At 45.7% G+C, this 72,089-nt stretch overlaps 1 protein-coding gene and 1 pseudogene across 1 annotated transcript; both read left to right on the top strand.

Moving 5' to 3' along the window:
- The first annotated feature begins 39,827 nt into the window (after nt 1-39,827).
- LOC123067390 (uncharacterized) lies at nt 39,828-40,832 on the top strand (annotated as a pseudogene).
- A 2,551-nt stretch (nt 40,833-43,383) lies between these two features.
- Nucleotides 43,384-45,842, top strand: LOC123068989 (FCS-Like Zinc finger 10). The gene is made up of 3 exons (XM_044491699.1): nt 43,384-43,712; nt 43,853-44,771; nt 45,128-45,842. Exons 2-3 carry the CDS (start codon nt 43,870-43,872, stop codon nt 45,282-45,284), a joined length of 1,059 nt encoding a protein of 352 aa, XP_044347634.1. The 5' UTR covers nt 43,384-43,712; nt 43,853-43,869; the 3' UTR covers nt 45,285-45,842.
- The last annotated feature ends 26,247 nt before the right edge of the window (nt 45,843-72,089 follow it).

The following is a 72,089-nucleotide window of genomic DNA, read 5'->3' as shown; positions in this document are numbered from 1 at the left end:
ACGAAACCTTTTTGGTTTCCCAACATAACTTTCCAATATATCAATCTTTATGTCTCGACCATTTCGAGACTCCTCGTCATGTTCGTGATCTCATCCAGGACTCTGAACAAACTTCGGTCATCAAAAACACATAACTCTCAATACGAATGTCATCGAACGTTAAGCGTGCAGACCCTACAGGTTCGAGAACTATGTAGACATGATCGAGACACATCTCCGATCAATAACCAATAGTGGAACCTGGATGCTCTTTATCGGTCAAACTGCACACCAACATACGTTGTTCCCTTTGTCATCGGTATGTTACTTGCCCGAGATTCGATCGTCGGTATCATCATACCTAGTTCAATCTTGTTACTGGCAAGTCTATTTCTCGTTCCGTAATGCTTCATCCAGCAACAAACTCATTAATCACATTGCTTGCAAGGCTTATAGTGATGAGCATTACTGAGAGGGCCCAGAGATACCTTTCTGATACACGGAGTGAAAAATCCTAATATTGATCTATGTCAACCCAAGAAACACCTTCGGAGACACCTGTAGAGCATATTTATAATCACCCAGTTATGTTCTGACGTTTGATAGCACAAAAGGTGTTCCTGCGATATTCAGGAGTTGCATAATCTCATAGCCTGAGGAACATGTATAAGTCATGAAGAAAGCAGTAGCAATAAAACTTTAACGATCATAATGCTAAGCTAACGGATGGGTCTTGTCCATCAAATCATTCTCTAATGATGTGATCCCGTTCATCAACTGACAACACGTGTCTATGGTTAGGAAACATGACCATCTTTGATTAACGAGCTAGTCAAGTAGAGGCATACTAGGGACACCGTGGTCTATGTATTCACACGTGTACTAAGTTTCTAGTTAATAAAATTCTAGCATGGATAATAAACATTTATCATGATATAAGGAAATATAAATAACAAATTTATTATTGCCTCTAGGGCATATTTCCTTCAGACACAAGAGACTCTTTGTTATTTGGTTGCAGGGTTGTTTGAGAGAGACCACTTCATCCTACGCCTCCCACATATTGATAAACCTTAGGTCATCCACTTGAGGGAAATTTTCTACAGTCCTACAAAACTCTGCGCTTGGCTGCCCAATACGAGTCTACAAGAAGAAGGTTGTGTAGTAGACATCACCTCCCGATGAAGAAAAGGAGGTGGCGGCGGCTCTGTATCGTAAAACACGATGAAACTTTCTCCCTGATTATTTTTATTAGGACAATGATATATTTAGGCTTGGTATTAGATCAAACGGAGGCTCATGGGGCCCACAAGCTCACACAGCGCGGCCCAGGGTGCGCGACCCCTCAGCTAGTGGCTCCCTAGTGGCCCCCTCCGATTGTTCTTTGAGCCAATATTTTTATATATTCCAGAAAAATCTCCATAAAGTTTTGTTCAATTCCGAAAACTTTTTATTTGTGCACAAAAATAACATCGATGTCGTTTTGCTAAAAAAAAATAGCGTCAGAACGTGTTAGTTTCATTCAAATCACGCAATTTAGAGTCCAAGACAAGAGCAAAAGTGTTTAGAAAAAGTAGAAACGCTGGAGGCGTATAAACTCCCCCAAGCCTAATTCATGGTTGTGTTCTAGCAATTCAGTTGACAAACTGAAAATGACAAAGAAAAACTTTTATAAACTCATTTGCTTTTGTTGTTGTATATAAGCTTAACTAGTAATCAAGTTTTCAGCAAAGATCGTGAACTAACCACATATATGATAACATTTAGAACCCATATTTATTCATGTTAATGGCAAATCAACTAGCGAGAAATAATATTTTATCTCGAGTGCCAACACTTTATCAAAACAACCATGACACAATTTGATACAATGGTATCTTGCTAACTCATTCCGAGACCGCAAAACATAAATCTAGAGCACCTCTGAAGTTCAAGCATCAACGAAACATTGTAATTCAGGGTAGAAGACATCCATTCATGCTCATCCCCAACATTAATTAGACCAAATGCATGTTCAACTAAGAATAACAATAGCGCTCTTGGGATTGGTGCTTGAATGACAATAGGTGATGACTCAACAATAATAGTAAATAGACAGGCCCTTCGCATAAGGAAGCAGGGATTTGCTTTATGTGCCAGACCTCATTGTTTTGAAATAGAGATATATTGCACTTTGAGTGATGTGCTTTCCAGACCATATCCTCCATGTTAAACACGTTAATGGCGGTTTTCATGCACAAAGTTTTACTCCCCCTCCATCGTACTAATCACAAACCATGACTACCAAAATCGACGCATGCCTGCCAACACTCAACTATCCGGGCGGAGCACTTTTATAAAATAAAGGTGGACTAGGCATCCCTATTACCAGCCTCCCTCAATGTTGACGAGCGAATAAGCTCTTGTTGCGAGTTAAACACGCTTACCATGGAAGATATTGACTACCCAACCACTGCATGAGCTTTGGCGCACACAATAGAAATGCATATTTCAAGGTTTAGAGATGACACATGCAAATTTACTTGGAACAGCAGGGGAATACCGTATATAGATATATATGGTGAACTCTTATGGCATAACTTTGTTTCACGATTTTGGATGCGCAAGCAATAATTCTGCTCAGTACAGGCAAAGGCTAGCAAATACACTAGGAAGCGATCAACTAAAAAGCGTCAACGGCCATAATCATGCATTTTGAATAATTAATATTGAACATGAGTATGAGGAGGATATAAACACTCTGAACATAAATATCATAGAGGCAATATTGGGTTTGAATCAATTACATGTGTGAAGTCAAGCCACTTGAATTCTTTAGAGAAGGATACCATCTTGACATACTATATCATAATCATTTTATTACATGTTGACACATAAGACTTAAGCATGGCGTGAGCAATTATAATCTCTAATTGTCATCATACAAAAGTTTACTCATAATAGGCTGAATTGGGACTAGTAAGTTAAACATATTTGCGACAAAAATAAGTATAGTTCATATCAGCTTTTCTTGACCACGATCACTTCATCAAATTATCGTCATTATCGTCTTTCATCTACACGACCAAACGATTTGTAAAATATAATAGTGCAAGTGTTGCAAACTCTTTATACACACGAGAAGAGAGAGAAGTATTATGTCTTTTATTAGATCAACAATAAAGCACATTAGAGCCAATTAGAAACTTTTACAAAGTCTTCTCCTTACGACAACTCAGAAAAAGAAAATAAATTCAGAAAAACAAACTGAAATATTTTTGGAGTTTTTAGTTTTTCTAAGCAAAGCGAATGAAAGAAGAAAAATGAAAAACCAGAAAAACTATTTACACCAAAGAACTCCCAACAAACGACAAAAGATGAAATGAGAGATCTTTATGGGTTTATTTTTAACACTACGAAGTAGCTAAAGGAAAAAATACCAAAAAAATGAGAAATATTTTGGGATTTATTAAATTTTTCGAGCACACGAAAGATACAAATAAAAGCGAACATGGATATTCAAAGAAAACGATGAACACCGACAAGTATAATGAATATGTGATAACATGAATGAAACGTCGGTGAGAATACATACTCCCGCAGGCTTAGGCTTTTGGCCTAACTTGGTCCACGCCACTCAAAGAATCCCTCTGATCTGGTCTAGGTAAGAACTGGGTCGATGGTCGAAACTAGTCATCCCAAGGGTGGACCTCCTCTACTGCTGCCAACCCGTTCCTGTAGGTGGTGATGTCCTCCGGCATAATAATGTATCCACCCCCGGCATTAACATCAAACAAAATCGGTGCAGGCAAAGTAATAACAGCAGCGGTACCCTGACCGAACACTAGATTATACTAATAAAAAGGGGCATCCTTGTTAGTAAAATCATGATCCGTCACACACCCATAATATAAGTATTTCTTATGTAGCATACGGGTCGCAGAGGTGCTCTAGAGTCTGGGTGAGGGGGGATGGCCCTAGCTTGAGGGCACGACGCCACGGATGCGAGTCTTCGGCTAGTCGACGTGCACACACTGGCGCGTCCAATGCAGGCTGCGGCTGGGAATCGCGGTTGTCTGCAGCCTCGGGTGGCTCTCCCCTGCTCCCTTGCGGGCATGGTGCTCGGCAGGGTGCGACGGCGGTTGCTATGTCCGACAGCTCTACTCTTGGTCGGTCATGGATGGATCTGTCTTGGCGACTGTTATTCTGGACGCTGATGGTATCCACGAGGTGCTACTGGCTGCTCTGCGCTTCTTCGGCGGGCTAGTCCCTGGTTGGTGGTGGTGATGGTGCTTGGTGGACTTGCCGACTCTGATAAGGGCCGGGGGTTTGGGAGCTTGGATGAAGACACTGTCTTGACCTTGGGCCTCTGACAGGTGATGGCAGCGGCTGTGGGTGTCGTAGACCATTTTGGAGGCATCATAGTATTGTTGCTGCACCCTCACGCATGGTCCTGACTGGGGGGGAAACCCTAGATCCTGTGTGGTCGGACATTGTCAGTGCCTTTGGCATCGGTCCCCTCTTGAGGGCTTCGCCTTTGGAGTTGGCATCGACAAGTGGGATGAGTGGAAAGCATCGGTGTTGGTGTCAAGCCTTCTGTGGCAACGATGGCGGAGGAGAGTGAAGTTGGGGGCATGACATTGGTTGAGGTAGTTGGCTCTTCTCGACGTGTCCGTAGGATTACCTCGGCTTTTTTGTTGCGGTGAAGTCGGAGCTGCGGGGGGAGGGGGGCTGGCGGTAGCGATGACAGGCGGCAGCCAGTCTCTTAGGTGGTCTTCTGCAGCGTCACCCTTGCATTGTTCTTCTTTGGAGCTCTTCATCAGAGTCAGAGTTGCGCTGCCTTAGTGTGGGTAGTTGAGTCTGGCATGGGCCTTCTTGTGTTTCTGCACGGCCACTACGGTAAGGGTTGTGTCGATGTTCGTCTTCAGCGAAGTCGGAGTCGCTTACTCGGAGTTTAGGGAGGACGTTGACGTCCGTTGATGTCGATGACGTCACAGTGTGTATTGACAAGACCCTCTTTGTTGAGGTGTGTGGGGGATCATGAGTATGCCGCTCGATTGTTTGTGATGGTTTTAGCCTAATTTTCTGTTTGTTAACCAGGCAACTCTCTTCTAATTAATTAATGGATGAGGTAAATCGTTTGACTCCTTTTCAAACAAAAGTGAGCTAGATAAAAAATTACTCCAGAGTGACTACTCTTGGTTTGGTAGAACTATATAGAGCAACTCCAATGGGGCGACTCATTTCATCTGCTGGCGTCCGTTTGGGTCGGCGCGGACACAAAAATCGGCCCAACGCGCAGACCCCAATGGACGCGCATCCGCTCGGCGTCCGCCTGCCGACCAATTCCCGACCCATTTTTGAGCCGGATTTGCTTCGGCACGGACACGAGGCGGACGCACGCGCGCCTTCCCCTCCCCCCGGGCCCGCTGGTTGGTGGCAGCCTCCACCATTTCCCTCCATTCCCCCTAAAAACCCTCCCGCCCGCGCGCGCTCTCCCCCCACCCCCGCCATGGATGACGACGTCGACGCCGCTGCCGGCCTCGCCTCCCTCGCCTCATGCGGCATGCCGGCCGCCTCCTCCGGCAAAGGCAAGCCTCGCGCCCCCCGCAAGACTGTCGCACCCCAAGTCAAAGAAGGTGCTGACGCCCAAACAGTGTGCAAAGGAGTCGGCCAAGAGGAAGCCATTGCGACAGTCGTCATAGCCGTCGGCGCACAGCAGGAGGTCACCAACGCCCACATCACGACGACAACGAGGGAGACGCTCTACATGCTAGGGTTAAACCCTAGCCAGCTGTAGATACCAGACCTCAAACAGTCGGATCTCTGTGCATCAGTGTCATCCATGGATCGGTAATGCTGACACGCACAGTACTAGAGATTTATAAAGGAGTAGCAATCACACACTTATTACATCGAATGTCTCAAAAGAGAACTTATAACAATAATATGGCTTAAGGCCATCTAAAATCGATAACAACGGAAGGTTTGGAAGATAAAATGAGTCCATCAACTCCAACGGCATCACTGAGTGAAAGACAACGACCTATGCAACTTACTCGTCGTCTGAAAAGTCTGCAACATGAACGTTGCAGCCCGAAACGGGTCAGCACATGGAATATGCTGGCAATGTAACACAAGAGGGTAAGGAACATAATAAATGCTATCACTACATGCATACATGGCTGGTGGAAAGCTCTATGGTTACAAGTTTTGCATAAAGCCAATTTTTCCTTACAAGAAAGGAATAAATTTTATTTAACTATCATGGTGGTTGTTAAACATTGAGAAGGTTCCTCCAACTCAATCCCAATTAAACATCATCATTCAAACCAATCAAATTAATTTAGAGTGATGAGATCAACATGATAATCCAAGAACCAGATAATCAAGATGTCCATAACCGGGGACACGGCTAACCATGATTAGTTTGTACACTCTGTAGAGGTTTGCGCACTTTTCCCCACAAGACTCGAATACATCCATGGTCAGAGAATCGAGACACAGTCTTTCTAAAAAAATAACTCTTTGCTCTAGGTGGACAGTTACACCTATTTTCCCCTACATCTGCTAGCCCACTGATACGTCTCCAACGTATCTATAATTTATGAAGCATTCATGCTATTTTATTATCTGTTTTGGATGTTTACGGGCTTTATTATACACTTTTATATTATTTTTGGGACTAACCTATTAACCGGAGGTCCAGCCCATATTGCTCTTTTCTTGCTTATTTCAGTGTTTCGAAGAAAAGGAATATCAAGCGGAGTCCAAACGGAATGAAACCTTCGGGAGCGTTATTTTTGGAACGAAAGAGATCTAGAAAACTTGGAGTTGAAGTCAAGGAAGCTTCAAGGTGGCCACGAGGGTGGGGGGCGCCCCCCCTACTGGGCGCGCCCCCTGTTTCGTGGGCCCCTTGAGGTTCCCTCGACCAACTTCTTTCGCCTATATATTACCATATACCCTAAAAACATCGAAGCGAACAATAGATCGGGAGTTCCGCCACCGCAAGCCTCTGTAGCCACCAAAACCCTCTCAGGAGCCCATTCCGGCACCCTGTCGGAGGGGGCATCCCTCATCGGTGCCCATATTCATCATCCCGGTGCTCTCCATGACGAGGAGGGAGTAGTTCACCCTCGGGGCTGAGGGTATGTACCAGTAGCTATGTGTCCGATCTCTCTCTCTCTCTCTCTCTCTCTCTCTCTCTATCTCTATCTCTCTCTCTCTCTCTCTCTCTCTCTCTCGTGTTCTTGACTTCGCACGATCTTGATGTATCGCGAGCTTTTCTACTATAGTTGGATCTTATGATGTTTCTCCCCCTCTACTCTCTTGTAACGGATTGAGATTTCCCTTTGAAGTAATCTTATTGGATTGAGTCCTTAAGGATTTGAGAACACTTGATGTATGTCTTGCCGTGCTTATCTGTGGTGACAATGGGATATTCACGTGATCTACTTGATGTATGTTTTGGTGATCAACTTGCGGGTTCAATGAACTTATGCATAGGGGTTGGCACACGTTTTCATCTTGATTCTCTGGTAGAAACTTTGGGGCACTCTTTGAAGTACTTTGTCTTGGTTGAATAGATGAATCTGAGATTGTGTGATGCATATCGTATAATAATACCCACGGATACTTGAGGTGACATTGGAGTATCTAGGTGACATTAGGGTTTTGATTGATTTGTGTCTTAAGGTTTTATTCTAGTACGAACTCTATGATAGATCGAACGGAAACAATAGCTTCGTGTTATTTTATTACGGACTCTTGAATAGATCGATCAGAAAGGATAACTTTGAGGTGGTTTCGTACCCTACCATAAGCTCTTCGTTTGTTCTCCGCTATTAGTGACTTTGGAGTGACTCTGTGTTGCATGTTAAGGGCTAGTTATATGATCCAGTTATGTTATTATTGTTGAGAGAACTTGCACTAGTGAAAGTATGAACCTTAGGCCTTATTTCCTAGCATTGCAATACCGTTTACGCTCACTTTTACCATTAGTTACCTTGCTGTTTTTATATTTTCAGATTACAAAAACCTATATCTACCATCCATATTGCACTTGTATCACCATCTCTTCGCCGAACTAGTGCACCTATACAATTTACCATTGTATTGGGTGTTTTGGGCACACAAGAGACTCTTTTTTATTTGGTTGCAGGGTTGTTTGAGAGAGACCATCTTCATCCTACGCCTCCCACGGATTGATAAACCTTAGGTCATCCACTTGAGGGAAATTTGCTACTGTCCTACAAACCTCTACACTTGGAGTCCCAACAACGTCTACAAGAAGAAGGTTTTGTAGTAGACATCAAGCTCTTTTCTGGCGTCATTGCTGGGGAGGTGAGTGCTTGAAGGTATATCTTTAGACCTTGCAATCGAATCTTTTTGTTTCTTATTTTATCACTAGTTTAGTTTATGAAAAAAAACTACAAAAAATGGAATTAAGTTTGTCTCATACGCTTCGTCTTTTTAATATCTTTCGTGAGAATGATGGAAAGGAAAATTGTGCCCTAGTGCTAGAAGAAGAAGTCTATAAAATGTTTGGCACTAAATCTTTGTATGATGAGCATGATTGCAATGTTGTTAGTATGAATTCTTTGAATATCCATGATGCTAATGATATGCAAAGCCACAAGCTTGGGGATGCTATGTTTGATGAAGATGATATGTTTAGTCCCCCAAGTTTTGATGAGAATATTTATTATGATGAAAGCATGCCTCCTATTTATGATGATTATATTGATGAAAGTGTATTTGTAGAGGTCATGACTTTATTTAGTGATGAATCCACTATTTCGGAAGAGGTTCCAATTGATTATGAGAACAAAGATGCTATCTATGATGATTATTGTGATGACTTGTATGCTATTAAGGATAATGATAACCATGAAACTTGTCATCATGATTTTAGTTTTCAATTGGATTATGTCTCACATGATAATTATTTTGTTGAGTTTGCTCCCACTACTATTCATGAGAAGAAATTTGCTTATGTGGAGAGTAGTAAATTTTCTATGCATGTAGATCATGAAAAGAATGCTTTAGGTGCTGGTTATAAGGTTGAAATCATTCATGATGCTACTGAAAATTATTATGAGGGAGGAACATATGCTTGTAGGAATTGCAATAATATCAAGTTTCCTCTCTATGTGCTTAAAGTTTTGAAGTTATGCTTGTTTTGCCTTCCTATGCTAGTTGATTATTGTTCCCATAAGTTGTTTGCTCACAAAATCCCTATGCATAGAGTGGGTTAGACTTAAATGTGTTAGTAATATTCTTCATGATGCTCTCTTTATGTTTCAGTCCTTATCTTTTATGTGAGCATCATTGTCATCATCATGCCTAGCTAGAAAGGCATTAAAGAAAAGCGCTTGTTGGGATACAACCCAATATTTACCCTTAATATTTTTATGTATCCACATGATTATGATACTGTATTAATCATGCTTTATAGATTTTGTTTCAATAAAGTGCCAAGTAAGACCTTTAGTATAGCTTATGGTGATAGTTGTGTTGATCCTACTGAAAATCAGAAACTTTTGCACCCAGTAAATTAGTTTTGATAATTCTCAGAGACGTGCTTCTGATCTGAATATTTTTTCTTTGGATTGGTCCACAAATTGCTTAGGACTTCCTAATTTGGTAGGATTTGTGCAGTTCCATAAGTATACGTCTTATACAGATTACTACAGACTGTTCTATTTTTGGCAGATTCTGTTTTCTATGTGTTGTTCGCTTATTTTGATAAATCTATGAGTAGTATCGGAGGGTATGAACCATAGAGAAGTTGGAATACAGTATATATTACACCAATATGGATTTAGAATGAGTTCACAACAGTACCTAAGTGGTGATTTATTTTCTTATACTAACGGAGCTTACGAGTTTTCTGTTGAGTTTTGTGTTGTGAAGTTTTCAAGTTTTGGATAAAGATTCGATGGACTATGGAATCAGGAGTGGGAAGAGTCTAAGCTTGGGGATGCCCAAGGCACCCCAAGGTAATATTCAAGGACAACCAAGAGCCTAAGCTTGGGGATGCCCCGGATGGCATCCCCTCCTTCGTCTTCGTCTATCGGTAACTTTACTTGGAGCTATATTTTTATTCACCACATGATATGTGTTTTGCTTGGAGCGTCATTTTCTTTTGTTAGTATTTTCTTACTATTATTTAGAATAATTTTTTGCATCTATATTTTCAATAAAAATGTCAAGGATAGCCTTTGCCATGCTTATTTTGCTAGTATACATGTTGCTGTTTGAAAACAGAAAGTTTACCGCTGTTGAAAAAATTCCCTAGAAAAGTAAGAGCATGATATAATGTTGAAACTTTTTGAATTTTGAGATATGATAAATCTTCTACAGCTTAGTATTTTTCTCATAATTTTTGAAGTTAGGGAAGTATTGATACTCTTGCATTCTTTACAGACTATACTATTTTGGCAGATTGCTGTTATGTTTGCATTGTTTGCTTATGTTTGCTTGTTTAATGATTCTATTTGAGGATAGGAGTACTAAATATGCAGAGGAATTTACTATGCAATGTTGAATAATAATTTTAGTGATTTGTTATAGTAGAAACTGATAAGGTTTTGCATTGGTTTATACTAACTTATCTCACGAGTTCTTGTTGAGTTTTATGTGGATGAAGTTTTTGAGAAATATAGAAACCATAATATGAGAGAAATTAAGGAGACACAAAAGTTCAATCTTGCGGATGCCCAAGGCACCCCATGATAATATTTCAAGAAGTCTCAAGCATCTAAGCCGGGCATCCCACCTTTTTTCTTCAACAACTATCGGTTAGTATCTGTTGAACCTAAGTTTTTGCTTCTTCACATGAGTTGTGCTATCCTTGCAATGTCATTTTATTTTGCTTTGCTTGTTGTTTGAATAAAATACCAAGATCTGAAATTCTTAAATGAGAGAGAGTCTTCACATAGTTACATAATTATTTAGCTACTCATTGATCTTCACCTATATCTTTTTGGAGTAGTTTGGCATTTACTCGTGTGCTTCACTTATATCCTATGAGTAAATGGTTGAATGAGTTGAATGTCATAAATCTGAAATTATATATGCTTATCCCATGGGGAGTAATGACTTCACATCTAAGAAGTAGAGGTAGTAAATTTATTGGAGGCCAGCAAGCATTGTATTGGTCACTTGAACAATTCATGAAAGAATATTGAAGGAAGAGAGATTTCACATATAAATATACTATCCTAGACATCTTTTATAATTGTGAGCACTCATTAATTATGATATGCTAAAGAGTTGATGTTGGACAAGGAAGACAACGTAATGGGTTATGTTTTCTCACATCTCGGTTAAAGTATATTATCATGGATCATTCAAACATGTTGAGCTTGCCTTTCCCCCTCATGCTAGCCAAAATTCCTTGCACTAAGTAGAGATACTACTTGTGCTTCCAATTATCCTTAAACCGAGTTTTTGCCATGAGTGTCCACCTATATGCGGTATTTACCTGCCGTTCCAAGTAAATATGCATGTGTCAAACTCTAAACCTTCAAATAATAATCTGTTTTGTATGCCCAAATCGCTCATGTAGCGACTAGGGGCTGTCAGTATCTTCCATGCTAGGTGGGTTACACTACAGGAGTCTGCTACTTTGCCATCTGCCACGGCGGACGGCAAAGGCATGGATGGCGGACGGCAAAGACCTTTGCCGTCAGCCGCGGACGGCAAAAGGTGACGACAAAGTAGGGGACGGCAAAGAGCTGCGTTGCCGTCTGCTTCGGGCAGCTGACGGCAAAGGGGCCTTTGCCATCAGCAGCGGACGGCAAAGAAGACGGACGGCATATAAATGCGTTGTTACTCCGTTAGGTGGTTAACGGCAGGCCTTTGCCGTCCGCTGCGGACGGCAAAGCCTTTGCCATCAGCTGCTGATGGCAAACTGACCAAATTGGTCAGCCTCCCAGGAAGCACAGTTGCCTGCCACGTGGCCTCTTTGCCGTCCGCTGCTGATGGCAAAGAGCCCTTTGCCGTCGGTGGCAGACGGCAAAGAGCCTGCATATTGTCTCTTTTTTCTGTTTTTTTAATCCAACAATTTTCACAGCAAATATATATGACATATATAGATATATTTCCATATCACATATCCAGCACATAAGTTTCATATCACATATCACATCAGTTTCATCCATACACATTGTTCATACATAAGCAAGTTCCATCCATACACATTGTTCATACATAAGCAAGTTCCATCCATATACATATTACAATGCAAAGTTTCGTCAAGATAGCAAGTTCTATCATAGCAAGCTAGATACAATGCAAAGTTTCATCAAAGGAAAAGCAAGCACTCCATCATAGCAAGCTAGCTTCCATGAAGTGAATGAAATCTGCAAAATGGTAAATAAGAAAGTTAGAAATAGGTGACTAGAACAAGAAGAAGACTAGAACAAGAAGTATATGTCATTTATGAGCTAACTTAGGTGAAATGGATCATATATGAGCTAACAAAGTTGAAATGGGTTGTTTATGAGCTAACTTAGTTGAAATGGATCATTTATGAGCTAACTTAGTTGAAATGGGTCGTTTATGAGCTAACTTAGGTGAAATGGATCGTTTATGAGCTAACTTAGGTGAAATGGATCGTTTTTGAGCTAACTTAGGTGAAATGGATCATTTATGAGCTTTTATGAGCTAACTTAGTTGAAATGGGTCGTTTATGACCTAACTTAGGTGAAATGGATCATTTAAGAGCTAATTTAGGTGAAATGGATCGTTTTTAGCTAACTTAGGTGAAATTGATCGTTTAGGAGCAAATCTAGGTGAAATGGGTCATTTTGGAGCTAACCTACGTGAAATGGGTCATTTTGGAGCTAACCTAGGTGAAATGAGTCATTTTGGAGCTAACCTAGGTGAAATGGGTCATTTTAAAGCTAACGTAGGTAAAATGGATCATTTACGAGCTAATCTACTAAAATGGGTCATTTTAGAGCTAACTTGGATAAATTGGATCACTTGTAAGCTAACTAAGGTAAAATGAGTCATATTAGAGCTAACTTAGGTAAAATGGATCGTTTATGAGCTAACTAAGTTAATTATGCAATTTTTGACATAAGTAAGCTTATTAAGTCATTTTGAAGGAAAAGAAGCTAACTCTAGGTCATTATGGTAAGCATATTGGAGGAAATAAAGCTAAGTCTAAGTCTAGAGAAACTTACCGTGATCAGGGAGGTGTAGGAGCGGGCTGGCTCGTGCCGGTAGCTGGAGAAGGATCGTGCGATGCGTTTCTGGAGTTAAGCTGCACCAAAGATCATTTCCAATGTCTCGTTAGCATTATGACACTCAAATGTTAAGACTAGCAAGTAATGTCCATTCAAATTAAACTCACCGTGCTCCCAGGAGCAATCACTGGCATCGGCGGAGCGGTCTGACCGGACTTCTCGCACACAGACTGCACATTTGGTTTTCACAACAGAGTCATACTAGTTAGTAATGAGACTCAAATGTTAAGACTAGCAAGTAATCTGCAGAAGAAACTTACCACAAGGAGCTCATACATGGCCCTTGCCTGCATGTCATTCCGTGCCCTCTCCTCCTCCAACATCTTTGTCGTCCTCTCCTCCAACTCCCGCTGCCTCTCCGCCGCCTCCGCCAGAAGTTTCTCCGTTCTATCTCTCTCACTCTGTATAGCAGCCTGCAACACCACTCACATGACCATTTGTAATCATTGATGGAAGCGCACACAATGTAATGGAGAAAGATAGCTGAGTACGTATAACTAACCTTGATGGCGAGTTGGACTGGCCGTTCACGAGGCCTTATCTCAGGAGCGGAGCTCGACTGGCGCGCCTTGATCTCCGGGAGAGTGCTAGGACAACGGATAAGTCCATCTCCCATGGCTATGGAGCCATGGGACCTCCCGCCACCAGATATCATCAGCAACTCTGTATCAATGGGACCCTGGCTCGGGTTAAAGTCCTCCCCTTTCCTCGCCTTCCCCTGATCTCTATATTGCACGAGCTTGTCGTGGGCGGAGATGTTGGTGAAGTTCTTTGGATCATCGAGGTCAGACGCAGAGAATGCCTTGACTTTCTTGTAAGAGCCAGTGTGGGCCATGGCATACAGGTCGTACACCTCTGGCACCTTATCCGCCTTATTGTAGCGTGCCTGAAAGAGAGAAACAAAGTAAATTAGTAATTAAAGGGCTAAAGCTAGCATGATGAATGAATTGCATGAATCATGAAGCAAACCACATACCCAGTTCCGCCCGTACTGAAATAAGTTGGAGCTGCCTTGGTGGTGTGGCACACCTTCCATTTGGGCACGTTTGTCCTTGGCCTCGTTGTGGGTGGCCCGCCATTCTTTTGAGCACCACCCATCGACCAACACCTCCCAACAATCCATCCGATCCGCACACCATCTCTGAGGGGCCTAAGTTAGCAAATAGAAACTTCAGCGCTACGGCTATGAATTACTAAATGAAGGAATTAAGTACAAGGCCTTAAGAATTACCTTCATGTACTGCTCCTTACTCAAGAACTTATCGCGGCACTCCCGCTTGGACTTCTTGATACCACGGTCGGCGTAGTAGTCTCGAACAGACTGCACCCGAGCCTCATGCCGTAAGTTCTGAAGTAGGCGCTTGCACTCCTTGTGGATAACATCTGCCGCCTCCTCCTCGTATCCCTCCTCACACCCGTAGAATGTATGCAATCAAATGAGACAATATTGATTAGTACAATTAATAACTAGCTAGTTGAAGATTTTTAATTGTGTAAAGGAGAAATTACCCAAAACTTTCTGATCACCATGTCTTCCCTCGTCTTGCACAAGACACCGTCGATAATCTCACCCGGCGGGGCCGGGGCAGCCAAGTAGTGCTCCCAACTCAATCCAACCTCTGGAAGCCGACCCTCACCAGGCAACGTGACAAACCCCGGAAAGTTTTGCCGAATCAGAACTCCAAGGACGGAGTTGGGCCGGCGGACACTTTCACGGTGGTCCCAACCCCTGCAGCATGACAAGGCCAATGCATTAGTTATTTGAAGAAACGTGAATGCAGAAGGTACAAAAAGATTAAATGCACTTACCTCTCCCCATCAGGGAAAATCAACCACCTCTGCTCGCGGGTCGCCGGCACGGACGGGAGCAGTGTAGCACCACGCTGGTAGACGTTGCCCCCCTCCTCCCCTTCCTCCTCAAAATCAGTCGGCTCCCCGCCATCATCAGATGGCCACTCGGCTCCTCGCCATCATCAGCATGGCCACTCGGCTCCCCGCCATCCTCAGGCTGACCCGACCAAGTACCCCATCCAGACGTGTGCTCCTCCGGGGTCTCGTGGGCCGAAGGCCCGTCGACCCGAGGCTCGTGGGCCGAAGACCCGTGGACCGGAGGCTCGTGGACCGGAGTCCGTGTACCCCCCTCCTCTGACGAGTCCACCCTAGCAGTCATGTGCTCGGGTGAAACAGCTGGGGGCGGCGGCGAGGAAGGCGCCGAAAGAGTCACCCTACCTCCTCTCCCGCGACCACGTGCTCCACCTCGGCCCTTCTTCTTACCTCATCCCCTGCTGGGCACCGCGGTCGACGAAGAAGGGCCCGGCGGTGTCACCATACTGTCCAGCAACGCTCAGCGGAGAGGTGCGTGTGGAATGGAAGACCTCACACTACGCGCCGACGAAGAAGGGGCCTCGGCGCGCTCCCGACCAGCGCCCACCATATTTCAACACCTGCCATGACAAAGAATAAACGAAATTAGTACAACATGAAAAAAAAGTACCGACATGAATAATAATATGTATATCACTTAAGTGTATCATCATCAAGTACAACATAAACAACTGCACATTTAAAACTACCCGATCAACACAATTATATATGATGTTTTTCATAACAAAATCGAAAAATATATGACCTAACTAATAATTCACAAATATATGACCCCGTCGGCCTCTGGAAGGCCAAAGAACACCTTTTCGGGAGGTGTCGGGGGTCGGGGTGTCGTGTCGGTGTCGGGGGCCATGTCGGGGTCGGGGTCAGGGTCTCGGGGCCGGGGTGTCGGGTCGGGGTGCCGGGTCGGGGTCGGGGTGCCGTGTCGGTGTCGGGGTCGGGGTGTCGGGTCAGGCTCGGGGTCGGGGTGTCGGTGTCGGTGTCGGGATCGGGGTCGGGGTCGGGGTCGGGGTCTCGGGGTGGGGGTGTCGGGTCGGGGTGCCGGGTTGGGGTCGGGGTGTCGTGTCGGTGTCGGGGTCGGGGTGTCGGTGTCGGGGTCGGGGTGCCGGGTCGGGGTGCCGGGTTGGGGTCGGGGTGTCGTGTCGGTGTCGGGGTCGGGGTGTCGGTGTCGGGGTCGGGGTGCCGGGTCGGGGTCAGGGTGCCATGTCGGTGTCGGGGTCGGGGTGTCGGGTCAGGCTCGGGGTCGGGGTGTCGGTGTCGGGGTCGGGGTCGGGGTGTCGGGGTCGGGGTCAGGGTCGGGGTCTCGGGGTCGGAGTGTCGGGTCGGGGTGCCGGGTCGGGGTCGGGGTGCCGGGTCGGTGTCGGGGTCGGGGTGTCGGTGTCGGGGCGGGGTGCCGGGTCGGGGTCCGGGTGCCATGTCGGTGTCGGGGTCGGGGTGTCGGGTCAGGCTCGGGGTCGGGGTGTCGGTGTCGGGGTCGGGGTCGGGGTGCCGTGTCGGTGTCGGGGTCGGGGTGTCGGGTCAGGCTCAGGGTCGGGGTGTCGGTGTCGGGGTCAGGGTCGGGGTGTCGGGGTCGGGGTCTCGGGGTCGGGGTGTCGTGTCGGGGTGCTGGGTCGGGGTCGGTGTGCCGTGTCGGGTCGGGGTTTTTTCCTCTTTTTTCCTTTTCTTCTTCTTCCTCTTCTTCCTTTTCTTCCTTTTTTTCCTTCTTCTTCTTCTTCTTCTTCTTCTTCTTCTTCTTCTTCTTCTTCTTCTTCTTCTTCTTCTTCCTCCTTTCCTTTTTCCTCTTCTTCTTCTCCTCCTCTCCTCTTTTTTCTTCTTCTTCTTCCTCTTCTTCTTCTTTTTTCTTCTCCTCCTCCTCCTCTTCTTCTTCCTTTCCTTTTTCCTCTTCTTCTTCTCCTCCTCTCCTCTTTTTTCTTCTTCTTCTTCCTCTTCTTCTTTTTTCTTCTCCTCCTCTTCTTCTTCTTCTTCCTTTCCTTTTTCCTTTTCTTCTTCTCCTCCTCTCTTGTTTTTTTCTTCTTCTTCTTTTTCTTTCCTAAAACTGAACTAAACCTAAAACTAAACCTAAATCTAAAACTAAAACTAAAACTAAAACTAAATCTAAACTAAACATAAACCTAAAACTAAAAAAAGAAAAAAAGGAAAAAACTAAATCTAAACCTAAAACTAAACTAAACTAAACCTAAACTAAAACTAAACCTAAACTAAAACTAAAACTAAATCTAAACTAAACATAAACCTAAAACTAAAAAACAGAAGAAAAAAGGAAAAACAGAGGAGGTAGAGCTCACCTGGGCTGGTGGAGGAGGTGGCCGGTGGAGGAGGGGGGCGGGGCGGCCTGGGGCGGCGGCGCCGGGCCCGGGGCATTGCGGCGCGGGGGGGGGGGCGCCGGGGGGCCGTGGCGCGGCGGCGGGGGCGACAGGGCGGGGGGGGGGGGCGGTGGGGCGACGGCGCCGGGCGGCAGTGGCGATGAGGCGGGGGGCGGTGGATGAGGGGGCGGGGCGGCCTGGGGCGGCGGCGCCTGGCCCGGGGCGGTGGGGCGCGGGGGGGCTGGGGCGCCGGGGGGCCGGGGCTCGGCGGCGCCGAGACGGCAGGGCGGCGGGGGTGACGGGGCGAGGGGGCGGGGGGGCGACAGGGCGGGGGGCGGTGGGGCGGCGGGGCGGTGGGGCGACCGGGCGGCGGCGAGTGCTGGGGGCGGCGGCGCGCGTGTGGGAGCAGGAGAGAAACAGAGAGAGAGGGCGGGGTGGGGCGCGCCGTTAGATATGTTGAATGTTTGCCATCCGCCCTCTTTGTCGTCCGCTTTTTTGCTCTTTGCCATCTGCTAGCAGACGGCAAAGAGGGGGGCATTAAGTATTTTTTAAACAGCTCCTCAGTGGGGCCCCCTCCCTCTTTGCCGTCTGCTAGCGGACGTCAAAGATTCTTTGCTGTCAGCTAGCGGACGGCAAAGAACAGGCTGATGGCAAAGGCTTTCTTTGCCATCAGCCATTTCTTTGCCGTCTGCTTTTGGGTAGCTGATGGCAAAGAGCTTCTTTGCCGTCTGCTAGCTGACGGCAAAGAGCTGGCAGATGGCAAAGTAGTTGATTCCAGTAGTGTTATTCTCAAGATGAGTGGACTCCGCTCATCATTCATGAGAAAAATGGCTGGTAACCAGGATGCCCAGTCCCATGATCAAAAAGATCAAAATCAAATCAAAATAATTGAAAACAAAACTCCCCCAGGACTGTTGTTGGTATGGACGGTACCCCATTGTTTCGGATGGCCGTGGAGTGTGATTGTTGGTGGAGGGGGAGTAAAAACTTTACCGTTCTATTTGGGAACCGCCTATAATGTACGTAGTATGGAAGATATTGGGAACTCTTGGTTATTATGTTGACAATGAAAGCATACCTCTCAAAATTATTTATGTCTATTTCAAAATCAAGCTCTAGCACCTCTGCGAATCCCTGCTTCCCTCGGCGAAGGGCCTATCTTTTACTTTCTGCAAGAGTCAAGGTGATCTTCACCTTTCCCTTTTTCATTTTATCCTTTGGCAAGCACCTTGTGTTAGAAAGATCCTGATATACATCTCCAATTGGATGTAAGTTAGCATGAATTATTAGTGTTGACATCACCCAAAGGTGAATACGTTGGGAGGCAACACTATAAGCCCCTATCTTTCTCAGTGTCCGATTAAAACTCCATAACCATAAGTACTGAGTGAGTGTTAGCAATTGTAGAAGACTATATGATAGTTGAGTATGTGGAGTTTGCTAAATCAAAACTCTGACATAGACCCTTCCTGAAAATAAGATGAATTGTAATTGTTTGGTGACTGAGAATGAAGTTTGCTAGTTTCAAGAAAGTTTATGGTCTATGCTTTAACATGTGAATAGCTTGTTACTTGATCTTAAGAAGTTTTATGAGATGAACTACTGTTATGACATATAATCATGCTAGAAAAGGTGATTGAAATTATCATTGATCAAACTTATGCACCTGCTAGCATTCACACTTCATAAATTCTTTCTTTTATCATTACCTACTCGAGGACGAGCAGGAATAAAGCTTGGGGATGCTGATACGTCTCCAACGTATCTATAATTTATGAAGCATTCATGCTATTATATTATCTGTTTTGGATGATTATGGGCTTTATTATACACTTTTATATTATTTTTGGGACTAACCTATTAACCGGAGGCCCAGCCCATATTGATGTTTTCTTGCCTATTTTAGTGTTTCGAAGAGAAGGAATATCAAACGGAGTCCAAACGGAATGAAACCTTTGGGAGTGTTATTTTTGGAACGGAAGCGATCCAGGAGACTTGGAGTTGAAGTCAAGGAAGCTTCGAGGTGGCTACGAGGGTGGGGGGCACACCCCCTACTGGGTGTGCCCCATGTCTTGTGGGCCCCTCGAGGCTCCCCCGACTGACTTCTTTCGCCTATATATTCCCATATACCCTAAAAACATCAAAGACAATAATAGATCGGGAGTTCCGCTGCCGTAAGCCTCTGTAGCCACCAAAAACCTCTCGGGAGCCCGTTCCAGCACCCTGCCGGAGGGGGGATCGCTCACCGTTGGCCATCTTCATCATCCCGGCCCTCTCCATGACGAGGAGGGAGTAGTTCACCCTCGGGGCTGAGGGTATGTACCAGTAGCTATGTGTTTGATCTCTCTCTCTCTCTCTCGTGTTCTTGACTTCGCATGATCTTGATGTATCTCGAGCTTTGCTACTATAGTTGGATCTTATGATGTTTCTCCCCCACTATTCTCTTGTAATGGATTGAGTTTTCCCTTCGAAGTTATCTTATCGGATTGAGTCCTTAAGGATTTGAGAACACTTGATGTATGTCTTGCCGTGCTTATCTATGGTGACAATGGGATATTCACGTGATCTACTTGATGTACGTTTTGGTGATCAACTTGCGGGTTCAATGAACTTATGCATAGGGGTTGGCACACGTTTTCGTCTTGACTCTCTGGTAGAAACTTTGGGGCACTCTTTGAAGTACTTTGTGTTGGTTGGATAGATGAATCTGAGATTGTGTGATGCATATCGTATAAGCATACCCATGGATACTTGAGGTGACATTGGAGTATCTAGGTGACATTAGGGTTTTGGTTGATTTGTGTCTTAAGGTGTTATTCTAGTACAAACTCTATGATAGATCGAACGGAAAGAATAGCATCGTGTTATTTTATTACGAACTCTTGAATAGATCGATCAGAAAGGATAACTTTGAGGTGGTTTCGTACCCTACCATAATCTCTTCGTTTGTTCTCCGCTATTAGTGACTTTGGAGTGACTCTTTGTTGCATGTTGAGGGCTAGTTATATGATCCAGTTATGTTATTATTGTTGAGAGAACTTGCACTAGTGAAATTATGAACCTTAGGCCTTGTTTCCTAGCATTGCAATACCGTTTACCCTCACTTTTATCATTAGTTACCTTGCTGTTTTTATATTTTCAGATTACAAAAACCTATATCTACCATCCATATTGCACTTGTATCACCATCTCTTCGCTGAACTAGTGCACCTATACAATTTACCATTGTATTGGGTGTGTTGGGGACACAAGAGACTCTTTGTTATTTGGTTGCAGGGTTGTTTGAGAGAGACCATCTTCATCCTACGCCTCCCACGGATTGATAAACCTTAGGTCATCCACTTGAGGGAAATTTGCTACTGTCCTAGAAACCTCTGCACTTGGAGGCCCAACAACGTCTACAAGAAGAAGGTTGTGTAGCAGACATCACCCACCACTAACTATGCTAGAGCCCATAATAGCTTGTGACTGCACACGGAAGTTTCTAGCATGAATAATCTTATGATCCCTTTAAGCCTGGGTAGCGGAACGTAGGATGATCACATGGGTACTCCGGGATATCCTTGGACAACATTGGATTCTGAAGGTGCCCTGACAACCACTGGGTACTCCAGGGTGCCTTCAAGCAATCCAGCCAGATGTGTATTAAAGTAGCCACCTTAAGTTAACCATTAAGTAGCAACACTCACATCTGTCATGGATCACTCGAACCAAACCACGTCTACGAGCATAGCATAGAAACATAAGCAACGTAGAAGGTAACTCCCAAAGGTTTGATAATAAACAGGGCAATAGGTTCTACCTCATCATCTACTTCCTAGAACCCACATGTTATTCAGATCCTAATCATGCAATTGTTTGAGGATTGATCTAATCCAATAAAACTGGGTAGTAAAGAGGTATGATCAAAGTGTTACTTGCCTTGCTGATGATCCGTGAAACCTAGAGACTCGTAGTAGCATGCTTCGCACTCTGGGTACTCTAATGCAAACAAACAAGCATACAATAAGTACTCAACTAGAAGCACGGGTAAAACTCAAATAAGAGATCGAACCAGAAAGTTCAGCTTAAGAACTCCGGTTTGCAAAAAGAATCAAATCAAACGAAGCAACGAAACTCAAACTGCGAAAGAAACAAGATCCGTTTACTATTCTGGACTAAAGTCAAATATTAAGTACTAAAATCTTGTTCAAGTTAGTTAAACAGAAAGAGGGCTTCGAGACAAAGATTTAGGCGCTTGAATCGCCTGATTCTGATAAACGAGCAAAAAGATAAACTAAAACGAAAATTAGGGCAGAAATCACGATCAAAAATAATCGCGGAAAAACCCTCTAAAAAGAAAAACGGACCAACAGGCTAATGAACGAACGTTTGCTATCTGCGACTAACGAGTGAACTCTGTTCGTTAAAATGAATGTATGAATGTGCGTTCGCTAAATAACTAAATCGGGAAAAAAATAAAACCGCTCTAATCTAAAAAAATGAAGCTAGGGTTTAAATAAAATCGGTCTGTTTTTACCTAAACCAAAAAAAAACCAGCGCATCCGGATCGGATCGGCGTCGGATCCGGATCGGATCGGCGGTGGCTCCGGCGATGAGGCGGGGCTCCGGCGAGGCGAGGCGGGGCGCTGTTGGGCAGCGATGACGGTGGTGTGTAGCGGAGGAGTGGCGGCGGCACAGACGGCGGCAGCGGCGGCGTGCTGCTGCTACTGCGGCTGCGGTGGCGAGGTGGGGTGGGTCGAGGCGGCGGCGGGGGCGGCATATAAGGGGAGGGGGTGCTCGGCTTGGGCAGGGGGCACCGAGGCGGCGACGGCTTCCCGGACTCCGGCGGAGTCCGCCTCGGTCACGGCGTCAGGCGCGGGGAGGCGATGGCGCAGCCGGGCTGGCTGGGCTTCGGCCCAGTTCGGTCCGTGGAGTTTTTTTAAAAAAAAAATAAGATTCCGCCGAAAACAAATCCTAGAAAAATAAATAAAAATCTAGAAATGCCAAAACATATTTTCACCGTCTAAATAAAATATTTAGTACAAGATGAACATTTTCTTGGCTTAAAAATGCAATTTTGAAAACGTGCAATTTTTCTAATTCAAATAAAATTGCATAAAATCCAAATAAAACTATTTATTTCATTTTAATATTTTTTCGCTAATATTTCATTTATTTTGGAGAAGTCATATTATCTCCTCTCATATATTTTTATTTTTGAAATATTAGGAAAGAAAAATAAGTAAAACCAAATGATCCTCTTTTCAAAATTTGAGAAAACTCAAATATGAAAATAACAAAATCCCCAACTCTCTCCGTGGGTCCTTGAGTTGCGTAGAATTTCTAGGGTCAACCCAAAATGCAATAAAATATGATATGCAATGATGATCTAATGTATAACATTCCAAATTGAAAAATTGGGATGTTATAAACCTACCTCCCTTAAGATGAATCTCGCCCTCGAGATTCGGGTTGGCTAGAAAATAGGTGAGGGTGGTCCTTCCATAGGTCTTCCTCTCGTTCCTAGGTGGCTTCATCCTCAGTATGGTGGCTCCACTGAACTTTGCAGAACTTGACAACCTTGCTGCGTGTGACTCGACTGGCAAACTCGAGAATCTTGACTGGTTTCTCCTCATAGGTCAAATCACTATCCAATTGAATCGCTTCCAGTGGCACTGTATCTCTCAGAGGGATATCGGCCATCTCTGCGTGGGTTCTTCAACTTGGAAACGTGGAACACATCGTGTACTCCTGACAATCCTTCGGGCAATTCCAACTTGCAAGCAACTTCTCCCATACATTCAAAAACTCTTTATGGTCCCACAAAACGTGGTGCTAACTTTCCCTTAACTCCAAAACGCTTAACTCGTCGAAGTGGGGACACACGAAGATATACTCGATCTCCGACTTCATAAAATGTCTCCTTGCGTTTAGAATCCGCATTGCTCTTCTGCTTGGACTGGGCTACCTTGAGTCTATCGCGAATCAGCTTAACCTTCTCTTCAGACTCTTTAGTCAAATCTGGTCCAAACAACCGGCGGTCTCCAACTTCATCCCACAACAACGGTGTCCTGCACCTCCTTCCGCACAAAGCTTCGGAAGGGGCCATCTTCAAACTGGCTTGATAGTTGTTGTTGTAAGAGAACTCTACATATGGAAAATTGTCATCCCAACTAGATCCGTAATCTAGTGCACAAGCTCTCAACATGTCCTCCAGAATCTGATTGACTCTCTCGGTTTGTCCATCTGTCTTTGGATGAAAGGTTGTACTGAACTCTAGCCTAGTACACAAAGTCCCATGCAACTGATTCCTGAACTTTGAAGTAAACTAGGTTCCTCTATCTGATACAATGGTCCTCGAAACTCCATGCAGACATATGATCCTGGTCATGTGTATCTTTTCCAACTTAGCACTGGTGTAAGTGGTCTTCACTAGCATGAAATGATATACCTTCGTCAACTGATCGACTACAACCCATATCGATTCATAGCCTGAACGAGTCATAGGCAATCCCGTGATAAAATCCATGCCTAGCTTATCCCACTTCCATTCGGGTATCAGCAATGGTTGTAGCAATCCTGCTGGCTTCTGATGCTCTGCCTTCACTCTCTGAAATACATCACAAACTGCTACATACTCTGCAATATCCTTCTTCATTCCAGTCCACCAGAAACTGTCCTTCAAATCCAGATACATCTTGGTATTTCCTGGGTGAATCGAATACGGCGAATCATGGGCCTCTTGCAGAATCAACTTCCTGATCTCCGGATCATTAGGCACATATACGCGGTCCTCAAACCATAAGGTATCGTGCTCATCCTCACAAAATCCCTTAGCTTTTTCTTTGCTCATCCTTTCCTTTATCTCGGCAATCTCCTTGTCCGTCTTCTGAGCTTCTCTGATCTTATCCATCAAAGTAGTCTGAATCTCCAATGCTTCTACATAGCCTCTCCGAACTATCTCCATACATAGCTCATGAAGATCCTCTGCTAACTCTTTGGGTAACTCTCCAGTCATGAGTGTATTGACATGACTCTTGCGGCTCAATGCATCGGCTACTACGTTAGCCTTTCCGGGATGATAATGCAATCTCATATCATAATCCTTAATGAGCTCCAACCATCTCCTCTGCCTGAGATTCGACTCCTTCCGTGTGAAGATATACTTCAAACTCTTGTGATCCGTGTACACCTCACAATGGTTTCCGATGAGAAAGTGTCTCCATGTCTTCAACGCATGCACTACGGCTGCTAACTCCAAATTGTGTGTAGCATAATTCAGCTCATGGGGTTTAAGCTGTCGTGAGGCATATGAAACAACTCTTCCCTCCTGCATAAGCACTGCTCCAAGTCCGCGACGAGAAGCGTCACAATACACTTGATAATCCTTGCGTTGATCTGGCAAAATCAACACTGGAGCTCTAACCAAACGTTTCTTCAACTCTTGAAAACTAGCCTCACATTCCTCAGTCCGTTTGAACTTGGTGTCCTTCTTCAACAACTCTGTCATGGGCTTTGCAATCTTCGAGAAATTCTCAATGAACCTCCGGTACTATCTTGCGAGTCCCAGAAAACTCCGGATCTCTCCAACTGACGTGGGTGCTTCCCAATTTGTCACAGTGACAAGCTTGGTGGGGTCTACTGCTATTCCTTCTCCGAATATAATATGTCCAAGGAATCCAACTTCCTTCAACCAAAACTCACACTTGCTGACCTTGGCATATAACTGATGTTCTCTGAGCTTCCCAAGTACCGAACGCAAATGATCCTTATGCTCCTCTTCATTCTTTGAGTAAACTAATATGTCATCAATGAACACCACGACGAACTTATCCAAAAACTCCATGAACACCTTGTTCATCATGTTCATGAAATAGGCAGGTGCGTTAGTTAGACCAAATGACATAACATTATACTCATATAGCACGTACCTTGTGGTAAAAGTTGTCTTGGGTATATCTTGCTCTCGAATCTTCAGCTGGTGGTATCCTGATCGCAGATCGATCTTGGAAAATACTTTAGCTCCTTGCAACTGGTCAAACAGATCATTGATCATCGGCAGTTGGTACTTATCCTTGATCGTTACTTCATTCAATCCACGATAATCAACAACCATCCTCAACGATCCATCCTTCTTCTCCACTAGAAGCACTGGTGATCCCCAAGGTGACGAACTTGGGCGAATATAGCGTTTATCCAGTAACTCCTTAATCTACTTCTTAATTTCCTCCAAATCCTTTGCGGGCATCTTGTACGGTCTCTTAGATATTGGCCTTGTGCCTGGCAAAAGCTCAATCAAAAACTTGATGTCTCTATCCGGTGGCATGCCTGGCAACTCTTCTGGAAATACATCAGGGAAATCCTTCACCACTGGTACTTCCTCCTGCATAACTCCTGATAAGGAATTCACTTGAGTCCTCTTCGGCACATGTCGGGATACATACTTAATCCTCCTTCCTTCTGGGGTGGTAAGCATAATCGACTTACTAGTGCAATCGATGTTTCCTCCATACATCGATAGCCAATCCATACCCAAAATCACATCCAAACCTTGCGACTCCAGAATTATCAAGTCTGAGGGGAAAACATGCCTTCCTATGGTCAATGGCATCTAAAAACATCCTTGGCTTGCCATATGCTCCGCTCCTGGCAAGCTTACTAACATAGGTGTTCTAAGAACTTTGGTGGGCAGTTTATACTTATCCACAAATCCCCTTGATATGTATGAATGCGATGCACCAGTATCAAAAAGAATGATTGCAGCAAATGACTTAACCAAAAACTTACCTATTACTGCATCTGGCTGGGCTTCAACCTCCTCCGCGTTAACATGGTTCACTTGTCCCCTGTTGAAAGGGTTGGGCTTCTTCCCAGAGCTTCCATTGCCATTTCCATTCTTTGCTTCAGAACACTCCATGGCGTAATGTCCATTCTTCCCGCGCTTGAAACAAGTAATGTGACTTAAATCCTTCTTGGCGGGCGTTGCTGGGTTGGAACGGTTCTGACCATTGCTTCCTCCATTACCATTCCCATTCTTGGGGGCACTATGGTTATGTTGAAGGAGTCCTCCCGAGTTCGGGGTAAAACGGGGCCTCTGCTGAGCTCCAGAATTGTACATCCCTTGTCCATACTTCCTCTTACGGTTGTCAATCTCTTGCTGCTTCCCTTCAATCATGAGAGCTCTATCTACTAAGTCCTTGTAGTTGTTGAAGGTTGCCACCATCAATATCATGCTCAGCTCATCATTCAGTCCTTCCAGAAACTTCTCCTGCTTAGTTGCATTTGTAGCAACGGTGGGGCATAACGTGCTAACTTACTAAAATCATCCACATACTGGCCAACTGTGCGTCCTCCTTGGCGCAAGTTGTGAAACTAATGCTTCTTCATGGCCATAGCTCCTGCTGAAACATGGGCAGTACGAAAAGCCTGCTGAAACTGGTCCCATGTGACAGTGTCGATGGGGTAAGTGGCTGTGAAATTCTCCCACCATGATGTTGCGGGTCCATCAAGCTGATGTGCGGCAAAACGCACTCTCTCCGCATATGTGTATCCTGCAGTGGTAAACTCCCTTCCAATCTTGCGGGGCCAATCATCTGCAACTATCGGCTCGGTGCTACTGGAGAACACCGACGGATTCATCCTTAGAAAACGGGCTAAGTGATCAAAAGGTGGTGGTGGTGGTGGGTTATTGTTGTTGTTGTTCCCCTGATTCTGATTCTGGACTAGTATCTGCATCAATGCATTCTGCTGCTGGATCAATTGAGTGAGCTCCGGTGGGAAAGCAAATCCATTGTCGCGTCTTGGAGGCATCTGATGGGTTTAGAAAAGAACAGAAAACAGAATAGAATGAGATCTAGAGGGAAAAGACTACCCATATGCTCATGAGACAAACACAAACATGTCACTTCAATCAATTCAAACAAGGGCATACAGGCGGTCTAACTATCGTTACAAAAGTGCTCGGACTATACTATATACATGGGGGAATACTACTACTGATATGGTGGTCGACTAGAAAAATTGATCGGTGGAAGACTCCATGATATCGGCTATAGCTTGATCAACAAAGTCATCATCGCTATCGTCGGGGTCTGAGTCGGTGTCGTCGATGATGATGTAGTTCTCCGGACAAGTGGAATCGTCATCTTCTCCTCCTGGCGCGGGGTCACCCATGGATATTCCTACCTTCTTCGTCAAATTGTCATTCTTCTCCACGAGTATTATCATTTCCTCGTCATATCCATCGTGTGTAGTCTTGAGTTCTTCCACCAGCTCCATGATCCTGGTCATTGCCTTCTTTAGATCTATCATGCCTGCACACATCTGGTTCTCCTGGCGACGAATGTGTTGGTTTAACTCCTGGGTGAAAGCTGCAATAGATCTATCCATCCTAGTGCTGATCATCTCCCATTGCTCATCTCGGCGCCCACAAATCTGGTAGATAGTATCCTTGAGATCCTTGTGGTAAACTTCTCCAATGCGTCAATGATGATGTGGGCTGCCATGCTCTTTCCTAGACTCCAGGTTGGTGCGTCAAAGGAAAACTCTATAGGCTCAGTGACTGGCATGAACGTCCTTCCTGGAACTTGAACTCGAATCATCCAACGCTCCTCTTCTGGTAAAGTGGCGATGTTGGTCCCGGTGAAGCTTGGTATCCCAATGTTCAGATATCTAGTAACTTCCTTCAAGTGCCGTCCAGAAGGTGTATCTTCATCTGATTGAGTGGACTTGTTCCTTGCATCTGCCATCCTAAAGAGTAGAAAAGGGAGAGGGGTTAGAAATGAGAAGAGAGTAGTGATCTAGGGCTTTAGCTTAGTGGGCGTGTCCTACAGTTAGCGTGTGCTCTGATACCATATTGTAGCGACCAGACCTCAGACAGTCTGATCTCTATGCATCAGTGTCATCCCTGGATCGGTAATGCTGACACGCATAGTACTTGAGGATTTATAACAGGGTAGCAATCACACACTTATTACATAGAATGTCTCAAAAGATAACTTATTACAATAATATGGCTTAAGGCCATCTAAAATCGATAACAGCGGAAGGCTTGGAAGATAAAATGAGTCATCAACTCCAACGGCATCACTGAGTGAAAGACAACGACCAATGGCACCTTACTCGTCATTTGAAAAGTCTGCAACATGAATGTTGCAGCCCGAAACGGGTCAGCACACGGAATATGCTGGCAATGTAACACAAGAGAGTAATGAACAGAATAAATGCTATCACTACATGCATATATGGCTGGTGGAAAGCTCTATGGTTACAAGTTTTGCATAAAGCCAATTTTTTCCTACAACAAAGTGAAGGAAATATACCCTAGAGGCAATAATAAAGTTATTATTTATTTCCTCATATCATGATAAATGTTTATTATTCATGCTAGAATTGTATTAACCGGAAACATGATACATGTGTGAATACATAGACAAACTATATGTCACTAGTATGCCTCTACTTGACTAGCTCATTAATCAAAGATGGTTATGTTTCCTAACCACAGACATGTGATCTCATTTGATTAAAGAGATCATATCATTAGGAGAATGATGTGATTGACATGATCCATTCCGTTAGCCTAGCACTTGATCGTTTAGTATGTTGCTATTGCTTTCTTCATGACTTATACAAAGTTCCTACAACTATGAGATTATGCAACTCCCGTTTACCGGATGAACACTTTGTGTGCTACCAAATGTCACAACATAACTGGGAGATTATAAAGGAGCTCTACAGGTGTCTCCAAAGATAGATGTTGAGTTGGCGTATTTCGAGATTAGGTTTTGTCACTCCGATTGTCGGAGAGGTATCTCTGGGCCCTCTCGGTAATGCACATCACTATAAGCCTTGCAAGCAATGTAGCTAATGAGTTGGTTACGGAGTGATGCATTACGTAACGAGTAAAGAGACTTGCTGGTAACGAGATTGAATTAGGTATTACATACCGACGATCGAATTTCAGGCAAGTAACATGCCGATGACAAAGGGAACAACGTATGTTGTTATACAGTTTGACCGATAAAGATCTTCATAGAATATGTGGGCGCCAATATGAGCATCCAGGTTCCGCTATTGGTTATTGACCGAGAATAGTTCTAGGTCATGTCTACATAGTTCTCGAACCCGTAGGGTCCGCACGCTTAACGTTACGATGACAGTTTTATTATGAGTTTATATGTTTTGATGTACCGAAGGTTGTTCGGAGTCCCGGATGTGATCCCGGACATGACGAGGAGTCTCGAAATGGTCGAGACATAAAGATTGATATATTGGAAGCCTATATTTGGATATCGGAATCGTTCCGGGAGAAACCGGGATTTTTCCGGAGTACCGGGGGGGTTACCGGAACCCCCCCAGGGGTTATTGGGCCTACATGGGCCTTGAGGGAGAAGAGGAGGGCCGGCCAGGGCAGGCCGCGCGCCCCCTCCCCCCTAGTCCGAATAGGACAAGGAAGGGGGGGCGGCGCCCCCCTTTCCTCTTTCCCCTCCCCCTTTCCTTCTCCACCAAGGCAAGAGGGGGGAGTCCTACTCCCGGTGGGAGTAGGACTCCTCCAGGCGCACCCCTAGGGGGCCGGCCGCACCTCCCCCTCCCTCCTTTATATACGGGGGTAGGGGGCACCTCTAGAAACACAAGTTGATCTTCGTGATCGTTCCTTAGCCGTGTGTGGTGCCCCCCTCCACCATATTCCACCTCGGTCATATCGTTGCGGTGCTTAGGCGAAGCCCTGCATCGGTAGAACATCATCATCGTCACCACGCCGTCGTGCTGACGGAACTCATCCCCGACACCCTGCTGGATCGGAGTCCGGGGATCGTCATCGAGCTGAACGTGTGCTGAACTCGAAGGTGCCGTACGTTCGGTGCTTGGATCGGTCGGATCGTGAAGACGTATGACTACATCAACCGCGTTGTCATAACGCTTCCGCTTTCGGTCTACGAGGGTACGTGGACACACTCTCCCCTCTCGTTGCTATGCATCACCATGATCTTGCGTGTGCGTAGGAAATTTTTTGAAATTACTACGTTCCCCAACAGTGGCATCCGAGCCTAGGTTTTATGCGTTGATGTTATATGCACGAGTAGAACACAAGTGAGTTGTGGGCGATACAAGTCATACTGCTTACCAGCATGTCATACTTTGGTTCGGCGGTATTGTTGGATGAAGCGGCCCGGACCGACATTACGCGTACGCTTACGCGAGACTGGTTCTACCGACGTGCTTTGCACACAGGTGGCTGGCGGGTGTCAGTTTCTCCAACTTTAGTTGAACCGAGTGTGGCTACGCCCGGTCCTTGCGAAGGTTAAAACAGCACTAACTTGACGAACTATCGTTGTGGTTTTGATGCGTAGGTAAGAACGGTTCTTGCTCAGCCCGTAGCAGCCACGTAAAATTTGCAACAACAAAGTAGAGGACGTCTAACTTTTTTTGCAGGGCATGTTGTGATGTGATATGGTCAAGACGTGATGCTATATTTTATTGTATGAGATGATCATGTTTTGTAACCGAAGTTATCGGCAACTGGCAGGAGCCATATGGTTGTCGCTTTATTGTATGAAATGCAAACGCCCTGTAATTGCTTTACTTTATCACTAAGCGGTAGCGATAGTCGTAGAAGCAATAGATGGCGTAACGACAACGATGCTACGATGGAGATCAAGGTGTCGCGCCGGTGACGATGGTGATCACGACGGTGCTTCGAAGATGGAGATCACAAGCACAAGATGATGATGGCCATATCATATCACTTATATTGATTGCATGTGATGTTTATCCTTTATGCATCTTATCTTGCTTTGATTGACGGTAGCATTTTAAGATGATCTCTCACTAAATATTCAAGAAGTGTTCTCCCTGAGTATGCACCATTGTGAAAGTTCTTCGTGCTGAGACACCACGTGATGATCGGGTGTGATAGGCTCTACGTTCAAATACAACGGGTGCAAAACAGCTGCACACGCGAAATACTCAGGTTAAACTTGACGAGCCTAGCATATACAGATATGGCCTTGGAACACAGAGACCGAAAGGTCGAGCGCGAATCATATAGTAGATATGATCAACATAGTGATGTTCACCATTGAAAACTGCTCCATCTCACGTGATGATCGAACATGGTTTAGTTGATTTGGATCACGTGATCACTTAGATGACTAGAGAGATGTCTGTCTAAGTGGGAGTTCTTAAGTAATATGATTAATTGAACTTAAATTTATCATGAACTTAGTACCTGATAGTATTTTGCTTGTCTATGTTTGTTGTAGATAGATGGCTCGTGCTGTTGTTCCGTTGAATTTTAATGCGTTCCTTGAGAAAGCAAAGTTGAAAGATGATGGTAGCAATTACACGGACTGGGTCCGTAACCTGAGGATTATCCTCATTGCTGCACAGAAGAATTACGTCCTGGAAGCACCGCTGGGTGCCAGGCCTGCTGCAGATGCAACTGACGACGTTAAGAACGTCTGGCAAAGCAAAGCTGATGACTACTCGATAGTTCAGTGTGCCATGCTTTACGGTTTGGAACCGGGTCTTCAACGACGTTTTGAACGTCATGGAGCATATGAGATGTTCCAGGAGTTGAAGTTAATATTTCAAGCAAATGCCCGTATTCGGAGATATGAAGTCTCCAATAAGTTCTATAGCTGTAAGATGGAGGAGAATAGTTCTGTCAGTGAACACATACTCAAAATGTCTGGGTATAATAATCACTTGATTCAACTAGGAGTTAATCTTCCTGATGATAGTGTCATTGACAGAATTCTTCAATCACTGCCACCAAGCTACAAGAGCTTCGTGATGAACTATAATATGCAAGGGATGGACAAGACTATACCCGAGCTCTTCGCAATGCTAAAGGCTGCGGAGGTAGAAATCAAGAAGGAGCATCAAGTGTTGATGGTCAATAAGACCACCAGTTTCAAGAAAAAGGGCAAAGGGAAGAAGAAGGGGAACTTCAAAAATAACATCAAACAAGTTGCTGCTCAAGAGAAGAAACCCAAGTCTGGACCTAAGCCTGAGACTGAGTGCTTCTACTGCAAGCAGACTGGACACTGGAAGCGGAACTGCCCCAAGTATTTGGCGGATAAGAAGGATGGCAAAGTGAACAAAGGTATATGTGATATACATGTTATTGATGTGTACCTTACTAATGCTCGCAGTAGCACCTGGGTATTTGATACTGGTTCTGTTGCTAATATTTGCAACTCGAAACAGGGACTACGGAATAGGCGAAGATTGGCTAAGGACGAGGTGACGATGCGCGTGGGAAATGGTTCCAAAGTCGATGTGATCGCGGTCGGCACGCTACCTCTACATCTACCATCGGGATTAGTTTTAGACCTAAATAATTGTTATTTTGTGCCAGCGTTGAGCATGAACATTATATCTGGATCTTGTTTGATGCGAGACGGTTATTCATTTAAATCAGAGAATAATGGTTGTTCTATTTATATGAGTAATATCTTTTATGGTCATGCACACTTACAGAATGGTCTATTTTTATTAAGTCTCGATAGTAGTGATACACATATTCATAATGTTGAAGCCAAAAGATGCAGAGTTAATAATGATAGTGCAACTTATTTGTGGCACTGCCGTTTAGGTCATATCGGTGTAAAGCGCATGAAGAAACTCCATACTGATGACTTTTGGAATCACTTGATTATGAATCACTTGGTACTTGCGAACCGTGCCTCATGGGCAAGATGACTAAAACGCCGTTCTCCGGAACTATGGAGCGAGCAACTGATTTGTTGGAAATCATACATACTGATGTATGTGGTCCAATGAATGTCGAAGCTCACGGCGGGTATCGTCATTTTTCTCACCTTCACAGATGATTTGAGCAGATATGGGTATATCTACTTAATGAAACACAAGTCTGAAACATTTGAAAAGTTCAAAGAATTTCAAAGTGAAGTAGAAAATCATCATAACAAGAAAATAAAATTTCTACGATCTGATCATGGAGGAGAATATTTGAGTTACAAGTTTGGTTTACATTTGAAACAATGCAGAATAGTTTCGCAACTCACGCCACCCGGAACACCACAATGAAATGGTGTGTCCGAATGTCTTAATCGTACTTTACTGGATATAGTACGATCTATGATGTCTCTTACTGATTTACCGCTATCATTTTGGGGTTATGCTTTAGAGACGGCCGCATTCACATTAAATAGGGCACAATCAAAATCCGTTGAGACGACGCCTTATGAACTATGGTTTGCCAAGAAACCAAAGTTGTCGTTTCTTAAAGTTTGGGGCTGCGATGCTTATGTGAAGAAACTTCAACCAGATAAGCTCGAACCCAAATCGGAGAAATGTGTCTTCATAGGATACCCAAAAGAGACTATTGGGTACACCTTCTATCATAGATCTGAGGGCAAGATTTTTGTTGCTAAATTCGGATCCTTTCTAGAGAAGGAGTTTCTCTCGAAAGAAGTGAGTGGGAGGAAAGTAGAACTTGATGAGGTAACTGTACCTGCTCCCTTATTGGAAAGTAGTTCATCACAAGAACCGGTTCCTGTGACAACTACACCAATTAGTGATGAAGCTAATGATATTGATCATGAATCTTCAGATCAAGTTTCTACTGAACCTCGTAGGTCTACTAGAGTTAGATCCGCACCAGAGTGGTACGGTAATCCTGTTCTGAAAGTCATGTTACTTGACCATGGCGAACCTGCGAACTATGAGGAAGCGATGATGAGCCCAGATTCCGCAAAATGGCTTGAAGCCATGAAATCTGAGATAGGATCCATGTATGAGAACAAAGTATGGACTTTGGTTGACTTGCCCGATGATCGGCAAGCTATTGAGAATAAATGGATCTTCAAGAAGAAGACTGACGCTGATGGTAATATAACTGTCTACAAAGCTCGACTTGTTGCAAAAGGTTTTCGACAAGTTCAAGGGGTTGACTACGATGAGACTTTCTCACCCGTAGCGATGCTTAAGTCTGTCCGAATCATGTTAGCAATTGCCGCATTTTATGATTATGAAATTTGGCAAATGGATGTAAAAACTGCATTCCTGAATGGTTTTCTGGAAGAAGAGTTGTATATGATGCAACCGGAAGGTTTTGTCGATCCAAAAGGTGCTAACAAAGTGTGCAAGCTCCAGCGATCCATTTATGGACTGGTGCAAGCATCTCGGAGTTGGAATAAACGCTTTGATAGTGTGATCAAAGCATATGGTTTTATACAGACTTTTGGAGAAGCCTGTATTTACAAGAAAGTGAGTGGGAGCTCTGTAGCATTTCTGATATTATATGTAGATGACATATTGTTAATTGGAAATGATATAGAATTTCTGGATAGCATAAAGGGATACTTGAATAAAAGTTTTTCAATGTAAGACCTCGGTGAAGCTGCTTACATATTGGGCATCAAGATTTATAGAGATAGATCAAGACGTTTAATTGGAATTTCACAAAGCACATACCTTGATAAAGTTTTGAAAAAGTTCAAAATGGATCAGGCAAAGAAAGGGTTCTTGCCTGTATTGCAAGGTGTGAAGTTGAGTCAGACTCAATGCCCGACCACAGCAGAAGATAGAGAGAAAATGAAAGATGTTCCCTATGCTTCAGCCATAGGCTCTATCATGTATGCAATGCTGTGTACCAGACCTGATGTATGCTTAGCAATAAGTTTAGCAGGGAGGTACCAAAGTAATCCAGGAGTGGATCACTGGACAGCGGTCAAGAACATCCTGAAATACCTGAAAAGGACTAAGGATATGTTTCTTGTTTATGGAGGTGACAAAGAGCTAGTCATAAATGGTTACGTCGATGCAAGCTTTGACACTGATCCGGACGATTCTAAATTGCAAATCGGATACATGTTTTTATTAAACGGTGGAGCTGTAAGTTGGTGCAGTTCTAAACAAAGCGTTGTGGCGGGATCTACATGCGAAGCAGAGTACATAGCTGCTTCGGAAGCAGCAAATGAAGGAGTCTGGATGAAGGAGTTCATTTCCGATCTAGGTGTCATACCTAGTGCATCGGGACCAATGAAGATCTTCTGTGACAATACTGGTGCAATTGCCTTGGCAAAGGAATCCAGATTTCACAAGAGGACCAAGCACATCAAGAGACGCTTCAATTCCATCCGGGACCAAGTCCAGGTGGGAGACATAGAGATTTGCAAGATACATACGGATCTGAATGTAGCAGACCCTTTGACTAAGCCTCTTCCACGAGCAAAACATGATTAGTACCAAGGCTCCATGGGTGTTAGAATCATTACTGTGTAATCTAGATTATTGACTCTAGTGCAAGTGGGAGACTGAAGGAAATATGCCCTAGAGGCAATAATAAAGTTATTATTTATTTCCTCATATCATGATAAATGTTTATTATTCATGCTAGAATTGTATTAACCGGAAACATGATACATGTGTGAATACATAGACAAACTATATGTCACTAGTATGCCTCTACTTGACTAGCTCATTAATCAAAGATGGTTATGTTTCCTAACCATAGACATGTGATGTCATTTGATTAAAGAGATCACATCATTAGGAGAATGATGTGATTGACATGACCCATTCCGTTAGCCTAGCACTTGATCGTTTAGTATGTTGCTATTGCTTTCTTCATGACTTATACAAAGTTCCTACAACTATGAGATTATGCAAATCCCGTTTACTGGAGTAACACTTTGTGTGCTACCAAACGTCACAATGTAACTGGGTGATTATACAGGAGCTCTACAGGTGTCTCCAAAGATAGATGTTGAGTTGGCGTATTTCGAGATTAGGTTTTGTCACTCCGATTGTCGGAGAGGTATCTCTGGGCCCTCTCGGTAATGCACATCACTATAAGCCTTGCAAGCAATGTAGCTAATGAGTTGGTTGCGGAATGATGCATTACGTAACGAGTAAAGAGACTTGTCGTTAACGAGATTGAACTAGGTATTAGATACCGACGATCGAATCTCGGGCAAGTAACATGCCGTTAACAAAGGGAACAACGTATGTTGTTATGCGGTTTGACCGATAAAGATCTTCGTAGAATATGTGGGAGCCAATATGAGCATCCAGGTTCCGCTATTGGTTATTGACCGAGAATAGTTCTAGGTCATGTCTACATAGTTCTCGAACCCGTAGGGTCCGCATGCTTAACATTACGATGACAGTTTTATTATAAGTTTATATGTTTTGATGTACCGAAGGTTGTTCGGAGTCCCGGATGTGATCCCGGACATGACGAGGAGTCTCGAAATGGTCGAGACATAAAGATTGATATATTGGAAGCCTATATTTGGATATCGGAATCGTTCCGGGAGAAACCAGGATTTTTCCGGAGTACCGGGGGGTTACCAGAACCCCCCCCCCCCCCGGGGGGGGGGGGTTATTGGGCCTACATGGGCCATGAGGGAGAAGAGGAGGTCCGGCCAGGGCAGGCCGCGCGCCCCCTCCCCCCTTAGTCCGAATAGGACAAGGAAGGGGGGGCGGCGCCCCCCTTTCCTCTTTCCCCTCCCCCCTTTCCTTCTCCACCAAGACAAGAGGGGGGAGTCCTACTCCCGGTGGGAGTAGGACTCCTCCAGGCGCACCCCTAGGGGGCCGGCCGCACCTCCCCCTCCCTCCTTTATATACGGCGGCAGGGGGGCACCTCTAGAAACACAAGTTGATCTTCGTGATCGTTCCTTAGCCGTGTGCGGTGCCCCCCTCCACCATATTCCACCTCGGTCATATCGTTGCGGTGCTTAGGCGAAGCCCTGCGTCGGTAGATCCCGACACCCTGCTGGATCGGAGTCCGGGGATCGTTATCGCGCTGAACGTGTGCTGAACTTGGAGGTGCCGTACGTTCGGTGCTTGGATCGATCGGATCGTGAAGACGTACGACTACATGAACCGCGTTGTCATAACGCTTCCGCTTTCGGTCTATGAGGGTACGTGGACACACTCTCCCCTCTCGTTGCTATGCATCACCATGATCTTGCGTGTGCGTAGGATTTTTTTTGAAATTACTACATTCCCCAACACAAAGGAATACGTTTTATTTAACTATCATGGTGGTTGTTAAACATTGAGAAGGTTCTTCCAACTCAATCCCAATTAAACAGCATCATTCAACCCAATCAAATTAATTTAGAGTGATGAGATCAACATTATAATCCAAGAACCAGATACTCAAGATGTCCATAACCGGGGACACGGCTAACCATGATTAGTTTGTACACTCTGCACAGGTTTGCACACTTTTCCCCACAAGACTCGAATACATCCATGGTTGGAGAATTGAGACACGGTCTTTCTGAAACAATAACTCTTTACCCTGGGTGGACAGTTACACCTACTTTCCCCTACATCTGCTAGCCCACCACTGAAAGAGGTCTTGCAACATACTCAACTATGCTAGAGCCCATAATAGCTTGTGGCTGCACACGGAAGTTTCTAGCATGAATAATCTTATGATCCCTTTGAGCCTCTGTGGCGGACCATAGGATGATCACACGGGTACTCCGGGATATCCTTGGACAACACTGGATTCTGCAGGTGCCTTGACAACCACTGGGTACTCCAGGGTGCCTTCAAGCAATCCACCCAGATGTGTATTAAAGTAGCCACCTTAAGTTAACCATTAAGGAAAAACACTCACATCTGTCATGGATCACTTGAACCAAACCATGTCTATGAGCCTAGCATAGCAACATAAGCAACGTAGAAGGTAACTCCCAAAGGTTTGATAATAAACAGGGCAATATGTTCTACCTCATCATCTACTTCCCAGAACCCACATGTTATTCAGATCCTAACCATGCAATTGTTTGAGGATTGATCTAATGCACTAAAACTGGGTAGTAAAGAGGTATGATCAAAGTGTTACTTACCTTGCTGATGATCCGTGAAACCTAGAGACTCGTAGTAGCACGCTTCGCACTCCGAGTACTCTAATGCAAACAAACAAGCATACAATAAGTACTCAACTAGAAGCATGGGTAAAACTCAAATAAGAGATCGAACCAGGAAGTTCAACTTAAGAACTCCGGTTTGCAAAAAGAATCAAATCAAACGAAGCAACGAAACTCAAACTGCGGAAGAAACAAGATCCGTTTACTATTCTGGACTAAAGTCAAATTTTACAGTACTAAAATCTTGTTCAAGTTTGTTAAACAAAAAGAGGGCTTCGAGATGGAGATCTAGGCGCTTGAATCGCCTGATTCTGATAAATGAGTGAAAAGATAAACTAAAACGAAAATCAGGGCAGAAATCACGATCGAAAATAATCACGGAAAAACCCTGGAAAAAGAAAAACTGACGAACAGGCTAACAAACGAACGTTCGCTGTTTGCGGCTAACGAGTAGACTCCATTCATTAAAACGAACATATGAACGGGCATTCGCTAAATAACTAAACCAGGAAAAAAATTAAAACTGATCTAATCTAAAAAAACGACACTAGGGTTTAAATAAAAACTGGTCGGTTTTTACCTAAACCGAAAAAAACTTGCGGATCTGGATCGGATCGGCGGCGGCTCCGGCGACGAGGCGGGGCTCCGGCGAGGCGAGGCGGGGCGCTGCTGGGCGGCGGCAACGGCGGTCTGCGGCGGCGGCGACAGAGGAGTGCGGCGGCGGCGGCACAGGCGGCGGCGGCACAGGCGGCGGCGGCGACGACGATGTGCGGTAGCGACGGAGGAGGAGTGCGACGGCGGTGGCACAGGCGACGGCGGCACAAACGGCGGCGGCGGCGGCGTGCTGCTGCTGCTGCGGCTGCGGTGGCGAGGTGGGGTGGGTCGAGGCGGCGGCAGGGGCGACATTTAAGGGGAGGGGGTACTCGGCTTGGGCAGGGGGGCACTGAGGTGGCGGCGGCTTCCCGGACTCCGGCGAAGTCCGGCTCGGTCACGGCGTCGGGCGCGGGGAGGCAGTGGCGCAGCCGGGCCGGCCGGGCTTCGGTCTAGTTCGATCCGTGAAGTTTTTTAAAAAAAAAATAAGATTCCACCGAAAACAAATCCTAGAAAAATAAAAAAAAATCTAAAAATGCCAAAACAATTTTCACCGTCTAAATAAAATATTTAGAACAAGATGAACATTTTTTGGGTCTAAAAATGCAATTTTGAAAACGTGCAATTTTTCTAATTCAAATAAAATTGCAATAAAATCGAAATAAAACTATTTATTTGATTTAATATTTTTCTGCTAATATTTCTTTTATTTTGGAGAAGTCATATTATCTCCTCTCATATATTTTTATTTTTGAAATATTAGGAAAGAAAAATAAGTAAAACCAAATGATCCTCTTATCAAAATTTGAGAAAACTTAAATATGAAAATAACGAAATCCCCAATTCTCTCCGTGGGTCCTTGAGTTGCGTAGAATTTCTAGGATCAACCCAAAATGCAACAAAATATGATATGCAATGATGATCTAATGTATAACATTCCAAATTGAAAATTTAGGATGTTACACCAGCACGGCCTCGTCAACGCCGCCATGGCCGCAGTCAGCACCGGCTCATCCGCCTTCCCTCGGACGGTGCTACCCGACTCGCCCCGCGCATCGGCTTGCACCCTGGTGCCCGGCTTCCACGTCTACCCGCAGGCCTCCCGCCTCTCCGGGGAGTGCTCGCCCGAGGTTAGCGTGGTCGCGTCTTCCACGCCTGCGCCCGATTCCATCGACCTCAATGCCACACCGGTGGCTGGTGGCTCGTCAACCGGAGGCGCGAGGAAACGCGCGCGACAGACACCAACTGACGTGTTGTCGGGCGCACACAACCTGTTCGACGGAATGCCGGCCGCGGCGACGACGACTACATGTAGAACATGATCTTCGAGGTTGGTGTGCGGGCCGCTGGCTTCGATCCCGACGAGACACAAAGCCAGGATGGCCGAGGGGCGTTCACGCCATCCGCTGGCTACAATGAAGATAAGGCGGCCTTCATGCGTGATCAGGTCGGCCTGGACCTAGATGGCTTCCCTCTCGACCATGAGTTCCCGGAGGACTACGGGCTAGAGGAAGAGGATGAGTGCGACATCGAAGGGGAGCCTTTGTTCGAGGACGAGCTCGCCAACCAAGCCACCGGATCGAAGCCGAAGCGCAAGAGCAAGCGGACCAAGGCATACACGACGGCCGAGGACAAACTTCTTTGCGAGTGTTGGAGAGACATTGGGCAAGACCCCAAGACGGGCGCCGAACAAAAGCATTCAACTTTTTGAATTCATGTCCACCGTGAGTTCCATGAGCGCAAAAAGTTTCTGCCGTACCAAATAGTAAGCGCGCGCGGGTAGGTGTCCATTTCAAAGCGATGGAGGGTGATCCAACAAGAGTGCAACAAGTTTTGTGCCACTCTTGAGAGCGTCAAGGCCTGCCCCGTGAGCAGCATCGGCATGCAAGACATGGTATGCTAGCAAGCCGCCCTCTTTTGTGTCATCAAGTTTATGCTTGTGTGTTCGTTTGCATACCATTTTGCCAATATGCTTGCACGAAATAGATTTGTAGGCATTTCAAGCTTTGGAGGCATTCAAGGTCCAACACAATGGCAAGTGCTTCAACCTCTCCCATTGCTTTAGGGTGATCAAAGACGAGGAGAAGTTCAAGGCGCAATATGCCGCCCTCAAGTCGCGTGGTGGGAAGCAAGCCGTGGAGGAGGTTGGTGACGGCGAGAAGGCTTGGCCGCGGGGGAAGATCAACTCCAAGAAGGAGGACAAGCGGGATGCGGCATTTATCGCCTTTATCGCAACCGTGGAGGGCATGATCACCAAAGACTCAAGGGAGGAGAAGCGCCGACAAGAAAGGGAAGAGAAAATGAACGCCTTCATGGAGATCCAAAGGAGGAGTCTTGAGATGGGCGCGGAGAAGCAAGCACAAATGCTTGAGATGGAGGCGGAGAAGCAAGCCAAGATGCTAAAGATCGAGGCCGCCAACGCCAAGACCAAGGCGAAAGAAGTGGCTCTCGTGAGCATGATGACCGGGATGGAGATCATGAAGATGGATCGCAACACCGTGTCGCCAAGGAAGAGGCCGTGGTTGGAGAAAATGCAGACCAACATGCTCAAGTTCGACATATGGCGGTGAGCGCCATCTTTTTTGTATGTCGGCAGGTGTGCTGCATGACCACGGGGGCCGCGATGGCGTGGTCAAACTCAAGTCCCACCTTTTTCTGTGTGCTAGCATGTGTGCCGGCCGGCTTGCGAGTGCGCCAGTATGAACTGTGGTGATATTTTCCGAAGCCAACATTGTATGCCGGCGCTGGCATGGTGCCGGCATGAGACATCGGCGCTGGCATGATCGGTCGCGGGCCTTTTTAAAAAAAATTGAGTGCGGGCATGAAATGGGTCGGCGCGTTGGGCGCACTGCCGATCCAAATCTAAAACAGGGCGGATGTCGGGCGGGCGCCGACCCAAACGGACAAAAAACAGACAATTTCGCCGTTCGTTTGGGTCGGCCCGTTGGAGTTGCTCTTAGTGCATAAATTTTCCTATATTTATGAAATACGTACACATTTGTAGTGAAAATAAATAAATATGCTAAAAATACGCTGTAGTTTCTTAGAGAAAGACTTTTCGTCCAGTGTCTGATCCACATCCTGACTTTTCTTGGAGCAGCCCATCTTGTGAAAAATTTGCACATAAGTAGCCAGCCGGGCCCACGCAAGGAGGTGGTAGTGGTGGTACCGGACAGACACAAATCAGTAGAAGTAACAGTGAAAACAATGTAGCCCTGTGTGCACTGTACTGGTGCTAGAACCCAAAGGCCAAAGCCTCGCTGCTTTATCAAGAAAGCGAGCTCACAGGCCGAACAGAGCGAGAGATACTACTCCTACCACAGAAAAGAGAAAAGGGTGAATTACCACGAGAATGTATAAGCTCAGGGCATCGCTTTATACCTTTGAGCCCAGCATCATCATCGTCACCAGTAATCCGAGAGACACACACACAGCTTCGAAACTAGAGAGAAAAGCTTTACCCGTCACTGGTCACTACACTGTACGTATTTTCACTCTCTTTTTAATTTACTGCAGCGCAGCGCGAGAAAAGAAGAGAAGAGAAAAGAAAAAAACCCTAAAGGCCCAATGATTGTACGTACGCGGGATGCAATAAGAAACTGGGGCGAGATCATGAGAAGATTTCGATGTTTAGCTAGTTAATTGGTGGATGCACTGTTAGGTGGGGGCGATTGATTGGTCGGTCCTTGATGATGATGATGGTGCAGGTTTTTGATTCATTTTTGGCACTCATTTGGCCGGGATAAAACATGATGCTGGGGACTGATTGATGGAGGTTTTTTTTTTCTTCTTCTGAAGGATACATATTGATTGATAGAAGTGTATTTGCATAGAGTGAACCGCTCATGTGATTGAACTGTGGCGATTTTAATGGTATGGGTTTGAAGGAGCGAGATGGTACATGACTGTATGACTGTAGTGGAGTACAAGTAATGTGTTTTGGACATTTTCAGTCAACAGCGATTACGTACGTAGTACTAGTACTAGCGGACTGACTCGCCGAGAAGCGTCCATGTTCATCGAACGGCCGGACCTGCTCCCCTCACTAACCTCCGAGTGAGTGACTTTGGCATGGAGCGAGTGAATTGGAACTGCAATTAGCTCAAACGTACATAAAGAAGAAGAAGAAAAAAAATCAGAAATTGGGCCTAGGTACAATGAATCCAAGCACACTCTTTTTCTTATAGGAAAAGAAATACAGTATGAGGAGATGTTAATCCTACAGCACCCACATGAATTGGAATTACCGCCGTGTACGAAATCACTGTATATTATTATTGGCACCAGAGCAGAGTGAAGTGACGGGCCTAGCGCAGTATTGAAGCGATCGTCCTCCTCTGGAAGGGTATACATACGTGGACGCAGTATTTGTACGCGTACAGAGGACGAGCACAGTCTACTAGTATTACTACTACAGTACAGAGGGCAGCGCTGTGAAAATTGTTGCGTCTGCCTCCGTTCCGTTGTCTGACACCCCCATGAATGGCGACGCCAACTCCAACGGGCGCTCGTTGGTTGCTGCATTTCACAAGCCACCACTCGCCACCCCCCTCTCTCTCTGATTTTGATGCATGCGAAAGTGACGCACGCAGGGGTATAGAGTGGTGGTAGGGAGGCGTAGGAGCAGTACAGTGCGGTTTGGCTGCGACTGTGCTCCCTCCGTCCCCTAGCTCGCCTGCTTTTTTCTCCCCCTCCCTCCGTCACCGTCTCCTCCCTCTTCATCACTCCCCCTCCCTCGTCTCTCTCGCCGGGCCATTCCTCTTTGCAGAGCGCGTGCGTCGGAGAGAGACGGAGATATTCCTGCTGGTGGAGAGAGTACGTGCCTAGCAGCGGCAGGCAGCAGGCGGCAGGAGCAAAAGAGGAAAAAGAGAAAGGTGAGGGCGGTGCTGGTGCTGGTGCTGGCGGTGACTGCTTGCGTCGTTTCTTTCTTGCCGTGCGCGGCGGACGCCGGGATGCGAGACCGTGTTGCGGATTTGTGATCTTCTTTTTCGTGCTCTTGATCCCCCGGTTTCAGGCGGTTGCCGGCCGGCGATGCTGCGGAGGATGGTGTCCGACCAGGGGCCGGGCTCCGGAGGCAGCGGAGGAGACGCCAGGCCCCGCGGTGGCGGCACGCTGTTCGCCGTGCCGCGGCTCTTCATCGGGCTCGCGGCCGCCAAGCGCGCGCCGGACGGCGCCGGCGAGTCGGAGCGGAGCCCGACGTCGCCGCTCGACCCCAAGGCGCTGCTGCTCCGCTCGCCGCGCTCGCCGAGGACCTGGGACGCCGAGCCGGTGGGGCTCGGCCTCGTGGTGGACGTCGCCCTCGCGGCCGGCGCCGACGGCAGCGCCGCCAAGACCTGCGTGCTCAGCCCGCGCCTGCGCCTCAGGACGCACGGCTGCGCCGGCTCCACGACCAAGGGCTGCGGCGGGGGCGGCCACTCGCAGCCGGAGCTCGGGGGCAAGACCATCTCCTGCCCGGCCTCCGCCACCGCCGGCATGTCGGTGCCCTGCAGCAGGTTCTTCCACGGGGATCTGAAGTCTGGTCCGGAGGCCGCTCGGCCGGATGGCGCCCACTCCGGCGCCAAGCGGCATTGCTTCCACCTCGGCGAGCTCCCGGGGCCGGGGTCCCTGCCGGCGTCGATCGCCGGCGGGCCCCGGCGGTTCGTCGGGTCCGTCTCCGCGAGCGAGGTGGAGCAGTCGGAGGACTACACCTGCATCATTGCCCGCGGCCCCAACCCCAAGACGACCCACATCTTCGGGGACTGCATTCTTGAGCCCCAGACGACGGTCGGGAAGAGCGACGAGGCCGCCATGGAACCCAAGGACGGAGCTTCGGCCAAGTCCTACCTGGTGGTCAAGCGCGCCACCGAGTCTGCCGCCGGCCCGGGCGAGGACTTCCTGAGCTCCTGCTTCACTTGCAGGAAGAAGCTGGAAGGGAACGACATTTACATCTACCGGTACGCCCAGTCTTTCAGTCTCAAGAAATCTCTCCAATAATTACATCTGAAAGAAAAGAACACAGTTTATCCAAGCAATAATTGCGGCATTGTTCCATATACTTTTGGAGAAGAAATCTTGTGAAAACTTGAAACATTTGGTTGGCAATCCAAACAGAAAAGGTGGAGCACTACTTGAACTGAACGGCATGCTGAATTTACCATCAGATTCCATTGTTTTTGGCTGGAGAGATAATAAACCGAACATCAAACTGTCCATTCATCCGATTCCATACAGCAACTGTTCTCTCTTTCTAAGCATCTTCAGAAAGAAATTCATACTAAGCAAACGGATTTGTTGTGTGTCAACATTTCAGCGGTGAGAAGGCATTCTGCAGCGCCGAGTGCCGGGACCAGGAGATCATGATCGAAGAGGAAGCCGAGAACAGCATGGCCATCGGAGGCTCCCCTCGCTCCTCCTGCTCGTCCCTGCACGAGGACATCTTCATGGCCGGCATGATGGTGGCGACATGACCCCCCGAGACGATGGCCCGATCGAGACACCGTCTTCTTCGCCTCGACAAGCGCGCACGCACTCATTTTTCCCCCTTGCTAGCTACAACCAGGGGATGGGGGTGATCAACTCACAGATCAATCGATCCATCACCAGTGCGTGCACATTGCCGTTGCTGTTTTTGATTCAGCAGCTGAGGAGGAGTCGAGGAGGAAGAAGGAGCGGCGTTCTTGGTGGGTCATTGTCACTTGTGGGGGTTGGATTAGCCGAGCTGATCAGCTGAGCTGCTGTCATTTTTACCAGTCCTGGGAAACTTACTCGCAGGGATCTGGGTTTTTTCCCTTTAGGAACGAGATGAAAAAAAAAGAGGTGGCCTGCCTGCTGGCCTTTGGTCCTGTAGTTTTGATCTTAAGGCTGCCTGCGTGCAGGCCAGAGCCACCCATCCTTTTCTTCTTCTTCTTCTTCTTCTTCTTTTTTCTTTTGCTCCTGCTGGCAGCAGTGACCATGTCTGCACATTTGCTACACCACCGTGTGTGTGTGAGAGAGATAATGACATTGAGCTGCTTTGCTTTGGGTCATCTCCATTCTTCTTTTCTTTTACTTTGAGCAGCAGCAGCAGCACTGATGATGATGAGAACGACGATGATGGACAGGACATGATGGTGATGATGAGTGTTTAACTGACCTGATTTGCCTGCTCCACTTACTAGAACTAAAGGCATCTTTTCTTCCATGGCCTACCAAACCCTAGCCATAGCCAGGTCTAGATAATAATGCTGTGAGATGACTCCAGGTGCAGTCTTTGAGTAACTCATGCCCAGCTCCAGTCAAGTGATCAACTCCACTGATCAAGCCAGACCACCACACTAAAAGCAGAATGTAATTGCCCAACCAACATGGCCTGTGTGAAAGATGACACGCGCGCGCGCGCACACACACACTCCCTCTCATTTTCTTTCTTCAAGGCATTTGAAACGGTGGTTCTGGCGCATGAGCTCGCTCACTGCCGCCTGGGCTGGTCAGGAGTGAAAATGGCGTTGTGAGTTGTGACTGGCAGAGGCCAATGATGGAGGGCGGAATTAAGAAAGAGTCGCTGAAATCTATGGTGAGATCAGATCAGATCGGGTGCGTCGTCGCAGCAGCGGCAAGGATTCAGGGCGGTGGACGGATCCAATCCCACCGATCTTTCCAGAAATGGGCTCTGCTGACCCCGGAAATGAACCTGACGGGGCGCAGGGGCAGAGCCACCCCCTGTATAGGATTCAGAGCCGGCCATGCCTCTGCTGAGCGGAGCTCGACGTCTGCATCTTTTTATGGGCATGGCAGCGGCAGCGGCAGCAGCGGCTGATGGGTGAGTGGTATGGTTTGGTGCTGCCTGGGCTGCGGCTTCAAACCACGGGCGCGCCGCGCGTGACATCAGCGTCGCCGTTGCCGGATTTTCGCGGCGGTGGTTTCGGGAGGTCCCTGGCACGTTTTTGCCGTGAGGATGAGGAGGAAACGGGGGAGCCGAGAGGAGCGCACAGAGGAAAAAAAGGGTACTCCTACTGTTGAGCAAATAGGTAATTTCTCGATTAAATTAAGAGTAAATCACTAGCATGGCATTGACTAAATTGATGACGTACTGACATTGATCTAAACATGCACGTACTAAGCAAACAGTAGACAAATCTACACATACTGCTAGTACTGCTAATATGAAATTAATCATGAGCGGGATAAACGAGTTATACCCTCCAGTAGGCCATGCAGAGGCCGCGGCTTTGGTGGCAGCAGCGGCGTCCTCGGCGGCCTTCTTGTTGGCTTCAGCTTTCTCGGCGGCGGCACGGTCGGCGTCGGTGGACATGGTGATGATGAAGGTGAGGCGGACGTAGAGGAAGTAGACGATCGGAAGCGAGCAGTCGCGTAATCGCTGTCCAAAAATCTATTCGCCCCTCACCTCGTACAGGAACCAGAAGGGCGTGGTTTCGGAGACCTGCTCTCCCGTCGACCGTGTACGCGGCGGACGGGATGGAGTCACCGGCGGCAGTAGCAGCAAAGGAACGACGGTGGGTGTGCGCGTGAGCAGATGTGATCTGTTCGTGGCGGCTAGGGTTAGCACACTTATATAGACGCAGCCGCGTGGAGAGACGTGGGCTTGACCCACGTCCGAGTCCGGGACAGCCCACGATCCGACGTCTCAGATCGTGGCCCTGCTGTTAGAACCTCTCCGTTAGTGACTGGCAAAAATAAGCGCATAGGTGTGAGCTCGGCTCGGCTCATTCCCGCAACCCGCGCCGCGCCGCGTCGCGACGAGGCGGGCGGCGGAGGAGGAGCGTGCGAGGGCCTCTTCTCTTCTCAAGCTCCAATAGCATGTAGAAGAGCCACCCTTATAAACCACTCCAACTTTCCTTCCACTAGCATGGTGGGACTAAACTTCCCACCACCTTGTCATGCCACCTACATGGGCCCTTAGAGATCAAATCTGAAATTGTCATATGGGCTCTAGGCCCATCTCACATTTCAACACCTACAACACGCACAATTGCGCAATCTGTTGTGGCACACGATTTTAGAAAAGTCCTTTTGGATGCCCGTAGTTTTCTTTTCCTCTTTTTTAGGGAAGACGGATGAATTAGACAGGCGGTGGAAACTACCGAGCTCGGGTATGGCAGGGGTGGCTAGATTTCGTGTTTTGACCTTTTTGGCTAACAAATTCAGGATCTGAACCCCCTCTGGAAAAATTTCGGGATCTGACCCTTTTACCTACCGCCAGGGCGCGTGGCGATAGGCTTGCACGACCTAGGACCGCCCCACGACCTACCGCCATGCTCCCTGGCGGTAGGTCCCTTGACGACGACTGACGACCGTCTACTCGTGCTACCGCCATGGTCCATATCCCGCCACGGGCCCTGACGGCTCGTGAAAGCCTGCCGCCACGGGCCCTGACGGTAGGTAAAAGGGTCAGATCCCGAAATATTTTCATAGGGGGGTCAGATCCCGAATTTGTTAGCCAAAAGGGTCAAAACATGAAATTTGGCCTTTGGTAGAGGGAATTTTCGGTGTGGCGGTCTCTTAATGTCACTTTGTTTTTCTTGCTTCCCTTGGGTTCTCCAAAGATATGAAAGATCTTCCTCCAAGTCGTTCTCGTATTTCTTTTGGCTATGATTTTCATGTAAACACAAATTTTTTTAGGATTATCAAAAGAAATAGTGGCTTCGTTCAATTTTTTTTAGAAAAAATGGTGCAACATTTGTGAAACTAACAAATATTTCAACTATCGTTAAAAGATAAAGTCAAATTGGAGCACAGTAGATCTTCTGGGTCAACCCTTGACTAAAAGTATTACTCTGGTTAATTTTTCACCACTCTAGATAAGCAGACCATGAATTCCATGGTTTGAAGGCGCAGGGTCGAAATCACTGTTCAGACCCTTTTTTTGAAATTTCTGCCAGATTTGACCCAACATTGTATTATTTTTGCAGATCTGGCCCTTTTCCTACCGCCAACCTCGATGGCGGTAGGGTTGAACAACCTACCGGCAAAGCCTCGGCGGTAGGCAACTTAGATTGAAAACTAGATAGCTACATAGCTCATTTATATAGAGAGCAGAATTAGCCGTCTATCATCGTTCATCGTGTGTGTTGGCGCCATGGTGGCTTCTTACTCCCATGTAGGGCATATTATACATGAGATTGTTGATAATTTTGCTTGACCATTATTGATGGCCACTCTAGGTCCTCATTGAAAGTAGGGATGGGCATGGCAACACGACAATCCATCGATGATTCCTTCGGGGATGTTCGATTGACAGGGAATTGAAAGGCATTGGCAGGAATTGAGGGGGATTACATCCCCCGCAAGTCACCCCACCCCCAAAATCGCCTCCAATCCACTTGCGAGGGGGTGTAGCCACGACACGACAAACCACATGCCTTCCCTAACATGCATTTTGACCTCTCCTCGTGAGCCCGGGCCCTGGTCGGATACCATCCTCCACGTCATCGGCGGCCATGCCTCAGAGCTCGTCGACCGCCTGAAACCAGGCGATCAAGAGCATGAAAAAAGATCACAAATCTGCAACACTATCTTGCATCTTGTGGCTATGCACAACACAAAAGAAACGAGGGAAGCAATCAACCCCACCATTTCCGCCACCCTTAACTTTCTCTTTTTCCTCTCTTGCTTCTTCTACTAGGTAATCTACTAGCGAGAATATATCTTTACTTTCTTCCTCCCATCCCGGCACATGCACTATGCAAAAAAAATGGCTCGGTGAGGAAGATGAGGAAGGGCCGAGACATATCCAACCGAACTGGGCTAATTTGGCCCCTCATTTTTTGTGGACACATCCAGACAATGTCACAATGTCAGGGTGTGTTCGCTTCGAACCCTCGTTTGTTTTTACAGACAAACGTCTCCCACTAAATTGTCCGAACACATTGATATGATTGGTGAAAATGGAGAGAGAGAGAGAGCGTAAAAAGAAGAGATAAAGTGCTCTATGGTGCCCACGTCCAACGTGGCTGACTGGCTGGACACGCATAGACACCCTCATCTCCTATCCATATATGGGTTGAATTTTGAGTTTACGGAGAATCCGCACATATGAGAACGATTTGTAAGGTCAGTTGGGTAGTGTTTTTCTTTCTCTCTTCTGTTTGGGCATTGTGCGACCATCCATTCGGACAAATGGTGACATAGTGATAGATTAAAGATGGTATGAGGGGAGTGATAAAGGGAGGGGAGGGTGAAAATGGACAAATTTGGCCCTTTCCTGAAACTCAAGCTCAAAATGAACTTGATACAATTCTTTTTTACAAAATGGCATATATTTGCATGACGTCAGGCTGGGGCTCCATGCTAGACAACATGACGCCTTGGGTTGGGGTGCCATGCTATAGAGCACGACACCCTGGCTAGGGCATCATGCAAAACCGAGTCATTTCCTGATTTTTTTTAATTAGGTTTATTTTGCGTCAAAGTTTTTAAGAAATGTAAGATTTGTCAATTTTCATGAAAGGGGTGGTGGGGGAGAAAAAAGCAAGCGAGCTAGGCATGGGAGCACAGTTGTAGCCAAACCACATTGTACCGCTCCTACTCCGGACATGAAGGTTCTGCACCCGAGCTCATATGCACCCTCGTGAATAGTAAAAATAAAAAAAAGTAAAAATCATTTTTTCAAGAGAAACTTTGACGAATTTTGAACATGCGTGCAAATTTCATGAAGAAACAACATTCCAAAACAGTTGCTGTAAGAAACAAAATTGATGCTCTAAGAAAGAGACTTTTTGAAGCGTCAATTTTATTTTTTACGGTAGCATTTTGGAATGTTGTTTCCTCATGAAATTTTAGACGCATATTCATAATTCGTTAAAGTTAGTTTCCAAAAAAGTTCAGTTTTTTTACTATTTTTTTGATTTTACTGTTCACACGGGTGTATATGAGCTCGGGTGCAGAAGGGTAGTTTCGTCCTACTCCTCCCTACCACCACTTTATACTACTACGGCTCTCTCTGCGTGCATCACTTTCGCATGCATCAAAATGAGAGAGATGGATGGAGGTGGTGAGAGCATCTCTAGCAGACCCCGTATAATGCCGGCCCGTAAAATGCGTTTACAGTTCACGAAAAACTGGCCGCAGAATATCCTTTTTACGGGTCCGCTTTGCGAGGTCTGCTCGGCCACCGCCTGCGCCGGCCCGTAAATCATTAATTTGCATTTCAACTTCAGGCATGAAAACACATCTCTTTCCTTCTTTATTTTTCTTCAACGACAGTGGATACATAATTATTCACCAAATCTTTGTTAGAATAGTAAGACCAACGAAAACAAGAACTGCAATTAGGCATTTTAGAAGATATCCAACTTCCATAACTACTCCCACAAGTTGGACCAATATCTTCTCCATGCCTTCATTATTGATCTGCGGTTTCTTGACCTTGCATTTTTCATTCTTCTTCTTTGATTCTAAAGTAGACGTTGCTTCTCCTCTAGTTTCTTCTCTAATTGCACACGAATCCACATCATTAGCCTCAATTCTACCAACGAGTGCACGAATATCTATTAAGTTTCTTTCTATCAATAAATTGATGTAATCTTCTTTCCATAACCAAAATGAGCATCCACCTTCCTACACACATGACCATCTCAATAAGCTATCGAAATTGAACCGAATAGGTTGACAAAGCCGAATGAAAACAAGACATACCCCGTCGTTTGCGCATTTGAAGAATACCCATCCGAGGTGTTTTGGCATGCTAGATGTTAGCTGCAGCACTGTCTGCGTGCAGTTGTCGCACTGTATGAGCGGCATCGGTGAGCCCCTGTCGTTTGCGCATTTGAAGAATACTCGTCCGTGGTGTTTTGGCATGCTAGATGTTAGCTGCAGCACTGTCTGCGTGCAGTTGTCGCACTATATGAGCGGCATCGGCGAGCCGCTGCGCGAGCGCCGAGCCCGGGTGATGGCCGGCGAGTCCTTGCCGACAAACTAACGACGACGGCTAGAGGACAAACTAGTACCTGCATGCGGTGCTGGGGCTTTGCCGGGGCTGGTCAGGGTGCTCCCCGACCAATCTATTGCTTGGCGCAGCCACCGGTGGCCAGAAGCGTCAAATTTGGCGGCCGCGACAAACAGTCGCCAATCTGCAACTTTCCGGACGGCCGAGGGAGGAGGAAGTGGTGGAGGACAATCTCGGGCGTGTGGCGGCCCGCTGGCGTGATCCCGACGGCTGATATGCTGGAATAGTAGACGACGGCCCGACGGCGGTGGGTGGAGAAAGCGCGGGGCGAGTGGGAGAGGGGCGGCGGTGGGTGGGGAAAAGCATGGGCTGAAATGACCCCCCGCCAACCGCTACAACTATATACAAGGCACCGACGGGGCGAGGGGAGAACCCCGTCGTGGATTGGGGTGGGAATTATGCCACGCCCTGCAAAAAAATTTCAGGCCCGACGCATTTGCGGGCCTGCTAGAGATGCTGTGAGTGGTGGCTTGTGAAATACAGCAACCAACGAGCACCCGTTGGAGTTGGCGTCGCCATTCATGGGGATGTCAGAGAACTGGAACAGAGGTAGACGAAACAATTTTAACAGTGCTCCTCCTCTGCAAACATAGAAATACACCTTGCGTATGGATACCCTTCCAGAGTACGATCGGTCGATGCGGCACTGTACAGTACCGTAGCTGGCCTTCAATACTGCGCCATAGGGCCTTGTCACTTTACTCTGCTCTGGTGCCAATAATAATACACAGTGATTTCGTACGCGGCGGTATTTCGAATTCAATTTTTTGTAGGTGTTGTAGAATTAATATCTCCTCATATTTCTTTTCATGTAAGACAATACTAGTACATATGTTGTGAAAGCTTACATTCGTTGAACATAGGATCAGTTTCTTGTATTTTCTGTATGCAGTTACAAATCACTCACTCCATGCCAATCCACTCACTCGGAGGTTAGTGCGGAGAGCAGGTTCGGGCATTGGACGAACATGGACGCTTCTCGGCGAGTCAGTCCGCTAGTACTACTACGTACGTAATCGCTGTTGACTGAAAATGTCCCAAACACATTACTTGTACTCCACTACAGTCAGTCATGTACCAGCAGCTCCTTCAAACCTATACCATTAAATCCCCACAGTTTATACCCCCTCCCTCTCCCACATGAGCGGTTCACTCACTGTCGAACACAAACTTCCATCAATCAAACCCCAACATCATGTTTTAACCGGGCCAAATAAGTGCCAAAAATGAATAAAAACCCGCATCATCATTATCATCATCAACATCATCATCATCATCATGATCAAGGACCGACCAATCAATCGCCCCCACCTAACAGTTCCTCCACCAATTAACTAGCTAAACATCGAAATCTTCTCATGATCTCGCCCCAGTTTCTTATTGCATCTCGCGTGCGTACAATCATTGGGCCTTTAGGGTTTTTCTTTTCTCTTCTCTTCTTTTCTGGCGCTGCGCTGCGCTGCACTGCAGAGAATTAAAAAGAGAGGGGGAAATACAGTACTCGTATACAGTGAGTAGGCTTTTTTCTCTAGTTTCGAAGCTGTGTGTCTGTGGCCCGGAATACTGGCGACGATGATGATGCAGGCTGCAAAGGTATAAAGAGATGGAAAGCGATTCCCTGAGCTGATACATTCTCGTGGTAATTCATCCTTTTCTCTTTTCTGTGGTAGTATCTCTCGCTCTGTTCGGCCTGTGAGCTCGCTTTCTTCTTGATAAAGCAGTGTCGCTTTGGCCTTTGGGTTCTAGCACCCGTACAGGGCACAACAGTGCTACATTGTTTTCACTGTTATTACTTCTACTGATTTGTGTCTATCCAGTAATCCTTATGTGGGCCCAGCTGGTTACTTATGTTTAACTGTTAACAAAGATGTGTTAGCTCACTAGTCAGGATGTCATTATTATTCTAGATGAAAAGTCTTTCCCCAAGAAACACCAAATACAATATATATGTGTACATCTCACCATATGTATACACTTACCCAAGTGTACGAAAAACCGAAGTTGTGGAGCTTTAAGACCGATAAATTCACCATAAAAAACTGATATAATTGTAACATCACGTCGACACAAAATGTTATCTTTTTTCTTGAAACGGGGCAGGAGATTTGGTATTTTCATTTATTAAGGGAGAACGTTTTAGACAAAGCTTGAAAAAGCCGGTAAAGGAAAAATCGTATACTCCCCACATTACGTTACTTAACTGGATGGCTCCCGCGAGGCCCTAAAACGAAACTCCCCCATTGATCTTGGCAAAGATGATCCAATAGGGACAGCCGTGCCGCACATAACTCTCCCATCGCATTCTTTCCAAATCTATCAGGCAATATGAAAGCTCTTCTAGATTGAGTCTTTTTCCGGATAGTTTTGGTTCGTCAACCTTTAATCTAAGTCATATTACCCCACTCAATGGGCGAGATGTCATGTAAGTCAAACCACGTTAACCTAAACTCTAATCGTGTATCGGCACTACTAGAGAAGAAGCACCGACGACTCTTGCACTTGCTTGCAGAGGGGCTAAATGCAATAGTTGGGCCAATCCCTATGATGTAATCTAACAGCCGGTCCAGATACTATTGCGAACAACCAACCAAGCGAAGGATTTGCACTTTGAATAAGCTTATACTTTCAAAACGGTCGATTAACCAACCAAGCGAAGGATTTGCACTTTGAATAAGCTTATACTTTCAAAACAGCCGGTTTATGGCATTGCTGGCGAGAACCGCAAATTGTGCCTTGTGGGCCAGAGACTGTCAAGTAGTTCCCATTATTAGTGAATCATACCCTACGCTAAGTAGTTGCTCCACACTAGCGTATTTATCTCTGCATGCAACTATGTCACCTCAACATGCAACCATGCATAGAAAAATGCCACCTTACCATCTAACTGTTGGGGAACGTAGTAATTTCAAAAAAAATTCTACGCACACGCAAGATCATGGTGATGCATAGCAACGAGAGGGAGAGTGTTGTCCACGTACCCTCGTAGACCGAAAGCGGAAGCATTATGACAACGCGGTTGATGTAGTCGTACGTCTTCACGATCGACCGATCCTAGTACCAAACGTACAACACCTCCGCGGTCTACACACGTTCAACTCGGTGATGTCCCACAAACTCCAATCCAGCAAAGTGTCGAGGGAGAGTTTCGTCAGCACGATGGCGTGATGACGGTGATGATGATGCTACCGACGCAAGGCTTCGCCTAAGCACCGCAACGATATAACCGAGGTGGATTATGGTGGAGGGGGGCACTGCACACGGCTAAGAGAGATCAATGATCAACTTGTGTGTCTTTGGGGTGCCCCCTGTCCCCGTATATAAAGGAGCAAGGGGGGAGGCCGGCCTGGCCTTGAGGCGCGCCAAGGAGAGGGGGAGTCCTCCTCCTAGTGGGAGTAGGACTCCCCTTTCCTAGTCCAACTAGGAAGGAGGAAGGGGGAAGGAAGAAGAGGGAGAGAGGGAGGAAAGAGGGGGCGCCGCCCCCCCTCCTACTTGTCCAATTCGGACTCCCAAAGGGGGAGGGGGCGGCCAGTCCTAGGCCCTCTCCTCTCTCTCCCACAGGGCCCATGTTGGCCCATTAGATCCCCTGGAGGTTCCGATAACCTCCCGGCACTCCAATAAATATCCGATGATCCCCGGAACTCATCCGGTTTCCGAATATAGTCGTCCAATATATCAATCCTTATGTCTCGACCATTTCGAGACTCCTCGTCATGTCCGTGATCATATCCGGGATTCCAAAATACCTTCGGTACATCAAAACACATAAACTCATAATACGATCGTCACTGAACGTTAAGCGTGCGGACCCTACGGGTTCGAGAACTATGTAGACATGACCGAGACATGTCTCCGGCCAATAACCAATAGCGGAACCTGGATGCTCATATTGGCTCCCACATATTCTATGAAGATCTTTATCGGTCCAACCGCATAACAATATACGTTGTTCCCTTTGTCATCGGTATGTTACTTGCCCGAGATTTGATCGTCGGTATCTCAATACCTAGTTCAATCTCGTTACCGGCAAGTCTCGTTACTCGTTCCGTAATGCATCATCTTGTAACTAACTCATTAGTCATATTGCTTGCAAGGCTTATAGTGATGTGCATTACCGAGAGGGCCCAGAGATATCTCTCCGACAATCGGAGTGACAAATCCTAATCTCGATCTATGCCAACTCAACAAACACCATCGGAGACACCTGTAGAGCACCTTTATAATCACCCAGTTACGCTGTGATGTTTGGTAGCACACAAAGTGTTCCTCCGGTATTCGGGAGTTGCATAATCTCATAGTCATAGAAACATGTATAAGTCATGAAGAAAGCAATAGCAACCAACTAAACGATCAAGTGCTAAGCTAATGGAATGGGTCAAGTCAATCACATCATTCTCTAATGATGTGATCCCGTTCATCAAATGACAACTCATGTCTATGGCTTGGAAACTTAACCATCTTTGATTAACGAGCTAGTCAACTAGAGGCATACTAGTGACACTCTGTTTGTCTATGTATTCACACATGTACTAAGTTTCCGGTTAATACAATTCTAGCATGAATAATAAACATTTATCATGATATAAGAAAATATAAAATAACAACTTTATTATTGCCTCTAGGGCATATTTCCTCCAGTCTCCCACTTGCACTAGAGTCAATAATCTAGATTACAGTGTGATGATTCTAACACCCATGGAGTCTTGGTGTTGATCATGTTTTGCTCGTGAGAGAGGTTTAATCAACGGGTCTGAAACATTCAGATCCGTATGTATCTTGCAAATCTCTATGTCCCCTTACGACACTTGATGACAGATGCAATTGAAGCATCTCTTGATGTGCTTGGTTCTCTTGTGAAATCTGGATTCCTTCGCCAAGGCAATGGCTATAGTATTGTCACAAAAGATTTTCATTGGACCCGATGCACTAGGTATGACACCTAGATCGGATATGAACTCCTTCATCCAGACTCCTTCATTTGCTGCTTCTGAAGCAGCTATTTACTCCGCTTCACACGTCCGCCACGACGCTTTGCTTGGAACTGCACCAACTTACAGCTCCACCGTTCAATAAAATACGTATCCGGTTTGTGACTTAGAGTCATTCGGATCAGTGTTAAAGCTTGCATTGACGTAACCGTTTACGACGAGCTCTTTGTCACCTCCATAAACGAGAAACATATCCTTAGTCCTTTTTAGGTATTTCGGGATGTTCTTGACCGTTGTCCAATGATTCACTCCTGGATTACTTTGGTACCTCCCTGCTAAGCTAATAGCAAGGCACACATCAGGCCTGGTACACAGCATTGCATACATGATAGAGCCTATGGCTGAAGCATAGGGAACATCTTTCATTTTCTCTCTATCTTCTGTAGTGGTCGGGCATTGAGTCTGACTCAACTTCATACCTTGTAATACAGGCAAGAACCCTTTCTTTGCTTGATCCATTTTGAACTTCTTCAAAACTTTATCAAGGTATGTACTTTGTGGAAGTCCAATTAGGCGTCTTGATCTATATCTATAGATCTTAATGCCCAAAATATAAGTAGCTTCACCAAGGTCTTTCATTGAAAAACTCTTGTTCAAGTATCCTTTTATGCTATCTAGAAATTCTATATCATTTCCAATTAGTAATATGTCATCCACATATAATATTAGAAATGCTACAGAGCTCCTACTCACTTTCTTGTAAATACAGGCTTCTCCAAAAGTCTGTATAAACCCATATGCTTTGATCACACTATCAAAACATTTATTCCAACTCCGAGAGGCTTGCACCAGTCCATAAATGGATCGACGGAGCTTGCACACTTTGTTAGAATCCTTTGGATCAATAAAACCTTCGGGTTGCATCATATACAACTCTTCTTCTAGAAATCCATTCAGGAATGCAGTCTTTACTAACATGATCCGGACAGACTTAAGCATCGCTACGGGTGAGAATATCTCATCGTAGTCAACTCCTTGAACTTGTCAAAAACCTTTCGCAACAAGTCAAGTTTGTAGCCAGTATAATTACTGTCAGCGTCAGTCTTCTTCTTGGAGATCCATTTATTCTCGATGGCTTGCCGATCATCGGGCAAGTCAACCAAAATCCATACGTTGTTCTCATACATGGAGCCCATCTCAGATTTCATGGCCTCAAGCCATTTCGCGGAATCTGGGCTCATCATCGCTTCCTCATAGTTCGTAGGTTTGTCATGGTCAAGTAACATGACCTCCAAAATAGGATTACCATACCACTATGGTGCAGATCTTATTCTGGTTGACCTACGAGGTTCGGTAGTAACTTGATCTGAAGCTTCATGATCATTATCATCAGCTTCCTCACTAATTGGTGCAGGGATCATAGGAACTAATTTCTGTGATGAACTACTTTCCAATAAGGGAGCAGGTACAATTACCTCATCAAGTTCTACTTTCCTCCCACTCACTTCTTTCGAGAGAAACTCCTTCTCTAGAAAGGATCCATTTTTAGCAATGTATATCTTGCCTTTGGATCTGTGATAGAAGGTGTACCCAACAGTGTCCTTTGGGTATCCTATGAAGACATACTTCTCTGATTTGGGTTCGAGCTTATCAGGTTGAAGCTTTTTCACATAAGCATCGCAGCCCCAAACTTTCAGAAATGACAACTTTGGTTTCTTGCCAAACCATAGTTCATACGACGTCGTCTCAACGGATTTAGATGGTGCCCTATTTAACGTGAATGCAGCCGTCTCTAAAGCATAACCCCAAAATGATACAGTAAATCAGTAAGAGACATCATAGATCACACCATATCTAATAAAGTGCAGTTACGATGTTCGGACACACCATTACGTTGTAGTGTTCCGGGTGGCGTGAGTTGCGAAACTATTCCGCATTGTTTCAAATGAAGACCAAACTCGTAACTCAAATATTCTCCTCCACGATCAGATCGTAGACACTTTATTTTCTTGTTACGATGATTTTCCACTTCACTCTGAAATTCTTTGAACTTTTCAAATGTTCCAGACTTATGTTTCATCAAATAGATATACCCATATCTGCTCAAATCTGTGAAGGTGAGAAAATTATGATACCCGTCGTGAGCCTCAATATTCATTGGACCACATACATCAGTATGTATGATTTCCAATAAATCTGTTGCTCGCTCCATTGTTCCGGAGAACGGAGTTTTAGTCATCTTGCCCATGAGGCATGGTTCGCAAGTACCAAGTGATTCATAATCAAGTGATTCCAAAAGTCCATCTGAATGGAGTTTCTTCATGCGCTTTACACCAATATGACCCAAACGGCAGTGCCACAAATAAGTTGCACTATCATTATCAACCCTGCATCTTTTGGCTTTAATATTATGAATATGTGTATCACTACTATCGAGATTCAGTAAAAATAGACCACTCTTCAAGGGCGCATGACCATAAAAGATATTACTCATATAAATAGAACAACCATTATTCTTAGATTTAAATGAATAACCATCTTGCATCAAACAAGATCCAGATATAATGTTCATGCTCAACGCTGGTACCAAATAACAATTATTCAGGTCTAAAACTAATCCCGAAGGTAGACGTAGAGGTAGCGTGCCGACCGCGATCACATCGACTTTGGAACCATTTCCCACGCGCATCGTCATCTCGTCATTAGCTAATCTTCGCTTAATCCATAGTCCCCGTTTCGAGTTGCAAATATAAGCAACAAAACCAGTATCAAATACACAGGCTCTATTGCGAGCATTAGTAAGGTACACATCAATAACATGTATATCACATATACCTTTGTTCACCTTGCCATCCTTCTTATCCATCAAATACTTGGGGCAGTTCCACTTCCAATGACCAGTCCCTTTGCAGTAGAAGCACTCAATCTCAGGCTTAGGTCCAGACTTGGGTTTCTTCACTTGAACAACAACTTGCTTGTTGTTCTTCTTTAAGTTCCCCTTCTTCCCTTTACCCTTTTTCTTGAAACCGGTGGTCTTGTTGACCATCAACACTTGATGCTCCTTCTTGATTTCTAACTCCGCAGCCTTTAGCATTACGAAGAGCTCGGGAATTGTATTGTTCATCCCTTGCATATTATAGTTCATCACGAAGCTCTTGTAGCTTGGTGGTAGTGATTGAAGAATTCTGTCGATGACACTATCATCAGGAAGATTAACTCCCAGTTGAATCAAGTGATTGTTATACCCAGACATTTTTGAGTATATGTTCACTGACAGAACTATTCTCCTCCATCTTGCAGCTATAGAACTTATTGGAGACTTCATATCTCTCAATCCGAGGATTTGCTTGAAATATTAAATTCAACTCCTGGAACATCTCATATGCTCCATGACATTCAAAACATCATTGAAGTCCCGGTTCTAAGCCGTGAAGCATGGCACACTGAACTATCGAGTAGTCATCAGCTTTGCTCTGCCAGACATTCACAACATCTGGCGTTGCTCCTGCAGCGGGTCTTGCACCTAGCGGTGCTTCCAGGACGTAATTCTTCTGTGCAGCAATGATGATAATTCTCAAGTTATGGACCCAGTCTGTGTAATTGCTAACATCATCTTTCAACTTTGCTTTCTCTAGGAACGCATTAAAATTCAATGGAACAACAGCACGGGCCATCTATCTACAACAACATAGACATGCAAAAAACTATCAGGTACTAAGTTCATGATAAATTAAAGTTCAATTAATCATATTACTTAAGAACTCTCACTTAGATAGACATCCCTCTAATCATCTAAGTGATCACGTGATCCAAATCAATTAAACCATGTCCGATCATCACGTGAGATGGAGTTGTTTTCAATGGTGAACATCACTTTGTTGATCATATCTACTATATGATTCACGCTCGACCTTTCGGTCTCAGTGTTCCGAGGCCATATCTGCATATGCTAGGCTCGTCAAGTTTAACCCGAGTATTCTGCATGTGCAAAACTGGCTTGCACCGGTTGTATGTGAATGTAGAGCTTATCACACCCGATCATCACGTGGTGTCTCGGCACGACGAACTTTCGCAATGGTGCATACTCAGGGAGAACACCTGTACCTTGAAATTTAGTGAGAGATCATCTTATAATGCTACCGTCGAATTAAGAAAAATAAGATGCATAAAAGATAAACATCACATGCAATCAATATAAGTGATATGATATAGCCATCATCATCTTGTGCCTTTGATATCCATCTCCAAAGCACCGTCATGATCACCATCGTCACCGGCGCGACACCTTGATCTCCATCATAGCATTTTTGTCGTCTCGCCAACTATTGTTTCTACGACTATCGCTACCGCTTAGTAAAATCAATTACAGGGCGATTGCATTGCACACAATAAAGACAACCATATGGCTCCTGCCAGTTGCCGATAACTCTATTTATCTGTTACAAAACATGATCATCTCATATAATAAAATTTAGCATCATGTCTTGACCATATCACATCACAACATGCCCTGCAAAAACAAGTTAGACGTCCTCTACTTTGTTGTTGCAAGTTTTACGTGGCTGCTACAGGCTGAGCAAGAACCGTTCTTACCTACGCATCAAAACCACAACGATATTTTGTCAAGTATGTGCTGTTTTAACCTTCAACAAGGACCGGGCATAGCCACACTCAATCCAACTAAAGTTGGAGAAACTGACACCCGCCAGCCACCTGTGTGCAAAGCATGTTGGTAGAACCAGTCTCGCATAAGCATACGCGTAATGTTGGTCCGGGCCGCTTCATCCAACAATACCTCTGAATCAAAGTATAACATGCTGGTAAGTAGTATGACTTGTATCGCCCACAACTCATTTGTGTTCTATTCGCGCATATAACATCTACGCATAAACCTGGCTCGGAAGCCACTGTTGGGCAACGTAGTAATTTCAAAAAAAATCCTACGCACACGCAAGATCATGGTGATGCATTGCAATGAGAAGGGAGAGTGTTGTCCACGTACCCTCGTAGACCGAAAGCGGAAGTGTCGTGGAAAGGTCACGACAGATGTCCTAGCAAAAGGACTTAGTCGTGGAGCCATCGCAACTAGGAAGCTTAAAGGGGTTAAAATGGGAAAAAGCACACGGGAGTTTATACTGGTTCAACCCCTTGCGGTGAAGGTAAAGGCCTAATCCAGTTTGAGGTGGTATTGCTTATGTCTCGATTACCAGGGGGCGAAATCCGCTTGACCTAGTTCTCAATTTGATGTTACTTATCCTGAACCGCCGCCGGGTCATCCCTTTATATACAGAGGTCGACGCCCAGCGGCTCACGGAGTCCCGACTGGCTCATAAATAGTGTCCAGCTCGGTGACTATCTATTCCTGCCTTACAATACAAGTCATATACATACGGCGGTTTATCTCTATGGGCCTTAAGCCGCCTTTGGGCCTTGGGCCCTTAATTGAATTTCCATCTTCAAATGTCATCTTGGGCTTCATATTATGAATCGCCTATAGGTATAACCCGGCCCCTCCTGGGCGGGTCATACCTAATAGTTATATCCCCAACATTAGGCCCCGGATTGATTTGAACTGGTTCATGTCAATCTTCAACACTTAATAAAAAATCTTCTGCTCTTCATTTGTGCGAGAATCTATAACCCTCCATGACGTCATCTTCTGGACTTGTGATAACCCTTCATGACGTCATCTGTCATTAATTCACACTTCGTCCAACATATCTCAACGGATCCTTATCTTGATAACTGTCCCAAAAATCGAGGCGTCTGGGCAGCTGGATAACCATGTTTTGGCTTCCTTGTTTTTCGCGCCCACCTATCCGTCCTTCCTTATAAATAGCCACGACTGGCTTTTCCTCATTCCCCCTTCCAGCTTCTTCTTCCTCTCGTGACCACTGCCGCTCGAGCTCCGCCGCCGTTGCAGAGCACTCCGTCGTCCTCGCCGTTGGCCGCTGCATCACCCTGAACGAACCAGAGAACGGCGGCACCCCTCCGTAGTAGATCTTCATCTGTAAGTACTTGTTTTCCCATACCCCAGATCCACATTAGGGTTTCAGAGTTCGCCTTTGTTCTTCATAGTTCATCGTAGTTCCTCTTTAGTGCTTGCACTATGAGCCTCTTTGATCTAAAAACAGTCACAGAACTGATGCGGTAGTTGTTTTTTTCCTTTCCTTTCAATACTAGCAGGCCCCTTTCTTTGAAGAAAAGATCCCCTTAGAGCGTATGAACTCATCTGTACTAGTTTTTAGGTCTTAATTATTTTCTTTTTCTGAACTGCCGCTAATCCAAAATAATGACTACAATCTATGAAACTTGTTTATGTAGCACTTAGCCAAAAATGCACTTTGATAGATCCACTTGTTCATGGCGGCTCATACCACCGGATTTTAACGATAATGCTCAATAACATCCAACTGCTCATGGCGGCTTAAATAATCTGACTGCTCATGGCGGTTTAAATAATTTGACGTAATTAGTCATATACCATTAGGCCCCTTTATAAGCCGCTAGTCTGAATATGTGTTTGTAATATTTCTTCCTCAGGCTTAAAATTGAACCGGTAATCTTACTCTTTTTTAGGCTTTGTTCTTCACAATGCCGCCCAAAACAACCAGTTCTTGCAATTGGGTTAAATCCATCGTCACAGATAGTACTCTTGACGACTTTCTGAAAACCGGATATGTGCCCAAAAAGGATGTCATGTCTTATTGTCCTCCTAACCCGACAGAGGAGAAGCCACAACCCAAAGAAGGGGAGGTTATTTTCTTCACTGATCACATGAACCGGGGCTTTTCACCGCCCGACTCTAAGTTCTTCAGAGACGTTTTGCACTTTTTTGACTTCCGTCCTCAAGACATCGGACCCAACTCCGTGTCTAACATCTGCAACTTTCAAGTGTTCTGTGAGGTGTACCTTGGAGAAGAAACCAGCTTGGAACTTTTTAGGGAATTATTTTACTTGAACCGCCAGAATGAATATTCCAACGGACCGAGTTTGGAACTTGGCAGGGTCTCAATTCAACAACGGTGAGACGCCATTTTCCCTTATGCGCAACCGCCGAGTCACCCCAAAGACTGGAACTAGACATGGTTCTACTGCCAAGACACTTCTCCGGCTGATGAGAATCCTCTGCCCGGCTTCCGCGCCCTGCGCCTTGAGTCCAATCATCCTCTTATAGACAAATTATCAGCTGCTGATCGCCAGAAGCTCACCCCTACCATGGTTAAAGTCAAGGCTCTTTTGGGGAACGACTTAAATGGCATTGACTTGGTCCGGGTTTGGGTTGCCTGGCAGATCATCCCGTTGAGCCGCTGCCCCGGTTTAATGTGTACCTATACAGGCGAGAAGAATGATCAACTGCGCCACAACCCTGATGATTTACCCGAGGATCTTATCAATGATATGACAAAGTCACTTTTGAAAGAAAGCCTAGCAGACTGTGGCAAGGTGGGCCTAAGCCCTTTCTGCAAAGCTAACCCGGCTCCAGGGGTAAGCCGCGAAACTTAGCTATTTTACCTTTATCTTTGATGTTTTGTGTTAACTCAAACCGTTGCTGATTTCCACGGGCCGACGATGATTTTTGGAAGAAAAAATATGACCATGAGGCTGCAAAGAGAGCCAGAAAGGCCAAGAAAGTTGCCAGGAAGGCCGTCGCGAAAAAAAGAGGAAAGAAGCCTAGCGCTTCTGACCTGCTTTAACTGGAGGACTCCTCTGAGTCGGAGGTAGCCCTTGACTCTCTTGGCTCATTTTTTAACCACCTTATTGATATGGATTATCATCAGGATGACACGGGAATGAGTCAAGGGGTGGTTGAAGAGGTAACTATTATTTCCTCCGACTCTGAGCCTTTGCCAAGACAAAATGTCCGAAGAGTGACCCAGAAAGTAAGATTTTCACATCCCTTAGCTTACCAGGATCCTCACTTTCTTTTGAAGCGACAGATTCATGAGAGCCGGAGGCAGACCCAGACCAGCAAAGATGCGGAACTCTCCTCTGGCTTACCGAATACGCCGAGGAGACGCCGGAATGAGGTCACCTCTGACTTAAACCCTTTTTATTCTTTGGCTGGTCTCACTCGTCAACCACTCAACTCTTCTGATTCGAATTATCAGGAAACTTCACATTCTTCCGGTGACTCAATCCAGTCCAATATGCCGGCTTTCAAGACCGCTCCAGGGTAATGACAACTTACTTATCCTGTACTCATTACAATCCTTTATATTTGCACTGACCTTTTTTTATTTCGTGCAGTGGAAACGCAAAGCCCAGCAAGAAGGTGAAGAAAAACAAGTTGGTCTAGGAGTCGACCGTTAATGAACCGGAGCTCCAGACCGCGTCACCTGGAGCCTCTGTTCCTGAGCCGCCGCTTGAAGCGGTTCATGACATGCCAACAATGATTGCTGACCCGCCTGTCGATCAAGGCACCGACAGCTCTGCAAACCCTGAAGCTTCAAGCCCGGCTAACATAGCCGACCCACAAGATGTTGATGTGGAAATTACCAAGACTGGCTATACTGAGCCGGGGAGACCTACTGTGCTAGCCAAGTGTTCTGCCAAGGAGGAGCACATTGAACTCCGTAAAGTCAGATTTGACGTTGCTGATATAGTCACTTGAGCATTGGCGAAGTTTTCTCTGGTTATCTTAGCCAAGTGCACAACAGCCGTGATCTTGAAGTTGACATGGTAAAACAAATGCACCAGAAATTTGAGGTATAAATTCTTCCCTTCATTGAATTAACCTTACTATACCAGCCCCCAAGCCTACTACTTATGATGAATATGTTGTAGACTTAGAACAAATTTATGAGCATTAGTAATATCCTTTGGTAAAACCTTAAAATCCATCTTATTCCATACTCCCCAAGGGCCGGTTTAGCCAGCATGAATGAGCTGGTCCTTCATATGCTTGTGTAGAAGATAGTACTTGTGTAACTTTGAACAGCAATATGCATTAGTCCCCAAGTGTCAAGTACTCTTTCTTGCAAAGTGCTTGGGACTTTACTCTCATAAGCCGCCACTTAGACAAATCTTTCGGTAGACATTAGCCCCCAAGTGCCAAGTGTTGTTGCTTGTAAAAGGCTTGGGACTTAATATTGCATACTAATGTTTATGATTTTGACCTGGTACATGTACAGACCACCACTGCTCAACTTCAATCAGAGCTGTCTGAATTGAAGAACCGCTTGGAGCTGCAAGAGACGGAGACTCAGAGAGCAATCTCCAAATTTGAATTCAGCATGTCTGAACAAGAAAAATTGAGGGCTGAGTTTGAAGATGAGAAAAAGGCTTGGGCTGAGGAAAAGATTGCCTTAATCCATCGAGCTGAGAAAACAGAAACGACTCTTGAAGAGGTGACCACTGAATTGTCCGGCTTAAAACGCCATGTGTCTCAGATGGTCTCAGCAATCTTTGGTAAGCCGCCCTACAAGTGTCAAGTATTGAATCTTTCTGGTGATCATATATAACTCACCTGTTATTGCTATGCAGGCCCCAGGGGCACCAACCTCAACCATGACATGCTGGTGAAGCTGAAGGCGGTTTACACGCTCGTGGAACAACTTTACACTGGAGCTCAGCGTGCCTTAGCCACAGTTGCCCTGCCAAATGAAGCCCCCACACTCCTGGTTGATGTGCTGAAGAAGCTCTCTGTGCTGCCCCAGCTCTTCAATGAATTAAATTGGTCATCTGCGAGAGCCGGAGCCGTATCTTCCTTCAGCCAGGCCAAATCATGGCTGCCGGAATTAGACCCGGCCGACATCGCCATTGGGTACCCCAGCCTTAAGGAGGATGGCACTCCGTTTGAATAGACGGACTTTGCTGCTTGCATGAAGGAGATACATCTCGTGGCCAGCATGATTGCCAATGAGACAGACCTCACCAAGTATCATCCGGCTTACAACGCAGTAAATCAGAGGCAGCCAACCCCGACTTATAAAGCGACAAACCTGATCTCTCCAATCCATAAGCACACCTTTGCCCCTGAAGTTGACCCGGCCGGGTTAATTGATGATGAAGCTGAATTTGAAGCTTTGAATGGCATTGACTGGTCATCATCAACCTTCCAGGAAGCCGGACAAGACAAAGACGCGGAGAGGGTTGACCCGGAAGCATCAGGTCAACAAGAGATTAATCCGCCGGGCGGCTCATATTAGCCGTCTTATAAAATTTCAACTCTTCCGCTGCGCAGACCGACTCAGTGTAGGTAGCATCACCTTCTTCGCATTCCAGGGCTATCTTCCGACTCCCATGCACCGTAATGGTTCCTTTATAACCCTTCATCTTGAGCTGCAGATAAACATAACACGGTCGTGCCATGAACTTGGTGTAAGCCGACCGTCCAAACAGAGCATGGTATGGGCTTTTGATTTTCACCACTTCAAAGGTTGATTTCTCAGTCCTGGAATCATGCTCATCTCCAAAGGCCACTTCCAGTTCGATCTTGCCCACTGGGTACGCCGACTTACAAGGCACCACTCCATGGAAAATAGTATTGGACATCTTAACATTTTTATGAGTCAATCCCATACGACGGAAAGTCTCATAATAAAGGATGTTGATGCTACTGCCTCCATCCATGAACACTTTAGTGAATTTATATCCTCCAACTTGAGGCGCCACCACCAAGGCCAAGTGACCCGGATTGTCAACCTGAGGATGGTGATCCTCTCTACTCCAGAGAATAGGCTGCTCAGACCATCGCAAGTAATGAGGAACCACCGACTCAACAGCGTTCACAACCCTCTTATGAAGCTTCTGGTCCCGCTTGCACAAACTGGTGGTAAACACATGATACTGTCCACTATTTAGCTGCTTTGGATTACTCTGATATCCGGACGGCTGCTGCTGACCCCCTTGGCCAGATTGCTGGTTATAACCCCCCTGATTATTTTGGTGGCCCTGAAAGCTGGAATTAGAGCCGCCACCTTCATAACCCGGACCATGAAAACCGTCGGCGCCTAAGCCGCCGCCCAGCTCATGATTGATGCCAAACATGTTAGAATTCTTGAAAGCCTTCATAATCATACAATCCTTCCACAGGTGAGTGGCCGGCTTCTCCCGAGTGCCATGCCTTGGACAGGGCTCATTTAGCAACTGCTCAAGAGTGGGACCTGACCCGCCAGATCGAGGAGGCGCCCTCCCCTTTCGTTGTTGATTGTTGCCCTGTGCATTGGTGTTAGCCACAAACTCCGAGCTACCATCATCCTTATGTTTGTTATTGCCCCCTTGACTCACCGGGTTATGTCGCGGGCCCTTCGCGTTGTCGTTCTTCTTTCCCTTCCCTATCTTCTCATCGTTGGACTCGGGATCCTTGGTACTATCAGAGTCAGCATACTTGACTAGAGCCGCCATCAGCTGGCCCATGTCATTACAATCGTGCTTGAGCCACCCCAGCTTCTATTTCAGAGGCTCAAAACGACAATTTTTCTCCAACATTAAGACTGCAGAGTGGGCGTCCATCTTATCAGATGAATGTATTATGGCCTTGACCCGACGCACCCAATGGGTCGTGGATTCACCCTCCTATTGCTTGCAATTAGTCAACTCCACAATGGACATGGGCTGCTTGCAGGTATCTTTAAAGTTCTGAATAAACCGGTCCTTTAACTCTGCCCATGAACCGATGGAATTAGGTGGCAGCCCCTTCAACTAAGTACGTGCCGTTCCATCCAACATCATAGTGAAGTACTTGGCCATTGCAGCGTCACTGACTTCCAATAGTTCCATGGCCATCTCGTAGCTTTCGATCCATGACCCAGGTTGTAAGTCGGCCATGTAATTAGGCACCTTTCGAGGTCCCCTTGAAATCCTTGGGCAAACGCTCGTTACGCAGAGCCGATACCAAACAAGGTACACCCCCAGTCCTAGAGGTCATGCCTGCCTCAATTGAAGTCGTCGGATAAACCAGAAGGGGCTGATAAGCCGCCCGCTTAGCTTCCTGACGCAATATGTCCTGATCAACCAAATTAAGAGCTCCATCATGAGCCGGGTCATGCCCGCATGGTTGGTCACGACGCCGGGCGTTGCTTCAAAGGCTGGCGAGTCCATGTGCCTGCTATTTCTCCGGCTTGGGCGAGGGGTGGAATGAATCATGTCTCTACTATAAGAATATGCCTCCTGCTGTGCCAGAGCTATTTGAAGAAGTTCTCTGACCTTTCATGTTTCAACCGCCGTTGGAGAGTCGCCATCCACAGGGAGAGCCGCCAATCATGCCACCGCAGCGATCATGTTCTCCAAAGGGTTAGAATAATGAACCGGTGGAGTCGGTATATGGTGAGGTGGAGCAATATTCAAACGAGGGGGTTCCATCACCCGCGGCTGAACCGGCGTCTAGCTCCGGGTGCTGCATCCCGGTTTACCTCCAGCAGGTTACTGGGCCCTGCACCGGGTGTGCGGAAAAGGTTTCTAGGCTCATAAACCATAGGCAGACGGGGCTGGTGCCTTCTCCTCATGATCTCGTTTGATGCGTTCTGATCCATCATAAGCTGAAAAGCCTCTGATTGAATCCGCTGGGCCTGAGCATCCAGAGCTGCCCGCTCTGCGGCTGCTACGTCTTGAGCTTGCGTTGGTTTTCATCAAAGAGGAGAGGGTGATGCAGCAAAGTGTAGCGTAAGTATTTCCCTCAGTTTTGAGAACCAAGGTATCAATCCAGTAGGAGGCTCCTCAAAAGTCCCATGCTCCTACACAAACAAACTGAGAACTCGCAACCAACGCAATAAAGGGGTTGTCAATCCCTTCACGGCCACTTGCGAAAGTGAGATCTAATAAAGATAGTATGATAAGATAAATATATTTTTGGTATTTTGTAATATAGATGAAGAAAATAAAGATGCAAATAAAAGTAGATTGAAAGCAAATATGATAAGAGATAGACCCGGGGGCCATAGGTTTCACTAGAGGCTTCTCTCAAGATAGCATAAGTATTACGGTGGGTGAACAAATTACTGTCGAGCAATTGATAGAAAAGCGCATAGTTATGAGATTATCTAGGCATGATCATGTATATAGGCATCACGTCCATAACAAGTAGACCGACTCCTGCCTGCATCTACTACTATTACTCCACACATCAACCGCTATCCAGCATGCATCTAGAGTATTAAGTTCATAAGAACAGAGTAACGCATTAAGCAAGAAGACATGATGTAGAGGGATAAACTCATGCAATATGATATAAACCCCATCTTGTTATCCTCGACGGCAACATTACAATACGTGTCTTGCAACCCTTTCTGTCACTGGGTAAGAACACCGCAAGATTGAACCCAAAGCTAAGCACTTCTCCCATGGCAAGAAGAACCAGTCTAGTTGGCCAAACCAAACTGATAATTCAAAGAGACTTGCAAAGATAACTCAATCATACATAAAAGAATTCAGAGAAGATTCAAATATTATTCATAGATAAATTTGATCATAAACCCACAATTCATGGGATCTCGACAAACACACCGCAAAAAGAGATTACATCGAATAGATCTCCACAAGAGAGGGGGAGAACATTGTATTGAGATCCAAAAAGAGAGAAGAAGACATCTAGCTAATAACTATGGACCCGTAGGTCTGTGATAAACTACTCACAACTCATCAGAGGGGCAAGGATGTTGATGTAGAAGCCCTCCGTGGTCGATTCCCCCTCCAACAGAGTGCCGGCGAAGGCTCCAAGATGAGATCTCACGGATACAGAAGGTTACGACGGTGGAAATTGTGTTTCGTGGTGCTCCTGGATGTTTTCAGGGTACGTAGGTATATATAGGAGGAAGAAGTACGTCAGTGGCCGCCCGAGGGGCCCATGAGACAAGGGGTGCGCCCTACAGGGGGGCCCTATCTCGTGGGGCCCCCGGGAGCTTCTTGACTTGCACTCCAAGCTCCCCGGATCAGATTTGTTCCAAAAATAACGCTCTCGAAGGTTTCATTCCGTTTGGACTACGTTTGATATTCCTTTTCTACGACATACTGAAATAGGAAAAAAAACAGCAATACGGGTTGGGCCTCCGGTTAGTAGGTTAGTCCCAAAAATGATATAAATGTGTAAAATAAAGCCCATAAACATCCAAAAGGACTCTCTATCATGAAGATCATGGTGCTATTTTGAAGCACAAGTGTGGAAAAAAAGATAGTAGCATTGTCCCTTCTCTCTTTTTCTCTCATTTTATTTTGTTTCTTCTTTTTTTTTCTTTGGCCTTTCCCCTTTTTTTCTTTTTCTTTTTGTCCTTTCTCATTTTTGTCCTTTTTCTTTTTCTTTTTCTTTTTGTAAAGTCCGAAGCCTCATCCCGACTTGTGGGGTAATCATAGCCTTCATCATCCTTTCCTCACGAGGACAATGCTCTAATAATGAAGATCATCACACTTTTATGGATTTACAACTCAAAGCTAGAACAAGATATGACTCTATATGAATGCCCCCGGCGGTATACCGGGATATGTAATGAATCAAGAGCGACATGTATGAAAATTATGAAGGTGTCCTTGCCACAAATACGATGTCAACTACATGATCATGCAAAAAGCAATATGACAAAAGTAATGCGTGTCATATGAACGGAACGGTGGAAAGTTGCATGGCAATATATCTCGGAATGGCTATGGTAATGCCATAATAGGTAGGTATGGTGGCTGTTTTCAGGAAGGTAAATGGTGGGTGTATGGTACCGACAAGAGTTACGCGGCACAAGAGAGGCTAGCAATAATGGAGGGATGAAAGGGTGCGTATAATCCATGGACTCAACATTAATCAAAAGAACTCATGCACTTGTTGCAAAAATTTAGAAGTCATCAAAAACCAAAGCACTACGCACATGCTCCTAGGGGGATAGATTGGTAGGAAAATACCATCGCTCGTCCCCGACCGCCACTCATAAGGAATACAATCAATAAATAAAATTGTGCTCCAATTTCATCACAAAGCGGTTCACCATACGTGCATGCTACAGGAATCACAAAATTCAACACAAGCATTCTTTAAATTCATAATCACCCAACTAGCATCACTTTAATATCACTACCTCCATATCTCAAAACAATTATCAAGCATCAAATTGATCATAGCATCCAATTCACTTCCTATGATAGTTTTTATTATACCCAACTTGGATCCTCATCATTCTAGGACTAACTTTATGATAATAGCAAATACCATGCTGTTCTAAAAGACTCTCAAAATAATATAAGTGAAGCATGAGAGACTAGCAATTTCTTCAAAATTAAGACACCACCGTGCTCTAAAAGATATAAGTGAAGCACTAGAGCAAAAACTATCAAGCTCAAAAGATATAAGTGAAGCACATAGAGTATTCTAGCAAATTCTAAACAAATAGGCTTCTCCCAAAAGGTGTGTACAGCAAGGATGATTGTGGCAAACTAAAAAGCAAAGACTAATATAATACACGACGCTCCAAGCAAAACACATA

Source organism: Triticum aestivum, chromosome 3B (genome assembly GCF_018294505.1).
Source record: "Triticum aestivum cultivar Chinese Spring chromosome 3B, IWGSC CS RefSeq v2.1, whole genome shotgun sequence".
Taxonomy (NCBI): domain Eukaryota; kingdom Viridiplantae; phylum Streptophyta; class Magnoliopsida; order Poales; family Poaceae; genus Triticum; species Triticum aestivum.
This window is presented reverse-complemented; position numbering and strand designations above follow the sequence as displayed.

Bases quoted from the DNA above. Each gene is read 5' to 3' on its own strand.
- LOC123068989 (XM_044491699.1), top strand. From the start codon at position 43,870: ATGCTGCGGAGGATGGTGTCCGACCAGGGGCCGGGCTCCGGAGGCAGC. The intron at 44,772-45,127 runs GTACGCCCAGTC...TCAACATTTCAG, and splicing joins AACGACATTTACATCTACCG to CGGTGAGAAGGCATTCTGCA.